This window comes from Phodopus roborovskii, unplaced genomic scaffold (genome assembly GCF_943737965.1).
Source record: "Phodopus roborovskii unplaced genomic scaffold, PHOROB, whole genome shotgun sequence".
Classification (NCBI taxonomy): domain Eukaryota; kingdom Metazoa; phylum Chordata; class Mammalia; order Rodentia; family Cricetidae; genus Phodopus; species Phodopus roborovskii.
In genome coordinates this window covers 19,032,454-19,104,542 of record NW_026126418.1, presented here as the reverse complement: position 1 = coordinate 19,104,542, position 72,089 = coordinate 19,032,454, and the positions used below count along the sequence as shown (strand labels likewise).

The 72,089-nt window shown below is 35.7% G+C and overlaps 4 protein-coding genes across 4 annotated transcripts; 2 read left to right on the top strand and 2 right to left on the bottom strand.

Moving 5' to 3' along the window:
- Window positions 1-7,711: 7,711 nt before the first annotated feature.
- LOC127222033 (olfactory receptor 5AS1) lies at window positions 7,712-8,650 on the bottom strand. Its single transcript, XM_051183946.1, has one exon. It carries the CDS (start codon window positions 8,648-8,650, stop codon window positions 7,712-7,714), a length of 939 nt encoding a protein of 312 aa, XP_051039903.1.
- A 21,943-nt stretch (window positions 8,651-30,593) lies between these two features.
- LOC127221848 (olfactory receptor 10AG1-like) lies at window positions 30,594-33,146 on the bottom strand. Its single transcript, XM_051183829.1, is given in 3 exon segments — window positions 30,594-31,227; window positions 31,229-31,423; window positions 33,109-33,146. Coding segments are annotated over 3 exon segments (867 nt in total).
- Window positions 33,147-33,250: 104 nt separating this feature from the next.
- Window positions 33,251-37,193, top strand: LOC127221847 (olfactory receptor 10AG1). The gene is made up of 3 exons (XM_051183828.1): window positions 33,251-33,328; window positions 34,294-34,348; window positions 36,238-37,193. The coding sequence occupies exons 1-3, from the start codon at window positions 33,251-33,253 to the stop codon at window positions 37,191-37,193; spliced, it is 1,089 nt and encodes a 362-aa protein (XP_051039785.1).
- Window positions 37,194-60,502: 23,309 nt separating this feature from the next.
- Window positions 60,503-61,459, top strand: LOC127222032 (olfactory receptor 10AG1). Its single transcript, XM_051183945.1, has one exon. The coding sequence runs from the start codon at window positions 60,551-60,553 to the stop codon at window positions 61,457-61,459; it is 909 nt and encodes a 302-aa protein (XP_051039902.1). The 5' UTR covers window positions 60,503-60,550.
- Window positions 61,460-72,089: the final 10,630 nt, after the last annotated feature.

The following is a 72,089-nucleotide window of genomic DNA, read 5'->3' as shown; positions in this document are numbered from 1 at the left end:
GCCTAGCCTCAGTAGTTTCCGCCATCAATCTAGGCTGAGAGAGTATCCCTCCATAGGTAATCAGCTCCCAAAGCACTAGGGATAAATACTGGTTCCCCTGCCAGAGGCCCCATAGACTTCCCAGGCCCCCCAACTGACACCCACATTCAGGGGCCTGCTTCAATTTTAGGCTGGTCTCCAGATGTTGGACTAGGATCCATGAGCTCCCACTTGCACAGGTCACTTTTTCTGTGGGTTTCCCCAGCATGGTCTTGACCCCTTTGCTCATCACTCATTCCTCTCTACACCTGGACTCCAGGAATAAGATTCAGTGCTTAGCTGTGGATGTCTTCTTCTGTTTCCAACAACTACTGCATGATGGCATTTAAGGTAGTCCTCAGTCTTATTTTAGGGGAAGGGCATTTAAGGTAGTCTCTCCATTATTGCTTAGATTTTTTTAGTTAAGGTCATCCTTGTGTGTCCCTGGACATTTTCCTAGTTCCAGGTTTCTCTTTAAACTGGTAATGGCTCCCTCTATTAAGGTATCTCATTTCTTGCTCTCTGTCAGTATTCCCCCAACTCAATCTTACTGGTCCCTCCTGTTCTTTTCACCCCTCCCCATCCATTAAAGGCTAGGCTCACAACCAAAAAATATACTCTATACTTGTAAGTGTATAAACATTTTGTGGTTAGCCATCTTTAAAAGCCGAACTTTTTCAGGTGGAGACTGTTTACAAAGAGCAATAGGGAAAGGGTGGGCTGGGCTGGAGGGCTACTAGCAGCTTGAGGTGCAGGACAGAAGATGCAGGAAGGAACTCCAGTGAGTTTACTTGGCACTTCAAGGAATAGTGACAGTAAACATGTTTTAACTTTTAAAAGCTATTTGTCTGTCCAGCATGTAACCCTTGACAAGAAAAAGGGAAATCTATAACTTTTTGTCAGGGCTTTCTCAGGTCTATGACGTTAACTTAAGTTTTGTATCCCTGGCCACTTACAGAAACCTTTTTTCCTTGATGAATCTGAACAAAGGCCAATAAAACTGAGGTTGAGAATTTCTGCAGAGAGTTAATCAAGGTCCTAAGTTATCAGTTAAACCTGGCACCTCAATTAAGTTTCTGTGAACTACTTAGCTTGGTTCAACCAATTACACAACTGGCTACATGTCTTTATAAATGAGATTGTATTTTTCTGGGAATAGTTTATCTTAAAACCCATTAACAGAGCATCTGATGTCATCTAAAGCAATTTTGAAGTTTTATATTAGTTGATAATATTCAGTAATCTTGGCAACCTGGAGAGGTGGCTGAGAGGTTAAAAGCACTGACTGGCTGCTCTTCCAGAGGTTCTGAGTTCAAATGCCAGCAACCACATGATGTCTCACAACCATCTAAATGAGATCTAGTGCCCTCTTCTGGAGTACAGGCAGAACACTGTATACATAGTAAGTAAATAAATATACACCTAAGTTTTGCCCCAAGGCAGTTCTTAATGGTGATTTATAACCCCAGACTGGGGTAGCTTCTCTTTGTATTCATTTTATTCCATAAAAGGCTGTATAGACTAACATTATTAATATCAATTAGACAATACAGCTAAGGAGGAGCCACCTACTTGACAATCCACAGACAAAAATGTCTAGTAGATCAGGATGTATTCATGAGATAGAAACACATTAGATCAAGGCAGTGAGGAATTCCCATATCGACTAGGGAAATAATGCAATTAATTCATGTAAAACTACAGAGAGAAGCAAAAGATATTCTGGAGGCATTTCTCATAGGCCTTGCAAAAACAAGACTTCTTCCCTAGAAAGTTTTTATGTCTGCTGGGTTGACACCTTGAATATTAATTGTTATGTGTTGTATTAAATGATAATGACCTGCCAGCAGTTTCTACATTGAATAAGCTTGGCTCTTCTGGAAGTAACTCTGTTGAGTGAGGTCACCTGGTGAGTTCACTCACCAGTCTGGCCTTGAACACAGATCCACCTGCATCTACCTCCCAAGTGCTGGTGTTAAAGGCATGTGCCACTACACTGGGTTCTAATCTTTCCAGTAATTCCTTTTCACATTTGGTAATTTATCTGGGTGGTGGTCTCACCTTGAGGTTAACACTCTCTCTATTCATGTTAACACCAGGCTTTGGTTTAGCATGTTTGTATTCTTGAGCACTAAACTTAGCTACATTACATTTCCTGTTGCTCCTTTTCACCTCACTTTTTTCCTTTTCTTTATTTAAATTTGAAACAAGGTTGTTTTACATGTCAATCCCAGTTCCCTCACCCTTCCATCCTCCCCCACCAAACAGCAGCCCATCCCCTTTCTGCTCCCCAGGGAGGGTCAGAGTCTACCATATCATTTGGGGCAGAACCTAGGCCCTTCCCCATATGTCTTGGCTGGGAGAGTATCCCTTTATGTGGGATGGGTTTTGTAGTTTTCCTTGCTTGAGATTCTCCTTTTCATTATAGATCTGCATAAGTGCCACCACTAACAACCACCTCAAAGGGTCAATATTAGGCTATTTTGAAATTTCCCCTCCCAATGGCATTAATCTGAAACTCTTTTATTAGCATCAGTCAGACATCTTGGACATGGGTAAAAAGTAGTCACATTCTTATACAAAATATACAAAGAATAAACTCTAGGTCACTACTAATATTATTCTCTTCTGTAACCTCTTAATCAGGATTGTCATAATCATTGATCTCAGCACCATTATCTTTTTTGTTTTTACTAATATAGCCCATTAAGCCCCACATAAGACATTGTTCAACTGCTTTCCTAATACAAAGTCAAAAATTGCATATCCCAGGAGCAAGGATGTCTTGGTCAATGATCTTTTTCAGTGAAAAGACACCTTAACGACATCAGATTTTGAAAAGGAAACAAGTAATTGAGACTGGCTTACAGGTTCAGAGGTTTAATCCATTATCATCCTGGCAGAAAGCAAGTGGCTTGCAGATAGATGTGGTGCTACAGAGGATGCTCAGAGTTTTACATCTGGATCCTTAGAGATCCTGGTAGGAGAGAGAGAGAGAGAGAGAGAGAGAGAGAGAGAGAGAGAGAGAGAGAGAGAGAGAGCCAGAGCCAGAACCAGAGCCAGTAGCACTGGTGTCTTAGTCTTCTGAAACTTCAAATCAAACCCCCAAGGACATTTTTTCCTCCTACAAGACCATACTTCCTACTCTCTGTCAAGTAGCATCACTTCCTAATGACCAACCATTCAAATATATGTGATATATGGCTATTCTAATCAAACCACCACAATACGCTGTGTAAGTTATCACCTGTGCTTCACTGAGACAATGAAGGATTGTTTTGGTGAAATATTTCCTCAGGGACAGCACACATTAGCTATTGTCAAGGGTTGCAGGAGCATCCAGGCTTTATGTCAAATTTCCAGTTACACTTAGTAGTACATAATAATCTCCTATATGGTCCTGATTTTGGAAAAATTAAAGCTATAGTATTTAAGCTGTATTTAAGTGGCTTTCAAGATTATCTAAGGCTTGTCATTATGTGTCAGGTTTGGAATAGCCAAAGAAAGCAAGGATAGTTGATTCATAAAGGTGAAATCTTGGATAAGTGGAAATCACAGGATACTAGAGATGCCAGGATTGAAAGACCCGCAGAGGGCGTGGACCCTCACGCCCCAACTCAGGAAAGGTGGCCCACCAAATCACTCACGAGAAGCGGTCTTGATGCAAAAGCATGAGGTCTTTTATATTCCAGTGCACTGGGGACCACAGCCATACTCCACGTGGAAGTAGGGGACTGGGCACCCTGAGTACAGGGTTTAGACAGCTTTTATAGGGTTACAACAAATCCCGAGCATCATAAACCAATCATCTCATAGCATCCAGTGCAGACCAATCAATTTGAACTATCCAAGCCCGCCCTTAGCCCAGGAAGTCTGTTTTCGCTTGGGCTTCTGGGTAGAGTGACAAGGCTCATTTCTTGTGTTCACTCACTCACAGGTGCTGTCATAAACAGCCCTGTTGTAACAGTCAAGAATGTGACATTTTGCCTACTCACTTCTAGGGGGCAAAGTCTAAGGAGAGTTAGGCTAAATTTTTCCATCCTTACAGGATAACAGGCTTTCTGCTAACAATTACAGTATTATGTTTAGATTATAATCAGGATTCTAATGCTGATGGTGAAGACATCAGAGCTAGAAAAATACATCTACTCAAGCATTTTGAAGCCCAGAACATGTTGATAAAGTCTAAGATTTCAGCTATTGAGCTGAAAGATTTGGAGTTACACTGCTGGACTTTGATTTGCTCATGTATAGTTGTTACATACTTGTTCTTTTTTAAAGAATAAGTTTTTTTTTCCTTTATTGAAATTAGATGGTTTGTACATATATCCTCAATGTAATTTCTTCTCCCTCTGCTCCTCCTAGTTCCTTTCCACCTCTCCTCCCCACTGTGCATTCGCTTTCTGTATCTCATTAGAAATGAGCAGGCTTCTAAGAGATAACAACAAAACATGGCAAAATAAAATGTAATACGATGAAGCAAGAGCTATCCTATTAAAGTCAGATATGGCTAACCCATGGGAGTAAAAGTATTCATGAATCAGAGATCAACTCCTTCTTACACTCAAGAGTCACATGAAAATACTAAGTTAAAAGATGCAGTAAATATGCAGAGGACCTGGTACAGACTCATGTACATCCTTTGTTTGCTGCTTCACTCTCTGTGAGACGATATACAATTTGCTTAGCTGATTCAATGTGTCTTGTTATCCTCCTGTCTTCCATCCCCTCTTGCTCTTACATTCTTTCTGCCTCCTCTTCTGAGGGTGTTCTGTGAGCTCTGAGGAGGATTTGATGAAGACCTCACATTTAGACTTTCTCTTTGCATACCAAGTGTATATGGGTCTCTGCATCTGTTTCCATCTAATTCAGGAGGCAGCTTCTCTTTAAGGCACTGACCTATGAGTATAGAACTATATCATTAGGATAAATTTTATTGATACTTTAAAAAATGGTAATATGTTTAGTTTTGCTAGAGACTGCTGGGCTATCTAGTCTCTGGTTCTTGGTTACCCAAGTGGTTTCAGATATGGGTTTCCTCTCATCGAATGAGCTTGGACTCAAATCAGAAATTGGTTTACTACTACCACAAAGTCTGTGCTACCATTGCCCTAACATTTTACAGGCACAACATAGTGTATATCACACGTTTTGTGACTTGATTAGCATTTAAGTATCTCCTTTATTAACCTACAAAGTATGTTTCTGCAAGGGGATATAAACATCCCCTTTGTTTCTCCATGTTCAATGGGTTGTGTGGATATTTTCTCTCTGCCAGCTGAGCTGTCTCCACAGCCCCTACACAATTGGCCCCACTCTAAATTTGCAGAGAGCAACCCTTTGTGTTTACCAACTGCCTTGGTAGCATGGGTATTTCCATAGAACCTACTTTGCAAACAAATCAATTAAATGCAACCCAGTCTCACTACTAGAAACCTCTTTTGGTGACAAGAGATGGCCAGTTGAGACTGCATATTCTTCATTATTAGTAGACCTCATTATAATAACTCTTACATATTTTAGGAAGTTTGTACTGCATTATGTTTCTGTATCATCTCTCAAATGGTCCTCCATTAAAAGTGTCCCTCACTTCATTCTCTCACTCTACCATATCCCCCCAACCTGACCTTCCATTCCTATTGCCATAATACCTCAGTTTGTATTTAAACTATATTCTATTTCCTTCTCCCAGAGAGACCCATGTGTTCTCCCTAGACACTTCCTCCTCAAAATCTCTCTTCATCTACATATTGTAATTAGGCTATACCCATGCATAAAAGAATATACACCATATTTCTCTTTCCAGGCCTTGGTTACCTATATTATTTAGAAGTGTGTCTCTTATTTGTCTAATATTCTCAGGACTTTTATAATAAAAGGGCTTTTTCTGTGATTCTTTTATTTGTCAGATTTTTAAATGAAGGATAACATTTATTGATTTTTGTGTATTGAAGTATTGAATTCTCTCTACATCTCTGGAGTGAAGTTTACTTTATGGCAATCTTGGTGAATCGTCTTTTTGATGTGTTCGTTGATTCAGTTTGCAAATATTTTATTGAGTATTTTTCCATCTAGGTTTAAAGAGGAAATTAATTTGCAATTCTCTTTGCATTTTGGATTTTTATGTGGTTTGGATTTCAGGATAACTGTGGCCTCATAAAATGAATTGGTAAATGTTTCCTATATTTCTATTCTGTGGAATAACTTGAGAAGTATTGGTGCTACCTTTTCTCAGAACATCTGGTGGTATTCTGCACAAATATATCTATCTCTGTGGTTTATTTTGAGGGAGGGTAGGAGACTGAGACTTTGAATGACTAATTCTATTTCACTAGGAAATATATGCCTGTTTAAGTTAGGGTTTTTAGCTTGATGCCAAGTATTGGTTTAATGATCAAAATGATGAATATACTGTCATATTCATCAAAGTTTATAATCTGTCTAAGATGTGCAATTGCTATTGTGAGTTATGAAGATGTATTAGGTATTTCATTGTTATCACTGTAATATGATATTTATAATATTGGAAGTTATAAATTAATGAGGGCTTTGAGGGATAAAGCAATGGATCAGAGCAAAGTATTTGCCATACAAACAGAGAAACTTAGTTTGCTCCCTAACCCCCAAGAAAATATTCAACATATATTCACATACTTGAGGTGGAGACAGGCAGAGCTTTGAGATTGCTGGTAACTCTGTGTTGTTGAATTAGGAAAGCACAGCATCCCAAGTAAAGAAAGGTAAGGTTAGATCCAACTGAAAGAACATGTAAGGTCAATCCCTGGCCTTCATATGCATATATACACATGTGAATTTGCATCTGCATAAACACAAACACACACACATACACACACACACACACACATACACACATACACACAAAGAGATACATGATAAATATAGATAGAAGAGAGAAAGAGAGAGAGAGAATGAATTGGACTTTCTGAGTTTCCTACATGTAGTTTATCATATTTAATTTATAACTCACCAATTTTCTTTATATTTTGTACACTTGATTGTGGAAACATGATTAAAATAATAACAATTTAATGAAAATGAGATGTCTATAAAGGTTAATTGAAGAACCCAATAAATGGAGAAGTATTTCATTTAATTACAAATAAATATTTATCAATCTCAAACTCTGTGTACCTGAAGTCATATAGAATGATAACTTTATAACATTATCAAAGTAATATATTTATGGAATTTTTTTCTTTTTCATTTAAAAATTCTTTTTTATTTTCCATACCAACCCCAGTTCCCCTTCCCTCCCCTTCTTGTGCCACCCACCTCCCACCTCTTCTAACCCCCATCTAGTCAGAGGGGGCAAGGATTTCCTTTGGAAGTCAATAAAGTCTGGCATACCAAGTTGAGGCAGGGTCAATCCCAGTCCCCCTCCTGTATCAAGGCTGAGCAAAGTATCCCACCATACAAAATAGGCTACAATAAAACAAAACAAAACAAAACAGTTCTTGTAACTTGGATAGGTCCTGGTGTCACTGCCAGGGGCCCCCACAGAAGATCAAGTCACATAACTGTCAACTATATTCAGAGGGTCTAGTTTGATCATATGCAGGTTCCCCAGCTGTCAGTCCATAGCCCTTGAACTTCTTCTAGCTTTGGTCATCTGAAAAGGTGTATTTTTAAAATCAACCAGGAATGGACATTTATAAGCACCTTGAATTCCCATTCATTTGAAGATCCCCTTTCTTTCAAGTAATCTTTTTATTGCGTTTTTCACATCCTTGTTTCTCAAACTGTAAATAACTGGATTCAACATTGGAAAGACAACAGTGTAAAACAGAGCAACTACCTTATCAGTGTTTGGGGAATAGCTGGTGGTGGGACGCAAGTACATAAACAGTAGTGTTCCATAGAACAAAGTGACAGCTATGAGATGGGAAGCACAAGTAGAGAATGTTTTGCCCTTCCCCCCTGAGGATTTGATGTTCAAAATAGTGATGAAAATGCAGAAATAAGAGATAAGAATGACTATGAAGGTGCTCATCTGGATTGTGCCACATAAGGCAAAAAGCAGAAGCTCATTAATATAGGTATCTGCACAAGATAAAGCAAGCAGTGGTGGGATGTCACAGAAAAAGTGGTTGACAATGTTGGAGCCACAGTATGGAAGCATAAATGTGAGGGACACATGCACCAGTGAGGTCATACTTCCACTGAAATAAGCCAGCATTATAAGATTGAAACAGACCCTTCGAGATACCAGTGTAGAATAAAGTAGTGGGTTACAAATGGCTGCATAGCGGTCATATGCCATTGCAGCCAGAATAAGACACTCTGCATCTGCAAAGCATGCAAAGAAAAACATCTGTACAGCACATCCATAGAAAGAGATGCTCTTCCTGGAAGCTAAGAAATTTACCAGCATTTTAGGAGCAATGGCTGTAGAATAGCTGATATCTAAGAAAGACAAATTGCTAAGAAAGTGATACATGGGGGTTTGAAGCCTTACATCAATATTAACTAGGATTATTAGGCCCATATTTCCAACCACAGTCAATATATACACTATGAGAAACACCAAGAACAGCATGTATCTAAATGGCAGATAATTTGTAAATCCAATAAATATGAACTCTGTTGGCTTGGTATAGTTTGTGCGATGCATTTTCATGGGCTTCTTGCTTTTCTCATTGGCTGTCAATGATATCCAGCAATATGAAATTATCTGGGTGATGAATGAACCAAAATTCTTGTTTCCTCTTCTAAGGAGAAGCAAGGAGAATTAAAAAAAAAAACCAGAAACATACTTATGTCTCTCTTTCTACTCTCATGGCTTCCTTGCTACCCACTCATAATTTTCTTATGCCCTTTGAGCCTAAAGAGAGAATAATTAAATACATGTAATTTGAAAACAAAGGGAAGACTACTTTAGCAGCAGGAAGAGATCAATGGAGAAGAATGATAATGATAGATATGAGCAAAGAATAGTGTTGTAGTAGCAAAATGTGATAATGAGACCCGTACATTTGTGTGTTAACTTAAACTGAACTAAATTAAATTAGATTTAATTTTATTACATTATTCTTCTCATTACTTGTTTTAATTGGGAACTGAGAAGTTATTCTTGATTTCTGAATATTACTTAGATGTGTTTCTAGAGGCAATAAACCTCCAGGAAAGGTTTGCATTTAGGTCATTTTATTATGAGATTATTTGGGATCATAATTGAGATTGGGACAAATAATGCAAATTTTAAAAAAATTTTAGAGATTCAGCTGTACCTTTGAGGTTCAAAATTTATATACTTTTTGATAGCCAAGTGAAGAAAATTATGGGAATGTTATTAGTATATTATGATTTAAATAATAATCATGGAACTTATGTAGGTGAAAAGTAGAAAACAATACAAAAGTGTAGAACATTAGTGGCCATATAAGAAAATGCATGAACATTTTACAATTAAAACCTATCATAATTTAAGAATAGAATAAAATGACATTTTTTTATTTCTAGCTTTCTTGTCTCAATATGTTGAACTATCAAAGACAATTCTTAAATTAGTTTTAGTCTGGCCTTATGGACCTATTTTGTTTTCTGATGATTTGTAATTCAACAGGGTTTAAATGATAGAGAGGTGGATATAGACCCAACAATATGCAAAATATCTACATTGAATATTTCTTAGAAAGTAAATATAACACATAGGAAGGACACATTTGCTTTCCCTTGGATATAAAAGTTGTTAAGTATTGTTTCCAGGATAAGACACTGCCGTTTGCAGCAGAGAAAAATATAAATAAAAAATTCTTAGGTTTGCTTACCAATAGTTTAATTATAGGTAAAAGTATATCAAAAATAATTAAGTAGTTGAGGTTTCATGGAAAACAATTGAGGGTATTGTCTGTCACCATTGGTTCACAAGTTTCTTCCTTCTCTTGTCAGTAAGGTAAATAACAGATGGTGCAGTGTTTATATGTGCTTATCATAGGTGAGCCTAGCTTAGTTAGATCATACTGTTTTCTTAATAACCCTAAAGGATTACTATTATATGGAATCAACAAGGGTGCCTATTATCTAAAGCACAAGCATTAGGTTTGTATCATTGATGTTAGCCATTTTCCTGCTATGTCAGTTATTAAAACACTCACCTCAGCACCATCTAAGACTTTCAACAATGGAACCTATTTTGATTTAGAGACAATATGTGTCCCCAGGTTTTGAAGATGAGTCTTTTAAGAGATCACTATTTATCTTGCAGTCCATGACAAGTGGGACATTATCCCAGGGTAATTGCTAGTCCCTGTGGACAACTCTTTGGGCAATTACTATTTGTAGAGATGTGGCCTAGCTGACTTCTGTTAAAGGAAATGAAGAGTGATAACCTGATTGACTCTTGGGTAGAGATTTAATTATAAATCTTAATAGCAAAAAGAATTACTTGTTTCTACATTTTGACTTACCCCATGTCTAGCTACTCCAAGTGCTTTACAAGTATGCAGGTATATGAGGAAAATATGAAGTACAGGTTCTGTGGTATTTGGAACGTTACTGTCTAGGTGGCTGGATTGTTTATCTGGCAGTTAAAGAAATATATATAGTTGAAAAGAAAAATCTTAGACACCATCGGAAAAATCAACAGTTCAAAATTACTTTTAGGTCAGTTCCATTTCTGGAGTCTTTGAATTCTGATTTTTAAGTGCAGGGTACTTTCATAAGTAGGGACTTACTTTCTCCCTCAGAGGGTTACCAAGGGCAAAAGCAATAGGCTCTATGTGTGGCAGTATCTTTGGCACCCCTTTCTAACAACTCAACAGAGAATTTATTATGTCTGTCACTGGGGCTTTTGTTAGGTAGTCTTAAGCGATTGGAGGAAGCAGTGTCAGCAAAGTTGAAAAGGTTCACATGAATGGCCCCCTTCTGAGACGTATCATAAAAGCTTCCAAATGATTGAAACAACCATCAGTTCTACCTACCTGTGACACCTATAACCCACATCAATGACCAGAATGGCAGGATAACCTTCACTCTACAATATTGGCATGCACATCTTGGTAGTAACCCACATGACTCTAATTGGTTTTAAGTCTACTCAACAAGGGGATGTAATGCCTGGTTCTAACTAACTACCATAGTGCTAGAGAAGTAATGGCTATTAGAGGAGAATCTGAAATCTCAAATTTACTAAATCAGCATAATCGCTAAAATTTTCTAAAGACATTTGTCCTCCTGCCAAAGGTAAGTATAGCCTTCATTCCTCATCAAAAAAAAAAAAAAAAAAGAGGATAGGAAAACAATGAGGATTGTAGGATGGGGAGGGGTTGTTTGAGATGGTGTCTCCTAGTAATACTGGGAGCTACACACATAAGGTTTTACAAACATCACCTCTCAAACATTACCTGATCAAAGATGACCTCAGCAAACATGCCAAACTGGTCATAGAAAGCTTCAGGCCTATAAAAAAGGCTGAGTAAAGGCAACTGAGTGTAAAGCTAGGAGCAGAAAAGGTAGATGGGAAGGTTTGTGGGAGGAAAGGAAAGAGTGAAAAGATGTAATTATATTATAATTAAAAAAATAAACAAAAAGTTTTGGTGAACTGGAATGGGTATCCCCTTTCTTCTTCCATTGATTTAAGGTCAGTTAGTTTAGAAAAAAGAAAAAGAAAAGGGGAAAGAAACAAAAGAAAAGAAATCAAAGTCACAAGCCCACAACAGGGGATAAGCATGTAGTAGTCTAGGTTTGAGTTTGCCTCACCATGATTTGTCTGGTCAGCCAGTGAACCAACCTTCTAGGGATAGGGTGGGGAAGATAGGTAAAAGATTGTCCAACCTCTCAGGACAGGAGGATAGGCAAGAATCTGAGACAGATTGTTATCTACCTGTACCTTTTCCACCACCTGTGCCCCTGTCAGGGATCTGTCTATCTCCTAGTGTTCAAGACTATTTCCTCTGGTTTTATTTTTTGGTTTTCTTCTCCATTATCTAGGTGACCTTGAAATTTACATACTGGTGGACTAACAGATGATAAAAGTATCCAAGACTCAAAATTTATTTTTATCTTGAAGAAGGCAGATTTTAGCTCTTTAATTTGTCTAATGTTGAGGAACCATTATTCTGAGCAATAATTGCCTCCTTCACCTGGTAAAGGCATTGAAAGTGTATACAAGTATCCAGAATCTTCTTCAGTGATTGGTCTTCATTTATAATTCTTTGCTTTCAATTATAGCAGTCTTTCCCAATAATATAAATGACAAGACTAATTTTAAAATCCTTTAATGCCAACAATGACATATAACTTACTTACGGAGAAAACTGTAAAATGAATAGGAAAGTGGCTCAGGGAAAATAGTGTATTTCATTTACATAGTAGAAAATTTGAGATTAGATATCTCTCTACAAGGTGGACTTCTCATTTAGTAGACAATGATCCATGCATATAAATGAAAGATTATCAATCTGCAGTTAAATAAAAATGAGTGTGAACTATGAAGAGCCATGAAAGAGCTAAAAAGTTTTCACATAAGAATTTTTTCAGGAGTGTTCTATCACATACAGAGTCTGAGAATCCTTATTTCACTTTAACATTTTACTACACAGTTCAAATATAAAATGTGACTCTAACATAAATATAAAATGTTTTATTAATGTATGGATAACTCTTCTCCAGTTTTACCAGTCGTGAAGATTGATACATGAAAAAACTGAGTATTACTTTATGAATTTTAGCAGCTCAGTATATTTGTTTATAATAACAACATCATCAGAAGTCACAGAACAGGACTGGGAAAGTGGATGAGCAGATAAAGTGCATTCTGTATAATGACAACTTGTGTGTCATTCCAGATGCTGTACACAAACCTGAATGTGTACTACACATCTATAATCCTAATATTCCTAGGGCATGAGGTAGTGGGGGAAAAATTCCATGAAGTTTGGGGGCAAGTTGTGCTGAAATATGCTGTCCATTTGGGGGAAATAAATTCTGTGTCACCAGGTACAGTGTAAGAAAGGATTTCTGAAAATTGTAGTCTGACATTTACATGTGCACCATGGTTTGTGTGCAATGTACATGCATGCACACACACACACAGACACAGACACACATACACACACACACATAGACACACACAGACACACCCCCCCCCACACACCACTAAAAATAAATAAATACATATAACAAAATTGTGCCTGGTGAACTTTAGGTAACTTGTAATCTGCATAGTTTGTTTTCATTGTTTTTCACTCACTTAATGACCCACAAAAGAACTTATAGAATATGCTTTCCCATTTGTGTAAGAAGAAGCAAAAGAAAAAATATTTAGTATTTTTTCCATATTTGTTCATGTAAGAAGTCTGGAAAAAAATAGCAACTATAACAAAATAGTGTCTCTCTTACTGTTTGTCTGTTGAAAGAATACAACTATCCACAAGATTAAAGACAACAAATTTAAGGAAAACTGGAATACATGAAGCATATATACATACTTTTTCTCTTGTCATCTTGGGATGGGTGAATCCTATTTTTAGTTAACAAACCTGTGCTTCATTCAAGAAAGAATGGAGTATCAAAGTTATACTGCAGAATGTTTTATACATCAGGCCTTTTTTTATTTAGAGGAGGATAGTAAATAAATATAGAACTACTCTTTCTCTATTTTGGTTTATATGTCTCTCTATATATATATACATATATACATACATACATATATATATATATACACACACACACACAAATGTATCATATATATGTGTGTGTTTGTGTGTATGTGTGTATGTGTGTGTGTGTGTGCGTGTGTGTATCTAATTGGGACATTATGGAGGATCAGAAGTTTAATATTCTTAAATTTAATTCTTAATTGAAATTGTGCATGAACTTCTGAATTTAATTTATCTAGCTGTCTCAGACCATTATTTATATAATGGATGACATATTTACAAATTAAAAAATCCTTATCATCATAAATATTTAGGGAAAAATATTTCAAGCACCCAAATGATGACCTCTGAGGATTAGAACATGCAAGTCATATTAAATATGTGAAAGCATTGTCATTTCAGCTTTTCTGTCTCAATTTTTTTGGGGTTAATGTCTATATTCTTTGATTATTTAAATAATTAACTAAACAAATACCCAAAATGTCTCATTTTAAGTTGAATTCAAAATTTACAGATTCAATCATTACATTTAGGGGAAATATTATAAGTGATGGTGATGAATATCCTGGGGGGGGCAGGGAAGTGAACATAGAGTGAAGTTATTTGGATGATTCTGAAAGTTCTTTACTTTAATTAATGAAGTCTATTGACAATTGTATACTTACTTCTCCCTGGGGGAAATACAGGTAGCATTAGAATGTTTCTTAACAATGTTATTTCCTATTGAATCTCAAGAGAAATCAGAAGCCATCACAGATACCTAATGAACCTGAGTGTTTTCATTCTTTTACAATTACAAAAATTCAAATAGATAATTTAGCCTCAGAAATGACTGCAAAAATACCCATTTTCCTTACATTCTTAATTCTATGCATTTACCTTATTGAAACAAAGAGATTAGCACAGTGAAATATAAAAATTAATTTATTTTTGAAAGAATTTTTAAAAGTGTAATCTGTTCATTTTGAAATTTTAAATATTTATTAAATATTTAGTATTTACTAGACCACTTCAATTAATTTAGTAAACAATCATAAATATATTTCATTTATACAAAATGAAAATTAAACTGAAGCCTTGTTCCTGAATGTACCTGGAGAGGTGACTATCTGAGTCCCTGGCTGGAGGACTCTATTATCTAGGCCTTAGCCCTGGAGGCATATCGCATACCAAACTCTGACCCAGTGAAGCCTCTGACTCCTGGGAGCAGCCTCCCTACACCTCCAACCATTTCCCATTTCATTGAGTCTACCTGAACCTTGTTCCTGTATACATCTGGAGAAGTCCTAGTGCTGTATCAGCTTCCACCAGAGGCAGAAACCTACCTGCACCTGAAAGAAGAACAACTACCTAAGCCACCAGCCCCACCTACACCAATTTAAGAAAGAGGAACCCCCTGAAGCAAGGCCCCAATTGCACCCACTTGAAGAAGAAATGGATAGATGACAGTGTAAGTATAGATTCAACAGAATAAGGGGCAATAAGATACCACCAGAAACTTGTGGTTCTACACCAACAAAACCTTAACATCCCAATGCTGATGAAGTATATTAAAATGACATTAAAATGATAGAGGCCCTTAAAGAGGAAATGAAAAAATCCCTTAAATAAGTGGAGGACAATACCAAAAAAAAAAAAAAAAAAAAAAAAAAAAAAAAAAAAAGAAATCAGCAAATCCCTTAAAGAAAGTCAAGAAAAGTGAGAAAAAAACAATTAAATGGTCCAAAAACTTGAAAACTGAAATACAGACAACAATGAAAACACAAACTGAGGATTCTGGAGTGGAAAATCTGGGAAAATGAATAGTAACTACAGATGCAAGCATAACCAACAGAATATAAGAGATGGAAGAGAGAATTTCAGCTGTTGAAGATAAAACATAGGAAATAGATTCATTTGTCAAATAAAATGTTAAATCCAAAAAATTCTTAACACAAAACATCCAGGGAATCTGGTACACCATGAAAAGACTAAACCTAAGAATAATAGTGATAGAAAAATAAGTCTAGCTAAAAAACACAAATGATATATTCCATAAAATAATAGAAAAAAAGGATATGCCTATGAAGGTACAAGTAGCTTACAGACACCAAATAGACTATCCATAAAAAGTCCCCCCACATATAATGATCGAAACACTAAGCATGTAGAATAAAATCAGAATACTAAGAGCTGTAAAGGAAAAAGGCCAAATAACATATAAAGGCCAACCTATCAAAATTTCTTCTCAGTGAAAACTATGAAAGGTCCAGGATAGATATTCTGCTGACACTAAGAGACTACGGACATCAGTCCAGACTACTATAACCAGCAAAGTTTCAATCACCATAGACAGAGAGAACAAGATATCCCACGACAAAACAAGATTTAAACAATACCGATACACAAATCTATTCATACAGTAAGCACGAGAACTAAAACTCCAATCCAAGGTAGTTAGCTACATCCACAAAAACACAGGCAATAGATACTCTCACAATAGCATAACCCAAAGAAGGGAAACACACACACACACAATACCCCCACCACCAACCAAGCCGAAAATAACAGGAACTAACAGTTACCAGTCATTAATATCTCTTAATATCAATGGTCTCAATTCACCTATCAAAAGACACAGGCTAACAGAATGGATACAAAAAAGGATCAATCCTTCTTCTGTATACAAGAAACACACCTCAACTTCAAAGACAGACATTATATCAGAGTAAGGGGTTGAGAAAAGATTTTCCAATCAAATGGTATAGCTACCTAATATCTAACAAAATAGACTTCAAACTAAAATTAATCAAAAGAGATGAGAAAGGACATTTCTCAATTACAGAAGTTATGAATCATTTGGTTTATAGAACATTCATCCAAATACAAATGAATATAACTTTTTCTCAACATCTCAAGGAACCTTCTCTAAAATCAGCCTCAGACTTGGTGAAAAAAACAAACTTCAGAAGATACAAAAATAAATAAATAAATAAATAAATAAATTAATTAATTAATTAATTAATAACTCCCTGTATCTTATAGGATCAGGATAACTTAATGTTAGAATTAAAAAAACAATACTAATGGCAAAAGCCCACAACCTCATGGAATTTGAATTATGTTCAACAGAATCGCCCTGGGCCAAGGAAGAAATAAAGACAGAAATTAAAGACTTACTAAATCTCAATGAAAATTAATACATTATACCCAAACATATGGCACACTTTGAAAGCGGGCTACGAGGAAAGTTCACAGCGCAAAGTGCCGACAGAAAGATCATGGAGAAATCTCACACTAGCAACTTAATAGCACACCTGAAACCTCTAGAATAAAAACAAGAAAACTCATCCAAGGGGAGTAGATACAAGGAAATAATTAAATTGAGAGCTGAAATCAATAAAATAGAAGCAAAGAAAGAATACAAATAATCATTGTGAAAAAGAGTGCATCCTTCCAGAAAATAAACAAGATATACAAACCTTTATCCAAACTAACCAAAAGGCAAAGAGAGAATATGCAAATTAACAAAATCAGAAATGAAAAGGGGGATATATCAACAGTCACTGAGAAATTTGAGATAATCATGAGATCATACTTGAAAAACCTGTATTCCATACTTCAAAAACCTGTTTTCCTCATAATCAGAAAATTTAACAGTAATTGAGAGTTGTTGAGGTAAGTACTACGACTCCCAAAATAAATTAAGAGCAGACAATCTGTTTAAATAGACCTATAACCCCTATGGAAATAGAAGCAGTCATCAGAGGTTTCCAAATTAAAAAAAAAAAAAAAAAAGTTCAGTACAAGATGGTTTCAGTTCAGAATTCTACCAGAGTTTCAAAGAAGAGTTAACACCAATAGTCTTGAAAATGTTTCACACAAAGAAAACTAAAAGAACATTGCCAAGTTCGTTTTATGAGCTATAGGTACCCTGATACCCAAGACACACAAAGACAAAGCTAAGCATGAGAATTATAGACCAATCTCCTCCGTGATCATTGATACTAATATACTGGCAAATTAATCCAAGAACAAGTTAGAAAAATCATCCACCATGACCAAGTACACATCATCCCAGAAATGCAGGGATAGTTCAACACATGCAAATTCATCAATGTAATCCACCATATAAACAACCTTAAAAAAAAAAGTGATCTTCTCATTACATGCATAAAAAGCATTTTACAAAATCCAACATCCTTTCATGATAAAGGTCTTCGAGATATCAAGGATACAAGGACCATACCTGAATATAATAAAAGCAATATAGAGAAAGCCAACATCCTTGAAATGGAAAGAAACTCAAAGTTATTCCAAAAAAATCAGGAACAAGACAATCCTGTCTACTTTCTCCTTATTAATTCAATATATTTCTTGAAGTTCTAACTAGATCAATAAGACAACAAGAGGAAGGAGATACAAATCAGAAAGGAAAAAGTCAAACATTCACTATTTTCAGTAGATATAATTTACATACGTTACCCAAAAAAATTCTACCAGGAAACTGCTTCAGCTGATGTATACCTTCGGTAATGTGGAAAGATGTAAGATTAACTCAAAAAGTCAGTAGCCCACTTATTGACAAAGGATAAATAGGCTGAGAAAGAAATCAGAGAAACATCATCCTTCATAATAGCCAGAAACAATATAAAATATCTTGGGGTTAACTCTAACCAAACAAAAGAAAGACCTGTATGACAGGACATTAAATTCTTTAAAGAAAGAAACAGAAGAAGATATCAAAAATGGGAAGCTCTCCCATGTTCTTGGACAGATAGGGCAATATAATAAAAATGACAATCTAACCAAAAACAATCCACAGATTCAGTGCAATACCCATCCATCAAAATCATGGAACAATTCTTCATAGACCTAATACTCAACTTCATTTGGAAAAACAAAAACAAAAACAAAAAAATAACAAGAACAACAACAGAAAAAAAAAAAAAAAAAAACAGAATAACCAAAGCAATTCTGTATAGTAAAGGAACTTCTGTACAGTAAAGAGATATTACCATCCCTGATTTCAAGCTCTGCTATAGAGCTATTGTAATAGAAACAGCTTAATATTGGCACAAAAACGGACAGATGGAACACTGAAATGAAATTGAAGACCCTGATACTCACGCGCGCGCGCGTGCGCACACACACACACACCACACACACACACACACACTCTCTCTCTCTCTCACACACACACACACACATACACACACACACACACATACCTGTGAACACTTGATTTTTGACAAAGAAGATAAAATTATACAATGGAAAAAGAAAGTCTCTTGAACAAATGCTTGTATCTTCCTGGACATTTCCTTTGTGTGAGATTTCTCTTTGAATCTATAAACCATCTATTACAGTTTATCCTTTCTTGTTCTCCACCATTACTAAGGCGATCATCCTGCTCCCCCATGTTCACCTCTCCCTCCTATTCTCTCCTTCTCTTTCTCCAAACTCCCTTACTCCCTGAACCAAATTTGCTCAGGAGATGATTCCCTTTCCAATTCTGTGAGGGAACACATATGTATCTTTTGGGATCCTTCTTGTTTTCTAGCTTATCTGGAGGTAGCCTTAGTGATCCTATGTCTAAAATCCATATATGAGTGAGTACATACCATGTTCATCTTTTTGTGACTAGTTTACCTCACTCGGGATGTTTTCTTCTAGTTCCATCCATTTGTCTAAGAGTTTCAAGATTCCATTTTTCCCCTGCTGAGTTGACCTCCATTGTGTAAATGTACCACTTTTTCTTTATCCATTCTTCAGTTGAGGGACATCTATGTTGCTTCCAAGTTCTGGCCATTAAAATAATGCTGCTATGAACAAAATTGAACAGATGTCTTTGTTGCATGAATGTGCATCTGTTGGGTATATGCCTAAAAGGGGAATTGTTGGATTCTGTGGTAGACTGATTCTTATTTTCCTGAGGAATTGCCATACTGATTGCCAAAGTGGCTGTAAAAGTTTGCACTTGCACCAGGAATCTAGGAGTGTTCTCCTTTCTCCACAATCCTCTCCAGCATACATTGTTATTGGTGTTTTTTATTTTAGCCATTCTGACAGGAGTAAGATGATATCTCAGCCATTTTAGATTCCTCTATTGAGAATTCCCTATTTAATTCTGTACTCCATTTTTTAACGGGATTATTAGGTGTTTTGGTAACTAGCTTCTAGATTTCTTTTTATAATTTGGAGATCAGCCCTCTGTCAGATGTGGGGTTGGTGAAGGTATTTTCCCATTCTGTGGGCTGCCATTTTTCTTGTTGTCTATGCCCTTTGCCTTACAGAAGCTTCTCACTTTCAGGACATCCCATTTATTGTTTGTCAATCTCAGTGTCTGTGCTCCTGGTGATCTGTTCAGGAAGTTGTCTCCTGCACCAATTCCTTTCAGGGTTCTTCCCACTTTCTCTTCTAAGAGATTCCCTGTGCCTTGATTTATGTTGAGGTCTTTGATCCATTTTGACTTAATTTTTTGCATGAAAGTAGATACAAATCTATCTGGAGTAATCTAAAGGTCAACATCCAGTTATGCAAGCACTATTTGTTGAATATGCTTTTTTTTCCATTGTATAATTTTAACTGCTATAGCAAAATTCAGGTGTCTGTAGGTATGTGGATTAATATCAGGGTTTTATTTTTTCAGTTTAAAATAATATTTTAGAAATAATTTATAAAAAATTTAACATATCCATTATTCTTCATTTTCTCATTAGATTTTATGCTTTCACTATTGAATATATTTTTAAGAACTAAATCAAAAATATTTAAATGGCAGAATTACAACCAGAAAAACAATTATTGTCATTCATAACTCATATCTATTACATGTAGTTAGTCATTGTTCATCACCTAGTATTTAGGTTTTCTTTTTCTCTTACCTTCATGTTACACTGCATCCATATATATATATATATATATATATATATATATATATATTCATTTTTTTATTTTACATATCAATCCCAGATCTCTCTCCCTCCCTCTTTCCCTCTCTCCCACCCTCACATGCACCCCGACCACCCTCCCCTCTCATCACCCCCCTCTCCACATGTAGGGTGATGCCTTCCAGGAGGGGTCATCTAAATCTGTCAGTTGGAGTAGGGACTAGAACTTCTCTCCTGTCTGTAGGTTAAGAGAGTATCACTCCATGGGGGATGTGCCTGCAAAGTCCTTTTGTGCACCAGGAATACATCCTGGTTCCACTATATGAGGTCCCTTGAACTGCTCAGGCCTTCTAGCTGAGACCCATGTTCAGGGGGTCTGAATCAGTCCCATGCTGGATTCCCAGCTATTAGTCTGGGGGCCCATTAGCTCCTCCTTGTTCAGGTAAGCTGTCTCTATGTGTTTCTGCAGCCTGGTCTTGTCCTCCATCTCTGCATCTGTATTCCAGTTAGGCTCAGTGTTTAGTTGTGGCCTCTGCTAAAGGAAATATCAGGGTTTTCAATACGATTCCTGTAGTCTACCTGTCTACTTTTGTGCCAATACAAAGATGTTTTCAGGACTATAGGCCTATAAGTAGAGCTTGAAGTCAGGGACATGATGCTTCCAGAAGTTCCTGTTGTTTTGGCTGTCCTGGGTCTTTTGTTTTCCACATAAAGTTGAGTATTGACTTTCAAGTTTAGTGAAGAATTATACTGAGAATTTATTGGAGTTTACATGAAATCTCTTGACTGTTTTTGGCAAGATTGTAATTTTTACTATGTTTATCCTACCTATCTATGAGCATGGAAGATATTTCCAGTTTTTTTTTTTTTTCATGTGTGTGTGTGTCCTCTTTAATTTTTTTCTTGAAATCATTAACGTTCTTGCTATAAGATCTTTCATTTGTTTGGTTAGTGTTACTCCTAGATATATTATGTTGTTTGTGCATAATTACCTTGGTACCCAAGCCACATAAAGTGACCACTAAGAAAGAGAACTGCAGATCAATATCTCTCATGACAATTAATGTAAAAATACTCAATAAAATACTGCCTAGATGATTCCAAGAATGCATGAAAGAAATTATCTGCCATGACAGAGTAAGCTTCATCCCAGGGATGCAGGGATGGTTCAACATACAAAAATCTATCAATGTAACCCAACATATAAACAAAAAGAAACAGGAAAACCATATGATCATCTCACTAGATGCTGAAAAAGACTTTGAAGAAATCCAACACCCTTCATGATTAAGGTCTTGGAGAGATCAGGGATAACAGGAACATACCTAATTATAAGAAAGGCAATATAGAGTAAACCAATAGTCAACATCAAACTTAATGGAGAGAAAGTCAATGAGACTCCTCTAAAATCAGGAACAAGACAACATTTTTCACTCTCTCCATATTTCTTCAAAATTTTACTTGGAGATCTAGCTAGAGCAATAAGGCAAGAAAACGAGATCAATGGGATACAAATTGGAAAGGAAGAAGTCAAGCTTTCTATATTTGTAGATGATATGATAGTCTACATAAGTGACCCTATAAACCTGACCAATAAACTTCTACAGCTGATAAACACTATCAGTAAAGTATCAGGATACAAGATTAACCAAAAAAAAAAAAAAAAAAAAAAAAGAAAAATCAGTAGCCCTGCCACATAGAGATGATAAAGGGACTGAGAAAGATCACCCTTTACAACACCAACAAACAACATAATAGCTACCAAACAAGTGAAAGACCTACATAATAAGAACTTTAAGTTTATAAAGAAAGAAATTAAAGAAGATAATAGAAACTGGAAAGATCTCCCAGGCTCAATCTTTGATAGGTAGTATAAACATAGAAAAAAATGGCAATCTTGCCAAAAATAATCTACAGATTCAATGAAATCCCAGCACAATTCTTCACTCACCTTGAAAAGATAATAATCAACTTTATATGGAAAAACAAAAGACCCAGGATAGCCAAAACAACCCTGTACAATAAGGAACTTCCGGGGGTATCACCCCCGGATTTAAAATTCTATTGTAGTGACATAGTCCTGAAAACAGCTTGGTATTCACACAATAATAGACAGGTAGACTAATGGAATCTAATTGAAAACCCTGATATTACCCCACACACCTGATTTTTGACAAGGAAGCTAAATTTATACAATGGAAAAAAACAAAGCATCTTCAATAAATGGCACTGGTATTACTGGATGCTGGTGTGTAGAAAACTGTAGATAGATCCATATCTATCACCATGCACATAACTGAAGCCAAATGGATCAAAGACCTTAACATAATCCCAGCCACACTGGACCTTTTAGAAGAGAAAGTAAAGTAACGTTGAAGTTATTGGTACAGGAGACTGCTTCCTGAAATAAACAACAATAGCACAGACACTGAGATTGACAATTAATAAATGGGACCTCCTGAAAGCAAGAAGCTTCTGCAAGGCAAAGGACACAGTTAACAAGACAAAACTACAGTCCACAGAATGGGAAAATATCTCCATCAACCCCACATCTGACAGAAGGCTGATTTCCAAAATATACAAAGAACTCAAGAAACTAGTTACCTATACATCAAATAACCCAATTAAAAAGTGGAGTACAGAACTAAATAGAGGATTCTCAATGGAGGAATCTAAAATGCCAAAAAAAAAGACACTTAAGAAAGTGTTCAACATTTTTAGCCTCATGGAAATGCAAATCAAACAACTCTGAGATACCATCTTACTCCTGTCAGAATGACTAAAATAAAAAACAACAATGATGATTTATATAAAGGAATTAGAGAAAGGGGAACACTCCTCCACTGATGGTGGGAGTACAAAAATCAGTATGGCGGTTCCTCAGGAAAATGGGAATTAGTCTACTTCAATATTTTGTAATTCTACTCTTAGGCATATACCCAAAGATGGACATTCATACAACAAGGACATCTGTTCAACTATATTCATACAGCATTATTTGTAATAGCCAGAATCTGGAAGCAATCTAGATGCCCTTGAATTGAAAAATGGATGGAGAAAATGTAGCATATTTACAGAATGTAGGACTATCCAGCATAAAAACACAATGGAATCCTGAAATTCTCAGGGAAATAGATAGGACTAGAAGAAAACACCCTGAATGAGGTAACCTAGTCACAAAAATGACAACAATAGTATGTACTAACTCATATATGCATTTTAGATGTAGAGCAATGGATTACCAGACTATAATCCATATTGCCAGAGAAGCTAGAAAACAAGGAGGACCATGAAAGGGGAAAGGAAAAGATCTCCTGAGCAAATCGGGTGCAAGGTACAGGTAGAGACTTGGGAAAAAGAGATGGGGAGAAGAGGAGGTAAAGGAGAACATTGGGGAGCAGGAAGATTACATCAGGGGAATAATGGAGGAGAACAAGAATGGAGATACCATAATAAATGGAGCCATGGAGCCATTACAGGTTTAAAAAGTTATCTCACACTAGGGAAATGTCTGGGTACCTCCAATAGTGGAGAGGCTGCCTTAAATGCATTTCCCAGATAATGAGATTGATGACTACTTTATATGCCATCCTAGAGCCCTGATCCAGTAGCTGATGGAAGCCAAAGCAGGTACTCTTAGCTAAACACTGAGCCAATCTCCTGGAATCCAGTTGCAGAGAGGGAGCAGTGATGAGTAAAGGGGTTAAGACCTGGCTGCAGAAACCTACAGAAACTGCTGACCTGAAAAACGTGGATCTCATGCTTCCCATACTGATAAATGTGAAACCAGCACAAGACCAACCTGACCAAGAACCCCTGAACATGAATCTCTGATAGAAGGCCTGAGAATTCTATGGTACCTCTGACAGTGAAATCAGAATGTATCCCTAGTGCAGGTATGGACTTCAGGAGCCTGTTTCCAATGGAGGGATACTCCCTTAGTCTGGAGACACGAGGTACATGACAGACTTTGATGATCATCCATGAAGGGCCTCACCCTCTCTGCGGAGTAGATGGGGGATTGGATGTTGGGGTATGTGGAGACAAGCAAGGATGGTAGAGTGAGGGAACTGAGATCGATATGTAAAATAAGAAATTAAAAAAATAAATTAGAAACATTCTTTTTTTTTTTTACCAACCTCAGTTCCTTCTCCCTCCCATCCTCTCATGCAACCCACTTACCCTTCATCACACCCCCTTAAACTCCCCAGGGATGGTGAGGCCTCCCATGGGGGAATTATCAAAGTCTGTGACATCATTTGGGCTAGGGCCTAGGCCCTCATCCATGTATCTTGATAGAGTATCCCTGTTTGGAATGTGCTTCCAAAGTCCATGTTCCAGGGGCAGAGGTGCCATAGACTGTTCTGGCCTCAAAACTGACATCCACATTCAGGGGATCTAGTTTGGTCTTATGTCGGTTCCCCAGCTGTAGGACTGGGGTCCATGCACTCCCACTGGTACTCAGGTCAACAGATTCTGTAGAGTTCCCCCAACATGGTCTTGATCCCAATTTCCAAGCTTTGAGATGGTAATTCACTTTCTTATATTCTGTATAAACACTCATGTACACCCGCACACAAAATTAATTTTGTTTACTTATTAGTATATAATGTTCTCACAGAAAGTAAAGATATTATAAATCTTATGAAATATAATTTTAAATTCATGACTTTCTACCCTTTTCAAGTGAAAAGACTATGTACTGAGACTGTCTATGTGTATGTATGCATCTATAAATATTCTGTTTCTATATATAATCTATCTATTATCTATCACATGTCAATAATCTTTCTAGTTTTTTATGTAGTTGTCTATTATATATCTGTTGTATGATTCTTATGACTTTTGGGGTATTAAACTCAATTAACAAGGGAATAGGCTACAATTAATTATACAGAAACAGTTTTAGATACATGTAACTTTATTGTTTTAATTTCAAAAATTGATATGTTATTATTAAATATAAAAATAGGAATGACTTACAGAATATACTGACAGAATGTGATATGAACTTCTCCTAGAAATATAGAAAATATCTTTGAGTTAGTTTTTTAAATCAACTGCTTTTCAGAGGTAAATGCTTGAGTACTCTTCAGATAAAAACTTTGAAAGTTCTTGGTAAACAATGATAGATGATGGCATTGGGTCACTCCCTCTATCAATTTTAGATGAAGAAGTAAAAGAAGAGGATAAGTAGAATTTTCTCAGAAGCCACAGGGCTAACATTACTTGACATAAAATATACAAATTCCTTTTTTTCTTCATTGATTGATTAGCTAAAGTAAAATAAGTACTGAATTCTCCACTTTGCAAGATAATTATTGTTAATACTAATGGACAGATGGAACAAAATATGCATGTATTTTAAAATGGTAATAAAATGGGGGGCACTAAGCATCTAATTAAATGAGTTGATGAGTTACTCTTACCAGTGGAAATAGTATTCCAACACTGATTTTCCCAATTCTAAAAGTAATTGCTTCTCAACTCAGAGAGCTTCATTGTTTTCTCATAATTGTAATATCTACTTTTGTATTTTGTCTAAAAGAAAAAAGCATAATTTCCAGAAAAATAAAACATCTAATAGTCAGTGTGGAAACAGCTTCAATTCAACATGATGCTGCTATTCTTAAAGGTCTGTTCATATTATCCCTCTTTGCTCCTATAGTATGTAGGTAGAATCACATCTTAACAATCTTGAAAAATTAGGAACAAAGTGTTATCCAAGAAGAAATATATTATGTGCAAAAATAAATCTGCAGAATTGCATGTAGAAAATAAAGAACAAAATTGGCATAATGATGAATGATGCATCATATGAACATATATAAAAAATATACCTGTTACCAGTAAAGATATCACTCAAAGAAGATATAACAGAAACAAATACTGCATCCCATCAAAATTAAACTATTCTGTAACTCAAAGGATGCTGTTAATAAAGCTATCCATATGTATTTATTGATATAGGCTCACTGAAGAGAGTTTCTTCATTTAATGGTAGAACTCAGAGATATTCAGCATTCAGTTGATGTGACATAATAACCAAGAAAACTAGTTGTACTTATAAGGAAGGAGGATTTAGTTTGGATCACCGTTTTAGATGGTTCAGTGCACAGTTACTTTGTGTTGTTGTCTTGGATGTGCTCTGATAACATACATTCTAGTGGGAACATACTCTTTAATTGCCCTATTTAAAATACAGCAAAGAAGTGGAAAAGGAGTTGCAACAGAATTTCAGTTATTGTGATTAAGTTGTTGAGAACAAGCAACTTAAAAGAGGATTGCTTTACTGTATTTTAAAGTTTGAAGGAGTGTAGTCCATTATGCACTAGATGGTATGACAGCAGGGAGCATGAAGTTGTTGGTAACATTGTACTTGCAGTTAGGAAACTGAGAACAGACAAGGAGTAGGGCCAGGCTATAAAGACTGAAATCTAATCCCTATGAGAAATGCTTCCTGTGATTGTCTGTCCTTTATAGATTCCACAAATATCAAAATGATACTCACTGCCAGCTAGAAAAAAAAATTATTCAAACACGTGAGCCTATAGGAGACACTTGACATTAAAATTACATTATATTCCTGGATCACACAGATACATAGCCAGCAAATAATTAAAAAAAAATGTCATTTTCTCTATTTTAAAGTTTCCCACAGTCATCACAGTCATTAATAGTGCCAATACTGTTCAAATTGCAAATTGTTTCTAAAATTAGAGACAGTTTCTTAAGTGAGAGCTGTGTAAAATGAAAAGAAATCTAGGTGCTCATTTTCAATATAGAAGATAATAAGCACGTGTTCCTGGGAATTTGATCACACTGTGGACCTTGAGATTGTGGTCTTTAAATAAAAGCAAAAATAGGACCAATGGCAGAGTAAGCAACCAATGACCTGACGTAACGATAGAGTGTGATGGCAAGTTGGGAGGTTGGAGAATGAGAGGCACAGTAAGTTGAAAGGAGGGACATCTGGTTGGAGTAGTTTTGTTTTCTGAGTGAGTGGGAGAGAAGCTCCTTTTGAGAGGACTGCTGAGGAGGATGGTCACCTGTCTGTCTTCTTGCTTTGCATCCCTGACTTAAGAGGTTTTTACCCCAGCATCTGACTCCCAAGTCTTTCTTGATAAAGCAAAAGGATAGAGACTTACTTGGAAAAACACTTGTCTCCTTACAGGAAGGCCCATGAAACACTCTCAGAATGCAGACTGAGGTGTCAGCAGCATTGGAGAAACAGTCAGCACCTTGGACATCGGGGTATAGCTGCTATACAGCAGCTATATAAACAACATGGCTCTCTAGAGACAATTAATTGATAGAATATATTATAAAATTACATTGTTTTAACTGATAGGGCTTGAAAGAAGTGGCCATCTGCATGCTGATGAAGTTGGAACTCACTAGCTATTCACTCCACAAAGTTGGATGACTCAGGATTCTCAATCACTGAAAAGTCAATGGTACTCACTCCACATTGTAAGCTAGGGTTTTATTTCTATGGATGATTGTAGTAGCAGAAGCAGTTCTCACAGCAGCACTAATAGTTTGAATAGACATAGCAAGGAGCAAAGGTAGGTAAACAAAATTGAGTTTTTCCTTAGACATCTTTATATCTGTTCTTTTTAAACTTCGTACATGGATATAATGTTTGTTGATGAAATCTACCCCACATACTCTCCTTTACAATTTTTTACCACAGTTTATATTACTAACTTCATAGGAACTTTTAAAAAGCACATTCAGAATATTTAGTGTTAGTGGTATGTACATGAACTATAGTATAAATTGCCTCTAAGGAACCAAATTCTTGAAGAAAATAACTCCTTTCCCATGATGCTAGCTATTTTCCAATAACTTCTCAGACAGTGGGGGATATTACAAGCCCTTCCAGCACCCATACGTGCTGGATTTGGGCTGGCTTTGTTTTGTGCAGGTCATATGCATACAGTCACAGATACTGTGTGTTTAGCCATATGTACAACTGTTCTGTCTTGTTTGGTAAACACTGACTATTTAGTAAAATTCCCATTACATTGGGCTTTTACATTCTTTATATTTCCTTTATAATGGTTATGCCCCAGCCTTGGGGCAAGGGAGTACAATACAGATCTTACACAGTGATGAGAGTCCCAACTTTTTTTTAATTCTCTATACATGACTAGTCATGAGTTTCTGCATGAACCACCATCTTCAGTGAAAAGGAAGTTTTTTGATGAGAGCTGTGAGATATACTAATTTTAGTAAACTGGGTCCATTTAGCAGAACAATAATATTGGATATTTCAAGCCAGCCTATTTATATTTTCACTGCTAATAGGAAGGAACCACATATTCTGAGGGAAAAGAATCTTACCTTGGTCATTTTATTTTCCAAAGTATGTCTGTCTTAGTAGATTATAAGAACAGACTGATAATAAAAAGGTACCATTATAGTAAATATTTTCATACCAAAAGAGATAGATGTTGCCACACAAAAGAAAGGCAAGACCAAAATAAAATCAAGCATGTAAGAAAGACAAGCAAGCAAACAAACAAACAAACAAAAAACATATGTGGCATTTGAGGCTGAGGATGACATCATTTGCATTGTCTTACACAGCTTCTCCCCTTCATCTTCCTTGCTGCAAGCTCTTAGTCATAGAGGCTCTTTTCCTTGATTGTAGATTTCCTGGATAGATGTCTTTTGTCTACGTGAGGTTTATATATAGCTACTAGATATTTTAAAATGTGTCAGAAAACTTAGGTAAACAGACTATTTAGATATTACATATATCTTCACTTGCAAAACTGACTCTACTGTTTCGGTACCTCTTTCACAACATCCCTCTGTTATTGTCTTGACATAGTGATGATGATTGCTCTCAACATAAAAGCAGTTGTCATGAACAGCATACCTTTTTGAGGTTGAAAAGGATGGTGTATCTTCACATCTCTGTTCCAGTTAAATGTGACAATGCTGTCACAAATTATCTCATATTTACAAATAGTATCAGTATCTAATTGTGTGTTTAATTAATCTGTGGGTAGGTGGATGAAAGACTATAATACTTAGACTTCAGCCAACAAAGTCACTTTTATCCAATCAAACTACTTGGGAAACTACATTAAATAATGATGTATCTCCTATTATAAAAAGTCACTAATTCTTAAGATCAGGAAAATGGGAATTAGCTTACCACAGGACCCGGCAATACCCCTCTTAGGCATATATCCAAAGGATTCACATCCATGCAACAAAGACATCTGTTCAACTATATTCATAGCAGCACTATTTGTAATAGCAAGGATCTGGAAGCAACCTAGATGCCCCTCAATTGAAGAATTGTTAATGCAGATGTGGCACATCTACACAATGGAATACTACTCTGCAGAAAAAAATAATGGTATCTTGAAATTCACAGGCAAGTGGATGGCACTTGAAGAAACCACCCTGAATGAGGTAACCCAGTCACAAAAAGAGGAACACAGTATGTACTCACTTATATATGGATTTTAGACCTAGATCAAAGGATCAGCAGCCTATAATTCACACCACCAGAGGGTGAGAGACAGAGAGGGAAAAAGAAAACAAATAATAATAATTTTTAAAATAGTCAATTTGGAATGAAACAATCTTGTCTATTTCACAAGTTGAAGAAAATTTAAATATTTCAAATACGAGAAACCAGAAAATACTTTTAGTTCAGATTCAAAATAATAGGTTTTATATGTTTTTGTCATTGTGGATCTAGTTTCTCTCATAAAATATACATTTTTTCTAGGTCTATCCATTTCTTCATGATTAAATTTCCCTTTAGAGCTGAATATAACTTCATAATGTACATATTCCATGATTATTTTATCCAGTTACCATTGAGGAATATTTAGTTTTGTTTTCCATCTCTGAGCTATTGTGAATAAAGTAACAATGAACACAGCTGAACATGTTTCTGTAGAGTAGGCTGTCAATTCTTTGTGTATATACCATAACTATTTCATATGATAAAATTTTATTTATTTATTTATTGAGATTATAATGTAAATAAACCATTTATTCCCTCCCTTTCTTCCAGGATCCCTACTTCAACCTACCCTTTGAAATAATTAACTTATTTTGATTGCTTAAAGTTACATATAAACTTTGGCATTAAGTAGGTAATAGATGCAGAACCAAAAAACAAAACCACCACAAGATGGGAAGAACATGTGGAGAAGGCTTTTGCTTGTCCTTTAGCAATTGGCAACCTCAGGATGGTGGCAATGATTTTGCTGTATGATGTTAGTATTAATATGAAAGGGATTGCAGCAAGCAAAATAGCCAATACATAGACATACAACTCATTAATAGAAGTATCTCCACAAGCCAGCTTAAGTATAGGGGGTATGTCACAAAGGAAGTGGTCTATCTGGTTAGAGTTACAGAAAAGTAGAGAGAATATCTGACAGGTTTGCCCTAGCTGAAATGGCATTCCACCAGTACAGGAGCCCACTGCAAGCTGTATGCACTTTGTTGAGTTCATGACAAGTTGATAATGCAGAGGATTACAGATGGCCACATAGCGGTCATAGGACATCACAGTCAGGAGAATACTTTCAGTAGCTGCCAACATTAGGAAAAAACACATTTGTGTAGCACAGGTCAGAAGAGAAATGCTTCTATCCTGGGTCCAAATGCTATACAGAATCCTAGGGACAGTAACTAATACATAACAGATTTCCAGAAAAGAAAAATTTGCTAGGAAAATACATGGGTTTCTGTAGTGCAAGATCAATCCTGATTATCATAATTATGAAGCTATTTCCAATTAGGATAATTAAGTACATTGTGAAGATCATCCCAAACAGAAAGTCCTGGAGGTTGGGAAGATCAGAAAATCCAAGGAAGAGAAACTGTGTCACTGTGGAAGCATTGACTTCTTCCATGATGTCTGTTGTATCTCTGAAGATGATTCATCCAGAAGTACAGTTTCTTATCCTTATTTTTATCATTTAAGAAGATAGGTTTTTATACATGCATGTTTTTTTGGTTCTGTTTATGAATACATATAAAATTATTCAATGTTTAAATGTGATTTTCTAAATTTCTTTTATTCTGATAGTTTTCTATATGTGCTGTTTCATCTCAAAATTAATAATTAATTGAGCACCAGATTTGATGAGATTCTATTATACAGTTAAAAGTTTTGGAAGTTCTCCAGCCTATAATTCACACCACCAGAGGAACTAGGATACAAGGTGTATTCTAAGAGATTCATATAAAGTCCCTCACAGAACCGGGAAGGGACAAGTACCCCAGAGCACAGGAGAAGTGGGGGGGCAGCGAATGGAGAGAGAAGTAGGAGAAAACAAGGGGGAGGAAAGGAAAACACGTGCAACTAGGAAGATAGAGCCCGGTTAGAAATAGAAGACAGGAGAGAGAGAGAGAGAGAGAGAGAGAGAGAGAGAGAGAGAGAGAGAGAGAGAGAGAGAGAGAGAGAGAGAGAGAGAGAGAGAGAGAGGAGAGAGAGAGAGAACATAAAAGAGGGAGCCAATATTGGTTTGAAGATAAAATTGAACACAAAGAAAGGTAAAGAGAACTACAAGACTGCTGCCAACTAACAATTTGAGCATCCGTGGAAAGGCTATCATAAATGCCCTTCCTGGAGAGTGAGATCAATAACTAACTTATCCATGGATCCCTCAACTAATGCCTGTTGGAAACAGGAGCAAATACCCATACATAAACACTGAGTTGAAGTAGAACCCAGATGCAGATGGAGAGGACAAGACCAGGCAGGAGAAACACATAGAGACAGCTTACCTGAACAAGGAGGAGCTAATGGGCCACCAGACTGATAGCTGGGAAGCCAGCATGGGACTGACTCAGGCCCTCCTGAATATGGGTCTCAACCAGAAGGACTGAGCAGTCTAAGGAACCTCAGACAGTGGAGCCAGGATGCATCCCTGGTACACAAAAGGACTTTGCAAACACATCCCCCATGGAGGGATAACTGCCTTAATCTAGAGACAGGAGAGATGCCCTAGTCCCTAATTCAAATGACCTGTCAGATCTACATGACAGCAACTGGATGGCATTTCCCTACATATGGAATTGGGGTAGGGGGGGTGGGAGGGGAGGGTGGTTAGAGTGCATGTGAGAGGGCAGAGAGTGTAAAAGGGTGGGAGGGAGGAAAGAAGGGAGGGAGGGAGGAAGAGGGACCTGGGATCGACATGTAAAATAATAAATTAAATTAAGAAAAAATGCTTTGACTCCAAAATTTAAGTTCAAGGACAAGTTACTGGGGAAAAGGATTTCTATTCTTGTTTGCACAGAAAATGAAAAGATGTGGATTCCTGATCAAGCCAGACTGCCTGAAACAGAGTACCAGGTGATCCTACATTCAAAACAGCTGGACAAAGCAGCCTTACAGACTACAGCCAGGATTTCTGAATCTTCTTCGAATCCTCCATGATAGCACCCCTTACCAGCAGGAAGTAGTTTGGAAAGAACGATGCCCAAATTCCCAAATATTGTCTATAAATGTTTGTTTTCATTTAAATGGACTTTGTTATATAAAATAAATTAAAAAAAAGAAAAAAATGCTATCTTTTCTGAAACTGGTTTTAACTAGCACATTTACTTACCTATGGACAAAATAAATTACTTGTATGACTTTAGTCATAACTTTTATGGCTTTAGTGAATAAAAAAACATTTTTATACATACACATGAATTACACATTGAATATTTAAGGGTAGTAAATGATATTTTACAGTAGTTATTAATATGGATAAGTTTCAGGTTTCAGAGAGATGTTTGAAATGGAAAACCAAATTTAAGAAAGCCAAGAATCTTTTGAATAAGGTATTTGTTGAACAACAGAGTGAATATAGTTAATACTACATTGTTATGTTCTTTAAAATTGCTGATTATAGATACTAAATAATTTGTCTAAAAACTGTCAAGTACCTGATGTAGTGAACAGATTAGATTGTAAAGTATAATGTTTTATAAAATATGTGTTCTAGTTCTCAAAATATGTTCTTTTCTAAATTGGTTAGACTATTAAAACTTTTATCTTCTCCAGTTATGTACATAATTTTAATGCATTTATACATATGAGCATTTTATACAACTTTTCCTAATTGGTATAGTCTCCAAAGAAGGAGAGAATGGGGACAACTGCGAGAGACTACTGCCCTTGGACATAGTCCTTAGAGACAAAAGTTAAAATAACCCAATGACACAACCAAACAGCTTTGGTCACTGACTAAGGTATGTTACAATGAACATATTTCTGAGGTTGAACACACTGTGCATCTCAGAGAGAAAATATATTTTAATGAATAAGAAGTAATTTCCTTCCTAAATTTCACTATAGGTGAGTTAAAGTATGTGCTTTAATACATAGAGAAATGGCTGGCTTTATAATTTGAAAACATAAATGGAAATATAAACTATATGATATAAGACAATTCTTCTGAAAATTAGGATAATATATTTATTTTCTCAGCACATATAAAAGGAAAGTAGTATTTGCATCTCATACTTAATTATTGTACATTTTCTGGCTTCATAATGAAATCCTATCAAACAAAATGAAAGCTTCTTTTTTTCAAATCAAGTGGTTTCATTAGACTGGTTTTCTTAATTTTGAATGTAACAGTCACACATATAAAGGAATTATGTCTAAATCTTATAGTTGGAGTGAGATTTTAAATGGAATTATTTTGTGATTGAAAAATAGTTTGGTATTCCTTAAAGTTAATTGCTATTATTAAGAATATAGAAACCAAAATAGCGTTTTATATTTTTTTTCTATAATGTAGGACTATGAACTCTGGCAGAATAAAGCTGAGATAGAATTCATCTGGGCTTTCCACAGTATGTAGGTTATTTAAGTACTCTGTTCTTCAGCTACTCATAAAAAAATAGCAAATGACACTAGTTTTGGTACATTAAATAGGACACACAAAGAACTTAAAGAATAGCATTTACTAAATAAGAAATGTTCAAAAACTGTCAGTAGAAGGGCAAAATATGATTAATAATATGTTTCTTACTTTTCTTTAAATTTATCCTTAATACCCATAAAAGAGTAAAGCAAATAATCAGTGAAGGTTGATGTGTTGTTGATGGAGAAAACATATTTTCCATAAGAATACTGTAGGAACCATAGTTCCCAGTTTGAAGCTGCCAAGAAATCACTATTTTTGCTTTTTTGACTTAAAAATTCTATAAAATTATTCTGAGGATATTGTATTTTATACTGTGACTTTGGTTACATATTTGATATTTTTTGTATTTTTGGAACCAAGTCTACTTCTCGTATGAGATGAAAATTTTCAAAAGAGTATTTTCTTAGTTGTGGTTAAATCTTCATGTAATTTATTGTATTGCTGCTTTCTCTTAGCTTAGTATTTCTGCTGATCTCTAACTCTTTTTACTCTCATAAAATGAGGATGAGAGGATTTATAAGAGTGGGCTAATAGCATGGGCTAAAATGATATTGAGAAATGTAGTAGCTGTAAGAACAGCAATAAAATCAACACCTACTGAGATTATAGCTGTATTTTCCAGATCAGATAGTTCATAGACTAGGCTGTTTCTGTACCAAAATAACCACTTGACATGAAAAAAAGGCAAGTACTAAATATTTCAATAAGAATGTTGATACATTAGGATGTCTAAATTACATTGTAAATCACTCAATGTTAATTTTTTTTTCAGACTGCCATTGAAGTCAGTGAAGCACCATTATTGCAGTATATATAGTTTCTCATTTTAGAGTAATTTGTATCAGTCTATATTAGACAAATATCATACACAGAGGCACACACAGACACACAGACTCAACCTCCCCTCGCACACTAGTCTAGTTATAAAGTTGAAAGGAAGAATGGAACAGTGAAATTCTAGATACTGGAACTGGATGATACTTGTGATACAGTTCTTTTTTTTTTTTTTTTTTTTTTTTTTTTCTCTGTATGTTTGGTTTCTTTTTACATTTTAGTTTTGCAAAATCCTCAACTTTGGTGAAGAGTCTTTCAAAGTGTCAAAACATTGATACAGATAGAATTGATAAGAATAGTGGGGACCGTGAAAGGATTCAGTAGATGTTACAAAAACTATTTTTTCACCCTCATAGTATTCAGGAAATGTGATATATTATGTTTCATTATCTCTGCTATGTTTTTACAGAAATGTAATGGAGTATATTGTATAACACAGGCTCACTTTTGTTATCATTGTCTATGTTCCTTCCCTCATGGTTCGTTTTACCAGAGCACTATTATTGTTACTGAGTGACCACTCAACTCTTACTTGAGATGTTACTCAGAGAAAAAGCTTTTTAGCTCAATGAGAAAGTTTGCCAAGAGCAAAAATGTGTTAAATGGTTTCCATGATTTTTAAAAAAAATGCAAATAATTAAAAGAAAACATAGAGCATACTCACCAGGGAAGAGATGCCTTTCTCAGCTGCTTAGAGTGAAAGGATAGACAGTCTGAATAACTGAGATCTGTTTTCCTATTTTGGCTTGTGACAAACTGTCAAATTGTATTACAAGAAGGAAGAACAGATTTTAAATATGTTTTTTTAATCCCATAAAAATTTAGGAAATGAGATTACATTGGTTTGTGAATAACTGAAGTAAATAAATAAAACTGGACATCTCATCTCTATCTGTGGATTTGACACTTTTGGTATGTCACATTTTTTTCCTGATCTCCATGGAGTAAGTTACTTCTAACCTGGATACTAATCATACATAGATGGATCCACACTACCAACCCATCAACTAAAGAACCACTCCACGTTAGTGGAATTCATCTTACTTGGCTTTTCTGATATTCCCAATTTGCAAGGATTTCTTTTTGGAATGTTCTTGATAATCTATCTAATTATTGTGATGAGCAACAGCCTCATCATCATAATTACTACGACTGATCCTTCCCTGCAGACCCCCATGTACTTTTTCCTTGGAAACTTTTCTTTTTTAGAAATATGTTATGTGTCAGTCACTCTCCCCAGATTATTAACAAATCTCTACAGACAAGACAAAAGCATTTCCTTTATGGCTTGTGCTACTCAAATGTATTTCTTTCTTGTTTTGGGGGTCACTGAGTGCTTTATTCTGACTGTTATGGCTTATGACAGATATGTTGCCATTTGCAACCCTTTGCTCTACCCTCTCATCATGAACAGTAGTTTCTGTATACAGTTGGCAGCTGGCTGCTGGGTAAGTGGAGTTCCTGTGCATATAGGTTTTACATATTGGATCTTCTCTCTACCGTTTTGTGGTTCAAATGTGTTGGATCACTTCTTCTGTGACATACCTCCAGTAGTGACCCTAGCTTGTGGTGACACTTTTAAGATAGAGATACTGATCTATGTGATTGCCCTTTTCGTGGTCACTATTCCTTTTTTGCTGATTCTTGGATCTTACGTGAAAATAATCTCAACAATTCTGAAGCTTCCATCTACAAATGGGAGAGCCAAGGCCTTCTCTACATGTTCTTCCCACCTTATAGTTGTAGCTTTATTCTTTGGATCAGGTATCATTACATATTTGAGGCCGAGGTCTAACCATTCAGCAAGAACAGACAAATTCCTTTCTCTTTTTTATACAGTTGTGACACCAATGTTTAATCCCTTGATATACTGTTTGAGAAATAAAGATGTTATGATTGCATTTAAAAAGTTCTTCCAAAGATGTAATATGTTATGATTCAAAAAGCATGCTTTATTTTATATACTTCTTATTTTTTGAAATATCAATTATTTATTGCCATCTTTCTTACCCTTGCCATATACCACTCCCCTCACTTTCATAGCCCCACTTTCTTAGTGTTAAATATAGATCTACATACATAAAAACAGAATAACACATGCTCTGTATTTTTTTTTTTCATGAATAATGTTTCAACAATCTGGATGTTTGAGTGAGTTTGAATGAGTGCCCATGTTTTTTCTATTACACAAAACCAACTCAGTGTTTATTGTTTTAGCAGATTAATTCCAAAATTAAGTTCTATTTATGTACACATCTAATTTCAAGAGTGGAGTTATCAAAGGATTTTTTTTCATGACTTGACTCCAAAATAATGGCTATATCTACTAGATGCTGCACTGCTTGGTTTGGTATCAACTTGACACAAGCTAGAGTTATTTCTTCAGCTGAGGAAATGCCTCCATTAACAGATCTAAAGCACTTTTGAGTTCCTGCCCTGACCTCCTTTGGTGATGAACAATATTGTGGAAGCATAGACTTAATGAACACTTTGCTCTACAAATTGCTTTTTTTTGGTTATACTGGTTTGTCCCAGCAAGAGAATCCCTAAATAAAGCATGTACTTACTCCATTACAATGTTGAAATGAACTAGATATGAATAGGTAAAACTCAACTATTAATGATTTTTATGCCTTGATTAATGATTACTTCATAATCATGTAATTCTATTACAGAAAGATCAAGCTCCAGTTGACATTAAGTATATTTATGTTAAAGACAATTACAATTCTTCTGTTGAGTAGCCTATTGCCATACACAGATGATGGCTATTGTTTTACAGATGGACATGATTTCACACACCTTTAATTTCAGCACTCTGGAGGCAGAGACAGGTAGATCTCTGAGTTTAAGGTCAGCCTAGAATATAAAACAAGTTCCAGGACATTCAGGGTTACTCAGAGAAATACTGTCTTGAAAAACCCAAAAGAAAAAAAATATTACTTTTCTTAAAACATTCCTCTGTTTTTCCTTTAAGGCCTGTGATGAACATATGTTGAAATGTTTTCTTAAGAAACTGCTCATATTTTCAAAAGTGAAAAAAAAGTATAACTAGCATTCCATGGAATGCTATCAAAACACACACACACACACACACACACACACACACACACACACACACACACAGGGTTTTCAAATGCAGCTCCGTGGTTTTACAATTTTTCTTCTGAGATGAAGAAGAATCACCCATTAAGGTAGTGAGTTTCTGAATATTATGTAGTCCCTTCACAGAATTACACATTTTTTTCAGGCATAGACATAGAATTATTGATAACAGTAAAATAAATAAATAGGTATAACCTTTAATAAGCAAATTATAGCAAAGAACATTTTCTTTCATTTTTAAAAGTTTTTTGTCTTTCAATTCTAAATTTTTTATCCTTTTTTAAAATATAAAGTATTCAATATTATAATTATGCAATTTAATCTCACAGAAAACAATGGTGCTAATCAGAGGCTAGGAAGAATCAGGAGGCAAGAAGTACAGGAGACATTGATAATTGGTAGTATGTTATAACTATTGAACAGCAGAATGACTACATAGAATTGTAATGTACTGCAAAGTTTGAAGACAATACATTGAATATATAAAAAATAGAGAAATGATCAATTTTTAAAAATGGTATATATTTTCCCTTGACTTAAATATATACTATGTGTATTAGTATTGAAAAATCATCAAATTCTAACAAATTATAAAATTTTTACATTTAACTATTAGTTTCTTATTTAATTAATAAAGGAGTGGTGAAAATGGAACAAAGCCCTTAAGTTTAATGAGAATGGAGGGCAACTGGGTACTTGCTTCTATTCTAAGTATTAAATTGTTCCTCTGAGGACATCCTGGAGCTATATATCAAGTTCCAGGTTGGTCAAAGTTATATACTGAAACCCTGTAAAATGATATAATATAGAGGATTGAGAGAGTTTTATTAGCTACTGTAGAGAACAGGAAATAGAGAACCACAGAATCATATTCCCATAGTTTTGAGAGCACTAAATAATAACAATAAAACTTGTTAGACATTTTGTATTTTAATCATTAGAAAATGTTTTAAGAACCATGAAATAGCAGAAATCATGATAGAGATATTTGGTATGCAGATACCAGTGATGTATGATGGAATAGGGGTAGGAAAAGACAAGCTGCCTAATATTTTGTTGTCAATTAATAAAGAAGAGTAAGCACTGCATCATCTTAGGAACCAGTAAATATTTCATGAGATGTTCAAGATATTTTGTAGTGAAGAACCACCTCATTATATCTAAACAAATATATCCTAATCTACCACATATAAGAGAATAACTTGGAAGAGATCAAAGAGATACCCTAGTTTAAAGAGACATTATTTTTTCAAAATTTATTATATTTAAAGAGTGTGGTATCTGTACCAATATGTGCGGAAACTATGATCATCAGAAGAAGGTATCAGTTTCTGTGAAACTGCAGTTACAGGTGTATTTGAGCAACCTTGTATGTTCTGGGAACTAAACTCAGGTCCACTACAAGAACAATTAACCTGTGAACAATGAGTCCTACTTTGTGGTCAATATCTGTTTTTGTTTCTGTATTCACTAATAAGAAAAAGATGAGATATGTGTTGATAATGTTACAGACCAGGCACTCTGGAAAAAGAAGATATACAACATAGATTTACCCAGCTTATTAATTTAATTTCTTTATTATGAAGTATTGTTGGCCCAATACTCAAGTTAATTTGAATCATCTATTTACTCTACTAGTGAATTATTCCAAAGCTGTTTAACCAACTTTGCATTCTTTGAAATATGATATAAACCATTTGTCAATACTTCAGCTTGTCTGGTATTTCTTCATCAAGTTCAAACCCACAAGTCATAATATAGCATCTGAAACCTACAACAGAGACTCTTCTTTACTCTTCTGTAGTCTTCCTACCTAATGTTCATAAAAACAAATTTGTTAAGTGCTGTAATTCTTAAGTTTGTTTTGCTATAGGGCATAAAGTGTTCATATAACCATTTCTATATTAAAATATATCATTGAGAGCTTCATTAATCTGTGATTTGAGTCCATAGTCATTCATATCTTGGTCTTAATGAATTAAGAGTGAGGGCTGTGTTTTGCATGAACACATATGAAGTTCTATTGCTGTGTACAATTTTCTCCAAATTGAAACATCCCCTAACACAGAGAGGAAGGATTTTTCAGGACACTCAGAAAATACACAGTTATGAAGTGTTTGTAAAAACTGGACTGTTCAAGATTTAAAAGACCCCTCTCAAAGTTAGAGGAAGCAGTAAAGAATAGCTAAAAGATGAGATTTCCTGTCCTAGAAACTGCTTGGGAAAATATCTAACCTGTGATGTTCTGTGCAAGTTCTATAGAAAGATTCAGGGGTGCTGCTTTCATAAACTTCACCAAAGCTACGGTGACACGTTTGATGCTAACTTGAGACATTCATGATCCCTGAGACTTACAGAAAGTGATAGAAATGTCCTGCTTCGAGTAAATACTTGAAACTGACATTTAAGTTCTCAGTGCCCTAGGCTAAGCATCCACTACCATTCAGAGTAAAGAGAAACATCCCTGATAAGTGAATATACCACCCTCTATGAAAGAGAAACATCCCTGATAAGTGAATATACCACCCTCTATGAAAACAGAGTTAATGATACAATTTAGTGCCATTCTATTTTAGGTAAACAGTAGTAGTTCTCTCTTCCCTACCCAGGATTTAAGACCACATCAGCCATGGATTTTTAAACATGTTTTCAGGTTAAGTCTCCTTTTCTATTTGGTTAATGGGGGTCCCTGGGACAAGGGTTCTTGAAGACTAGGTGGGGAAGGATTCGATGGTGAAAAACAGAAACAAACACAGAACAAGCTTGAATCTGCGTGTATTTTTTCAGCTTTCAAGCAAGGCTTTTTATCCAGGATATGGGATAGTTCCTCAGAAATTGTATTTATTAATGCAAATCCAGATAGAACAAATGGCATCATTGTTGTTGGGTATAGTAACCTACATCTCATTCAAAGCTAACAATAAATCAGAAAATCATTCAAGGCTAATCACAACTAACCGCCTATTTTCTAAGATTAGATTAGTAAATCTTTATGGTCTGTTATTGTTTAATATTTGTTGCCTAGATCTTAAAATCTTTAAAAAATTGAGCTCTTTTGGATTTTTCCTATCAAAAGGCTTTCTTTACTAAATGTTTAAACCTACTCTCATTACACATATACAGCCATATGAAGTTCTATTGTTGGGAAAGTTTTCATCAATACTATTTGTACTTATGTGATTGATGTGAATGATTTAAAAAGTGCTGGTTTATCTGGAGATGAGGTCATGGTCAGTGACCAGGTCTCAGGGGACAGTTTCTCATTTGTATCTTTAGTTTAAATTGTCAGCATCATAACTTTTCAGGAGCATTTTGATAATATGAGGAAAAGAATAGAGGAACAGAGATTGCCAAGTGAACTACAGCTCAATATATTCCTCCGGCCAAGATTTCCACAACTGTTACCAGGAGACCTCCTTTTGAAGTTATCACCTCAGTCTGTGGAACTTGTCACATAGAATCTACTGGATTTGGTGTGATAGGCCCCAACACCAATCTGATAATGTTAGGTCATTCAGTAACATTAGTTCATCTTATGTAGTATGTTAACAACTTTGTAGTTTGTAGTGCTTTTAGGCAAGATTGCTGACACACTTTCTTACACAAGATACTATACAGCAACTTCCAAGCACTGTGAAAGCTAGTGAGCAAGAAGGAAGGTTCTAACTGTGTCCTAGCTTGCGTTCTCTACTAAACAGGGTATTTAGTATGAGATTTTAAATACTTTTTATCAATGTAGTTTTCATTCATAATAATAATTTTGACTCTGTAATCCCACTTGATGGGAAGGGAATGAGGAAAACCCAAAGAACTTCATTGAGAGCATATGGGGTAGAGGAGCTCTCATGAGCTACATAATGGATAGCCTCATGGGTAAGATGACTGTAAGTCAAAAAGTATTAGAGTTGTACACAATTGACAATGGAGAGCTTCCTGGTCTTGACACTCCTGGACCCAAAACACTCCATGGTTCCAATATGCTTTTGCCTTCCTTCACCTTCCTAAAGACCACATGTTGACATCCAAACTCTCAGTCTTGGCAACAAAGTAGTAGAACTGGGAACCATCTCTGTTTGGTTCATCATTTTCTATGAACAGGATTCCAGAACAGGTATATTTCAGGATGAAATTCTCATTCTCAAATTTCTCACATAGATTAGGCTACAGCCAGTGCCCTTATTGGATATGATGTTGGCAACGTGGCACATGGATCCTGGAATAATTCTGTGGTAGTAAGAAACCTAATATCCAAATATTTTCTCTTCACTGCCTACAAGATGCAACTTTGGGAGAATGGATTCCCAAAGTCCATCTGTATACTAGGGATAAATACTGATCTACTACCAGAGGCCTAATAGATTGCTCAATCCTCCCAGCTAACCCCACTTTAGGGAATCTGGGTTGGTTCTATGCTTGTTTCTATGGTATCTGGCTGGAGTCCATGAGCTCCCCCTTGTTCAGGTTCCTAGATCCTATGAATTTCTTCATCCTAGTCTCAACTCCTTTTCTCACTACTCCTTCCTGTCTGTAATTTGATTCCAAGAGTTTGGCTCAGTGTTTAGCTGTGGGTATCTACTTCTGCTTCCATCAGTTATTGGATGAAGTCTCTAGGATGGCAAATAATGTAGACACCAATCTTGTAATCAGCAAAGGACATTTAAGGTAGCATCTCCACTATTGATTAGATTCTTAGGGTCTTCTTGTAGATCTCTGAACATTTCCCTAGTGTGAAATTTCTCTTCAAACCTCTAATGGTTCCCTATATTATGGTATCTTTTCTTGCTCTCCTCTGTTTTTTCCCTGACTCAATCTTCCTGCTCCCTCATGCCCACCCCTTCCCTCCTCTTCCTCCCAACGCCCTCTCCTCTCCCCCATGGTCCCAATTTTCTCAGTAGATCTTGTCCCTTTCCCCTTCTCCGGGGATCATGTGTGTCTCTCATGTCTCTCTTAGGGTCTACTTGTTTTCTAGCTTCTCTGGGTGTGTGGATTGTAGGCTGGTAATCCTTTGCTCTATCTCTAAAACCATATGTGAATGAGTACCTACTGTGTTTGCCTTTTTGTGACTGGGTTACCTCACTAAGGATGTTTTCTTATTTCTTATTCAACTAAAAAAAGTATTAATTTTCTGAGAATTTCCTAAAATGTAGTATATTATTTTCATTCTTCTATGCTTCCTTCACAGTCTTTCCTTGCCAACTCAATTCTTTGTTTTCTCCCCTACCCTCCAATATATGCTTATAAATACTCTTGGATGTGTGGATATTTTCTGATGTTTGGTCAACTTTTATGGGGTAATATTCTTGTAAAAAAAATGGTCTCATTCCTAAAGAATTTACCAATTCCAAACAAGTGTTTTGGAATATTTTCAAAGATTTGCTGCATTCATTTCTGCTGTGGCATATTTGCTTAATGAGGCAAAAATGTGTTGCATTCTTTTATGTTACATTTGATGAACTTCATAACTCTGTGTTACTTTACCTGCTTAAATCACCCACCAATACATAGTCCACGGATGAGTAGGTGGGGCCACCATGCAGTGAGAATAAATAGGAGGAAAAATGTAAGCCTGAAAGAAAAGTGTGGAATGACTAAAGGAGAAGGAGAGGAGGACAGCAAGGGCCATCCACCCTGTCACATAATGAGCTTTAGAGTCACAAGAAAAAAAAAAAAGAGAGAGAGAGAGATAGGTAAAGCATCCAGAGTAGTTATAGGGAATTGGGGTAATTTAAGTTAGAAAAGCTGGCTAGAAACAAGCCAAGTTAAAACAGGACATTCATAAATAAAACAAGTCTATGCATATTTATTTGGGTGCTGGGTCTTAGGATCCCTGAAGAGAAGAACAAAACAACAAAACAAAAAAACCCAACTAACATAATAGCTCTTTAATTAGGAGTGGACTTTGGTGCCTAACACCCAATTGTATGCTAGGATTTTATTTGAGTTGAGCTTATACACAATTTGCTGTACTGGCTTATTTTAAAAATGGAGTTTCTAAGTCTGATCATTAGAACCTCAAAAGTGTATGCTATACTTTATTTTATTAAGAGATTGAAATATTCTACTTTTATTTGAAAAATAAGATTTATTTTTATTGAAAAATAAGATTTTATTTTTATTATGTATTAATGTTTTACCTATATGCATGTTCATGTCTCTTAAGCACATATACTAGAGGAAGTTGTTGAAGACACTGAACTGGAGTTCAGGATAGTTATGAGCCTCTATTTGGTTACTGGTACTAAATCTGATTCTTCAGGAAAATGATCTAGAGCTCTTAACTGATAAACCATTTCAACAGCTCCTTTCTGCTTTTACCAAATGAATGTCTAAAAATATCTTCTGCAAAAAAGTAATTCAAGTAACACTATTTCAACACTTTATTAGTGTTTAGACAAATAAATATTATTCACAATGTGTTAAGAAATCAAAAACCTTGCATTAATCATACATCATACACACAGAAACACATGCATACAATTCAAATACCTGTGCACACATAATCTAATTGAACAATGCTTAAACCATACTTAAAGTAATTGTCCTAGATGAAAATTATCAAAGGCATTAATAAAATGACCTTCAATGTTACTAAATAACTGTATTATTCTTTCCTGTGTGAATATTATGCAAAAATATACAAATAAGAAATACATAACCACCTTTAAATGTAAAGAATGCTCATAGCTGACTGAGCTTAGCCTGAAACAAAATATAAAGGAAAGAATAAGCAGATAAGCAAAGAACTATTGACAGGCAGAGGCAGGTGGATCCCTGTGAGTTTGAAGACAGTCTGGTCCAAAAAGATACAGAGAGAAACCCTATCTCAAAAACAAAAAACAAACAAACAAAATGACTCAAAAGAAAGTAAAAAGATTTAACATACAACAATAAGATACAAGGATATTGCGGTTAAATAAGGATCAGGATAAACAAATGGGCCAAATAGATGTTTATTCAGGGAGAAATAACTTAAGACCTAGACAGATGAACACCGGCAAGTTCTACGGGATGCTCTCCTCTCTGCATCTTGCCAGTAAGAGAGCATTCCCCTGCCCTTCCTCAGACCTCCTTCCACAGGTCAATTCCCCCGGCTCCACCCCCAATGGGCGTGGTCAGTGCCACAGAAAGAGACAAAGTGAATATCCCACTAAACAAGGTATTCTGTTTTGTAATAAAAGTAAAACAAATGTATTCAGTCAAATATCTTAACATGAATAAGAAAGAAGGATAAACTTGTGAGAACTCACAAGGAGAACCCCAAATAAGACTCATAGCAATATTAGAGAGAATGAAATGATTTGATAACATTGACTTCCCAGAGTGAATTTGAAAGTGGCTGTGATTACACATTTCATATAATTGTTTAAGTAATAGCAGTATTAGCTGTTAAAGGTTCTTTTGAATCAGTAGTGAAGCTGATAAGTCCTTTACTTTTGGGTGTTGTTGAGAGTTTAGGTAAGTGCCTTGATTTTCTGGCTCATTAATGATGTCTAACTTTTTGTGTTTTTTAAATTTATTTATATATTTATTTTAAATTTCTTATTTTACTTATCAAAAGAGTTTCCTCTCCTTCTCTCCCTTCCTCCTTTCTTCCCTCCCTCCCAATCCCCAGAGCACCCTCCCTTCCCATCGCCCCCCCCCCCCACTCTACATGTAGCGTGATGCCTTTCAGGAGGGGTCGGTCATCTAAATCTGTCAAGTCATTAGGAGTAGGGACTAGGTCTTCCCTACTGCCTCTAGGTTAAGGGAATATTCCTCCATGGGGAATGTGCACCCAAAGTCCTTTCGTGCAGCACAGATACATCCTGGTTCCACTGTCAGAGGTACCTTAGACTGCCCAGGCCTTCTAACTCAGATCCATGTTCAGAGGGTCTGAGGTGGTCCAATGCTGGGTTCCCAGGTATCAATCTGGGGGCCCATTAGCTCCTCCTTGTTCAGGTCAGCTGTTGCTGTGGGTTTCTGTACCTGGTTTTCCTCCTTCTCTCTATGTGGATTCCAGTTTGGCTCAGTGATTAGTTGTGGGAGTCTGCTACTGTTTCCATCAGCTATTAAATGAGGGCTCTATGATGGTGGATAAGTTAGTCATCAATCTCATTATCAAGGAAGGGCATTTATGGTAATTTTCAAATGTTGCTCAAATTGTTAGTTGGGGTCATTCATGTAGTTCTATGGACATTTCTCTAGCATCAGTTTTCTCTTCAAACCTATAATGGCTTCCTCTTTTCTGGTTTCTCTCTATCTCTCTATTTTTTTCTCATCCGTTCCTCCTCTGACTCAATATTCCTAGGAGCACTTGGTTTCCTCTCCTCCCCTTCTCTTTATCCTAGCTCCCTATCCACTCACTGCCACCCTGCCTAATCCCAATATGCTCAGTGAAGGAGCTTGTATGAATCTCTTAGACTCCTTGTATCATAGATTCTCTAGCAACTTGAATCATAGGCTGATGATACTTTGATCTAAGTCTAAAATCCATATGTGAGTGAGTAAATACCAAGTTCCTCTTTTTGTGACTCAGTTACCTCATTCAAGATGGTTTCTTCAAGTTCCATCCATTTGCCTGGGAATTTCAAGATTCCATTTTTCCCCCCACAGAATAATATTTAATTGTGTAAATGTGCCACTTCTTCATCCATTCATCAGTTGAGGGACATCTATGTTGCTTCCAGGTTTTTGCTATTACAAATAATGCCGCAATGACCATAGTTGAAAACATCTTTGTTTAATGGCTGTGGAACATTTGGATATATACTTAAGAGGGGGATTGTTGGGTCTTGTGGTAGACTGATTCCCACTTTCCTGAGAAACTGTCAAAATGGCTGTATAAGATTGCACTCCCACCAGCAGAGGAAGAGTGGGAAGAGTGTTCCCTTTTCTCCACATCCTCTCCAGCATAAGTTGTCATTGGTGTTTCTAATTTTAGCCATTCTGTCAGGAGTACGATAGTATCTCAGAGTTTTTGTCTGTTTGTCTGTTTGTTTGTGTATTTGTTTGTTTGCATTTCCTTGGTAGCTAAGGATGTTGAACACTTTCTTAACTGTCTATCACCCTTTTTTATTTCCTGTATTGAGAATTCTCTATTCAGTTCTGTACCCCATTTTTAAATAGGGTTATTTGGTGTTTTGGTCACTAGTTTTTTGAGTTCTTTGTATATTTTGGAGATCAGCCCTCTCTCAGATGTAGGGTTGGTGAAGAAATTTTTCCCAGTCTGTGGGCTGCCATTTGGCTTTATCAAGTTTGTCTTTTGCCTTAAAGTAGCTTCTCAGTTTGAAGAGGTCCCATTTATTAATTGTCAATCTCAGTGTCTGTGCTACAGGGGTTATGATCCATAAGGGGTATCCTATACCAATTTGTTCATGGGTAACTCATACTTTGTCTTCTAAAAGGTTCAGTGTGACAAGATTTATGTTGAAGTCTTTGATCCATTTGGACTTGAGTTTTGTGCATGGCTATAGACATGGGTCTAACTGCAGTCTTCTACATCATCCAGTTGTGCCAGAACCATTTGTTGAAGATGCTTTGCCCCTCCCATTATATACTTTTAGCTGTTTTGTCAAAAATCAGATGCTCATAGGTGTATGGGTTAATATCAGGATTTTCTATTCAATGCCACTGGTCTACCTGTCTAATTTTCTGCCAATACCAGGATGTTTTCAGAACTACAGCTCTATAGTAGAGTTTGAAGTCAGGGATGGTGATTCCTCCTGAAGGTCTACTATTGTACAGGGTTGTTTTGGCTATCCTGGGTCTTTTGTTTTCTGTATAAAGTTGATTATTAACCTTTCATGGTCAGTGAAGAGTTGTGCTGGGATATTAATGGGAATTGCATTGAATCTGTAGGTTGCTTATGGCAAGATTGCCATTTTTACTATGTTTATTCTACCTATTCAAGAGCACGTGATATCTTTCCATTTTCTGGTATCTTCTTTACTTTCTTTAAAGACACAAAGTTCTTGCTCTATAGGTCTTTCACTAGTTTGGTAAGCATTACCCCAAAAATCCATTATGACATTTTTGGCTATTTTAAAGGGTGATGTTTCTCTGATTTCTTTCTCAGCGCCTTTGTCATCTGTACATAATAGGGCTACCGATTTTTTTTTTTTTAATTTATCTTGTACCCTGCTAGCTTGCTAAAGGTGTTTATCAATTATAGGAATTTCGTGGTAGAGTTTTTTGGGTCGTTTATGTAAACTATCATATCTTCTCCAAGTAGTTTGATTTCTTCCTTTCCAATTTTTATCCCCTTAATATCCTTTTGTTATTTCTTTAGCTAGAACTTCAAGTGCAATATTGAAAAGATATGGAGAGAGAGGGCAGCCTTGTCTTTTTATGTTTTTAGAGGAATCACCTTAAGCTTTGCTCCATTCAGTTTGATGTTGGCTGTTTGTTTACTGTATATTGCTTTTATTATGTTTCCGTATGCTCCTGTTAGCCCTGATCTCTCCAAGACCTTTATCATGAAAGGGTGTTGAATTTTGTCAAAGGTTTTTATTTAACATCTAGGGAGATTATCATGTGGGTTTTCTTTTTCAGTTTGTTTACGTGGTGGATCACATTGATAGAATTTCATATGTTGAACCATCCCTGCAATCTTGGGAGGAAGCCTACTTGGTCATGGTGGAAGATTTCTCTGATGTGTTCTTAGATTTGGTTTTCCAGTATTTTATTGAGTATTTTTGTATTAATGTTCATGAGGGGTATTGGTATGTAATTCTCTTTCTTATTTGTGTTTGTGTGGCTTGGTTCTTGAGGTAAATGTGGCCTCTAAAAAGAGTTTGGTAATGAACCTTCTGCTTCTATTGTGTGGAACAATTTGAGGAGTATTGGTATTAGCTCTTCCTTGAATTTCTGGTAGAATTCTGCACTGAAGTCACATGGCCCTGGACTCTTTTTGGTTGGGAGGCTTTTGATGATTTCTTCTATTTCATTAAGCCTATTTAAGTTGTTTATCTCTTCTTGATTTAAATTTGGTACGTGATAGTTATCCAGAAATTTGTCCATTTCCTTTGAATTTTTAAATTTTGTGGAGTACAGGTTTTCAAAGTATGACCTGAAATTTTCTGGATTTTTTCAGTGTCCATTGTTATGTCCCCCATTTCATTTCTTATTTTGTTAGTTTGCATGTTCTCTCTCTGCTTTTTGATAAGTTTGGGTAAAGGTTATTCTATCTTAATGATTTTCTCGAAAAAAAAATTGATTTTTTTGTATTGTTTTCCTGGTTTCTACTTTATTGATTTGAGCCCTCAAACAAATTATTTCCTGTTGTCAACTCCTCTGTGGTGTGTTTGCTTCCTTTTTGTTCTATGTCTTTCAATTGTTCTGTTAATTTTCTAATGGGATTATCCTCTGTTTTCTTCATATGTGCACTTACACTTATTGCTTCCCTCGTAACACTGCTTTCAAGGTCCTATAAGTTTCAGTATGTTCTGTCCTCATTCTTATTGAATTCTACAAAGTCCTTAATTTCTTTCTTTAATCTTCTTTGACCCATGTATGGTGCAAATGCACACTGTTCAGTTTCCATGTGTTTGTAAGTTTTCTGTGATTTGTGTTGTTGAATTTCAACTATAAAGCATGGAGGTCTGATAAGATACAGGGGACTATTCCAATATTTTGTATCTGTTGAGGTTTGTTATGTCACCTAGTATGTGGTCAATTTTAGAGAAGGTTCCATGTGGAGCAGAGAAGAAGTTATATTCGTTTGTGTTTGGATGGAATGCTCTATAGTTGTTTGTAAAAACCAATTGAAACATAACTTTTGTTTCCTTTTTTTAAGTTTCTGTCTGGTGGTCCTGTCTAGAGGTGAGAGTGGGGTGTTGAAGTTTCCCACTATGAGTGTGTGAGGTTTCATGTGTGCTTTGAGTTTTAGTAGGGTTCTTTTTTTTTTTTTTTTTACGAATTGGATGCCTTTGTATTTGGGGCATAGATGTTCAGAATTGAGGCTTTGTGCTGAGGTATTTCTCCTATGATGAGTACAAAATTACCTTCTTTATTTCTTTTGGGTGATTTTGGTTTGAAGTCTAACTTGTTTTATATTAGGATAGCTATACCTGCTTGATTCTTGGGTCCATTTGATTGGAAGATTTTTCCCCACCCCTTTATCTTGGGGTAATTTCTGTCTTTGAAGCTTAGAATGATTCTTATTTAACATCAGAAAGAAACAGTTAAATCTATAAAGGACACATTAGAGCAAAACCTAGTTTTTAGGTCAAGGAATTTCATGCATCTCTTCTATGAGATGCTCTCTCTGGACAACATTATAAATAAGAATGATAGGAGGGGTAATCTGAGATGCATTTTAAGTTGACTTCTCAGAAACCCTTCTGGTGGCTATACTAAAATTAAGACTATTCAAGAACGCAGAGTTTTGTTTAGGTCTATTCTTTATCAAAGAGGGACCTGACAAGAAGCTTGTGCTTGGGATTAAACAATAGATTTCTCTGCTAATTTCCATTATCTCAATTCTGTAGACTTAGAGAATTTCCTTCTTCACAAGTGTTATCATAGAAATGAGGCAGAAATCATTAAGGCCAGCACAGCACCCCTCACCTTGTGAGTGAACCAGTGAATAAGAGACAATTAAGACATCCCTCTCATTTCCTGGTCCCTTCCAGCATAGCACTGACATTAGGTACCTAAAAAAATTATGATTTTTAATCACTGCCTTATATCATTATTTACTCTTTTATAGAATTATGATTTTACAGTATAGTTTTAGCTAGTCTGAAAATCTCTGTATAGACTAGTATTAAACACATGTGCCACCATGCTCAGTATCCTTTTTTCCCATTTTCTTTCATTTCTGTTATTTTTCCTTTTTTTATTTTTATTTATTTATTATTTATTTATTTATTTATTTATTTATTTATTTATTTATTATTTGAGACAGGATCTTACTGTGTATCCTAGGCTGGCTTCAAATTTCTTGCCCTGGCCTTTAACTTTTGGTTTTCTTGCATCAACTTTCCTCATTGTTTGGGTTGCATGTTTCAGCCACCATGCTTGCCATTATGTTTAGTGACCTCCATTGATGCACTCTACACAGATACCCCCAAAGTACATGCAGATTATATTAAATGTAGAAATAGCAGAATGACTCTTTTTTTCATGAGCCCTACAGTGGATTGTGAAGATATGTATTATGCCATTTTGAAAATTTAAATCTGATGGAGAACATTTTTTTTTTCACATTTCCTAAGTGAGAACACTTGGAGTTATTTTTGGCATTGAGATTCTACATTGCATTTAAAAACATGGACCTCCTCAGTGGAAACATTAACTGAACCCTTGGTCCTTGAGAAAGAAAGTACTGATGCTACTTTCCCTTTTTCCCTCCAACTAATTTCCAGGTCTTTTAATCAAGTTGTCAACAAGCATAACTATAAAATTTGAGAAGCTCCCAAGGCAAATGAATTGTTAATTTTGTAGAAATTCAATAAAAATAGAACCTTACTATTAGTACTATTTAAATGTAGGTCCAATCAACAATATCCTTCCCTCAAATTACATTCAGCATTTGAAGCAAATTCTGGCTTGCTGTCAGTATTATTCTGTAGGCTTGTCAATGTTAAATGTTTTATTTTTGTTTTTTTTTTTAATGCCTTTTAAAGTCTAAGGCAGGTAAATTCATTTGTGTTTTGAAATATGCATTCTGTGTAATTTTCTGATTAGACAAATGCTTGTAAATTATCAATTATTTTTGAGTATACCTAATTTGTGTGATACCATTTTCATTGTCTTACTGTAAAGCCTTGATGATCAACATGGGGGAGACAGATACTGTAAAGGTTTTGTGAACTTTAAAAATGCAAAATAAAGCAACCAGTACTAAGTAAAAAAATAAAATAAATGTAGTGTGAACATTTTTTAAAAATTATCATTGAGCAGCAGAATGTGCTAGATGTCTTCTTCCACAGTTAAAATTCTCTTCAATTGTTCATAATAGTATTTTTGTATCTTCAGCAGTATCTGTTTGTGGAGTGTCTCGCACTGATAGAGTGCAACAGTGTGTGTGTGAAATGTGGTTCATCTTCTATCCTCTGGGTAGTATAAATTATCCCCATGATAATAATACCTACAATATCATACAGCTAATAAATCAAACAGATAAAGAGTGTGAAAGATACCATATGGATAGTATCAAAGTTTAAACATTTATTCTTTCTGGGGCTAAATGAGTAAGATGAGTGTTTTAGGGGAAAAATTCTGTGGATATGTTACAAAAACAATCTAGTCTGCGATACATGATTGTAATATGTTCATGTACTAAATTAATTGCAAACTTGGGCACATAGGTATTAATTTAAGTATGACAAATGAGAATAGGTTTCCCCACTGGAAAGAAATATTTTCTCTATAAATATCACTGGAATTTTAGAAAACAGTCCGATTCTGATTTTAATGTGATACAACCCCCTTTTATATATATATTATAAACATTAATATTTCAATAAGAAAACAACTATAACAAAACTGAAAAGGTAAACTGATAATTTATTGCTATTTTTTTCAGCACTACGAGTTTGTAGATCATGATTTAAAAATTCATATTGAATATTTGAGATAATATATTCTAATATATTAACTTAAAGTTTTGTTTGGATAGTCTCAGATTTTTATTACTGTATAATTTAAATAATAAAATAATCTAATCTGGTAACCTAATATTTTTAATTTAAAATTTTTTTCTATCATCATGATAAAACTATAAAGAAGCAAAATAAAGAGTATTGTTTTAATTATAATCAAAGCAAATTTTGTTGTGTTGGCAATAAAGGTAAATCTATTATTGTAACATCTCTCCTAGAAATACTTTCCCTGTACTAATGACTTTTCTGATACATGGGAAAACACACAGAAATAGTTTCTTCTACATTACAAGTATATATTGGACAATAGTTGCTGATTTGACTGTGATGAATCATGTCTTATATTGATTATTAGTCTCCAAATCAAAATTATAACACATTTTTGTGCAATATGTGACTATATATATGTTTAACATGGTAAAAAAATTTCCCTTGGGGAAAAATTAGATATGAAGAAAAGTAAACAGAATTATATTAGTCTTATAAATAAAGGAAAAAACAAAAATGTATATTTTATGCAAAAAACATCTATTTTAATCTAATCTGTGTTAATGAGGTCTTTTGATATTGAAAATTCAATTTTATGTTCTCACATTCTCATTGAATTTTTCCACTTGATTAACACGAAGCAGCCAATTCTATTGGCAAGTTTTATGATTCTTTTAATTTGAAATTACAATCAGATAACATAGTAGAGCCATGTCTGCATATGTAATACAAATGGATCAGGTTTACTTACTGTGAAGTGCAGAAATAACATGAACACATTAACAGGAACTCTGGTGATATTCAATGGGATACACTATTATGCTTTATGTAATAGTCTGGCAAAGGGTTATACAGTCTAGAAGGGGTTTTCCAGAAGCCGGACAATGATTGATAACTTAAATAGCATTTTGTTTTTTACTGAGTACTCTTAAATTTTTGACTTCACAGCAATAGGCAAATTCATACTTTGTGATACCTGTCTGTACTTATCTCTTCATCTTTTCCTACCATAAAAATTTATTTTAATATGTTTCTTTTCTTGGGTTAGTAAACAGCATATACCAATTAGCTCTATTTTTTTTTCATAAAATCTGGATAAGTCCTTCATTTAGTAGGTAGAAACTCAACAAAATAGATCAAAAGATTTAAGAAAAATTTTGAAGGAAAAAAAATGTGAAAATATGACAGAAAAAAGAAAATACTAAAATTTTTAAAAATGATGGCTCAAATAAACAACATTTTCATTAGTAGAATGTTATATTTTATAAGACATTTGACTTTTAGAACCAGAGTTGCCTTGAACTTACACCAATCCTCTTACCTTCAACTCCTACAAACTTTGATTATACAAGTATATTACAACAATGTGCTTTACACAAACTTTTGTTTCTGATTTTCTCCTTCTGCAATGAATAGTGGTGGCATAAACAACTTAAAAAACACTTACTTTTGTTACATAAATTGATGAACTTTAATTAATAAACATTTGACCCACTTCTATGAATGCAACTCAATGGCAATTCTCACAAACATCATGAAGGCCTCTCTGACAGCTGAACATGCATTGAGTTCCACAGATTTAGAAATAATCATGTGAAAAAGAAAAACAGAGGAGCTTTAAGCTTGGCTTTCATAGGATCCTGACCTAGAGCTCAGCATAGAAAACAATAGATTTAGGGAGTGAATACACAGAGTTAAGTGATTATGTAAAAAATATTCAGAGCTGAAGTCTGGATATCTATGTCAATGAAAAAAGGAATTTGTGGTTGAATGTGAGGAATTTAATTCAGTCCCTTGATTCCATATGATTTCAAGGTGAAAACCGAACAACAGATGTCCTATGGCCTTTGTGGACTGTTGAATCTGTACAACACCCTCCTTGACCTATTCACAAATACAGAGAGATAGAGAGAAACAGAGAGGGAAACAGAGAGAGAAAAAATGAGAAGAAAAGACAGGGAGAGAGCAGGAGAAGAGAGAGAGATCACATGCAAGGGATGGGGTGAGAGACAGAGAGGGAAAAAGAAAACAAATAATAATAATTTTTAAAAAAGTCAATTTGGAATGAAGCAATCTTGTCTATTTCACAAGTTGAAGAAAATTTAAATATTTCAAATATGAGAAACCAGAAAATACTTTTAGTTCAGATTCACAATAATAGGTTGTATATGCTTTTTGTCATTATGGATCTAGTTTCTCTCATAAAATATACATTTTTTTCTAAGTCTATCAATTTCTTGCTGATTAAATTTTCCTTTAAAGCTGAATATAACTTCATAATGTACATATTTCATGATTATTTTATCCAGTTACCATTGAGGAATATTTAGTTTTGTTTTCCATCTCTGAGCTATTGTGAATAAAGTAACAATGAACACAGCTGAACATGTTTCTGTAGAGTAGGCTGTCATGTCTTTGCGTATATACCATAACTATTTCATATGATAAAATTTTATTTATTTACTTATTGAGATTATAATGTAAATAAACCATTTATTCCCTCCCTTTCTTCCAGGCACCCTACTTTTAACCTACCCTTTGAAATAATTAACTTATTTCGATTGCTTAAAATTGCATATAATCTCATAAAAACATAAAGATGAATATTTTTGTTTAATACATTTTAATTGTTAATTAAAATAGGTACTGCCATTATAGATAGACAACAGTCAGACATTTACAACACTGAAATTGAATGATAAAGGTCTGTAAAAGAATGCCAGCTTCAATGGTTTACACATGTAAAGAAAAGCAGTAATTCCATACACAAAAGAGTAAATGGAACTATTGATTCAATCATTAGCAATGAAGAAAAACTTTGAGTGTTGTTTAGCTTAGACTGCATGATAGATTGAAAAGACATGTGTAAAAATTAATAATAATAAAGCCTCCAAGCTGTCAAGGTTATTTTAGAAATTCTAAGATAAATAATATTTTGAAAGATTCAATGCTGCTAAAGTCAGGAACTAGATTAAACAGATTCTGAGGCTATGAAAGAAATAGACTTAGGGAGGCTAGGGAAGTGGCATTACAGAGGAACATCAAGATGAAGTATGTCTGTATTATCCTTCTGATATACTAAGTGAGTAAAAATGTACAAATGTATGGATTTACAATTAGAAATATATTAAAAATACAATTAGAAAATATATCTAACATGGGTAATACAATTGAACATCTTTACTGATAGAAATTGATTCAATTTTTTATTTATGTGTATTCACTACTTTTAGTTTCAGAGAATATCACCCAGAAATTCAAACTCTAACCATCAGAAAGAAACTTAGAAGTTATAAAGACCAAAAACACACACCCACATCCTTTTGAAGAGGAAAATGCGATTCAAACATTGTAAAGAGTATGGTTTTTTCCGCCCGCCACCGCTGGTCTTGTCCTGCCGCCACGCCACCAGCCCCAAATAACACACAGAGACTCTGTATTTGATACAATACTGTTGGCCCGGTTACTTGTTACTTATCGGCTAGCTCTGCCTTTAATTATTAACCCATTTCTATGTATCTTCACATGGCCTTCTCTTACCGGGGAGGCGGCTGGCGTCCAGCTCTCTCCAGACTCTCCATCTTGACCCTCCTTCCTACTTCCTATTTCCTCCTTGTCTCCTAGTCCCTCCTATCTTCCTTTCCTATTGGCCAACAGTGCTTTATTATTAACCAGTATGAGAAACATATATACATAATGGCATCTCCCATCATCTCCTCTTTTCTGTTTAAATAAAAAGAAGGGGTTTAACCTTAACATAGCAAAATATATAACACAACAGTTATCCAATAAGAATCACAATTAACAATATTTAGTCCATTAACATTTAGCAAGATTAAAGGAAACTATTCTATCATCTATCCTATATTTGTGAATTTAAAGTCCTATATGTATCTTATCTTTAAATCTAACTAAGGAAAACTATAACCATAACTATTTGTCTTCAACTCCATCAAAGACCATAGAAGGATAGTATATAAACTCTAGAAATGACAGAGACAATTCACTGCCTGGTCACCCGAAGTTCTTTTGTAATCTTCCATCTTCAGCCCATAGGCCATAGTGTGTCTAGCTGACTCTTCAGCAACGCAGGAAACTTTAAACTGTCTTTTTGTATTGGCAGTTTGACAGTCACTTTTCTCTGTGTCCTGCATACTGTCTCGCAGACTCTTCCATGAAGCAGCAACTCTGTAGCAATGTCCATCTTGAATCAGCAGTCACTTTTCTGTGAGTCCTGCATGTCCAGTTTATACAGCACAAAGTCAAACATTCCAGACAAGAGCAGTATCTTTGTCCAAATGGCTAGTCTTGCCATATTGGACGTAAACTCCATCACGAGTTTCTTCAATGTCCATCTTCATCTTCCTTTTTGATGCAGGTGGTGTTACCAGGAGCATTTATGTCTCATTGTCGGAAAAACCCTAAACCATTTTAAATGCCATATTCTGTAGGTCTTTGAAAGGTTTGAAGAATGCTTATCTATCTCAAATACATCTCTGCATATCTAGAAAACCTAACTTACCAAGCTATAAGTTTTGACTATTATAGGTAACTATCTAAAATCTGTACTAAATTATACATTACATTTCTAAATGAGCTATATAAACACAATACATAAACAAGAAGAGAAATATACATATCACAACATTGACCTTAAATTGTATCAATAAATGAAAATCCATTCCAAAACAAAGTATTCATATCTATACCATAATTCCCTTTTTACCTTTAAAAAGAACTGGCTGTGATCATTAACCATTTATAACCAAGTCCATTTAAATGAAAACAAACATTTATAAACAATATTTGGGAATTTGGGCGTCGTTCTTTCCAAACTACTTCCTGCTGATAGGGGGCACTGTCATGGGGATCCTAAGAAGTTGCAGAAATCTTAGCTGTAGCCTGCGAGGCTGCTTTGTCCAAGCTGTTTTGAATGTTGGATTATCAGGAACTCTGTTTCAGGGGGCCTGGCTTGATCAAACCACATTAGTCTGCAAGGAATCCACAGCTTTTCATTTTCTGTGGAAACAAAAATAGAAATCCTTTTCCCCAGTAACTTGTCCTTGAACTTGGATGTTGGAGTCAAAGCATTTTTAAAATATATAAGTTGAATTAATCCAGCAACATTTCCTTTATCAATTGTTGTTATTTTCTCAGCAGTCAAACAATGTAGAGACAACACAATAGTATACAGTAACCAGATTCTCTCTGAGCTTTTCATCTTTACGTGGCTTTATTATTACTCTGTTTATTTTACTTTTATTTTTTATTTCTTGACATAGGGTTTCACTGTGTAACTCTTATCTGTCCTGGAATTTACTCTGCATACCAGGTTTACTTTGCAAATCACAGAGATCTGCTTGTCTCTGTCTTCTGAGTGCTGGGATTAAAGGCGTGTGCTACAACACCCAGTTCCTCTTTGTCTCTTTAAAACCATTTTTTTTTCATGTCTACGTATATTTTAAAACACACTGTAAACCTTTAGAGGTTTTTCTTAATATGAATCTGTCTTTACTGTAAATCTTTATCTTCATCTGGCCACAAGTCCTTTATCTGGTAAACAACAACATTGCTAAAATGAAAGTCATAGCTGCATCAGCCACGGTTTACCAAAGATGGTGGCGGGTACTTTTACCCGCCAGCACAGAAAGCTGTGCTCACCGCCTTGGTCTGCACTGCCACCCAGAAAGCATGCTGCCGGCTTGGAGATGTGGTCACTGCCATTGCCATCTCTCATACACACCAATAAATTGTTAGCAGAGTTATTTAAAAGCTGTGCGGTTTTTGAGAAAAATGCTGTTACCAAGAAAACTTGCTTTTCTCTGTTGTTTTGTTTTTAAAACCCTTTTTTAAGCTTTTGTTAAATTTTAAGTGGAAGTTCTTATTAACCACGTGGGCGCCATTTGTAAAGAGTATGGTTTTTTCCGCCCGCCACCGCTGGTCTTGTCCTGCCGCCACGCCACCAGCCCCAAATAACACACAGAGACTCTGTATTTGATACAATACTGTTGGCCCGGTTACTTGTTACTTATCGGCTAGCTCTGCCTTTAATTATTAACCCATTTCTATGTTTATCTTTTAGACAGGAATAGGGAATGGTGGGTAAAGGTATGGTTTAGATGGGATAAAAGTAGATTAGCCTATTTCCTTGAGAATTTGAGTATGAATGAGATAGTATTTTACAGCTTACATTGTTATGTATTCCTATGTGGTAAGCTATGTAAAATTAAGTTTATATTTTGTTATATTGTGTTAAATGTTTCCACTTATAATATTTATGCACATTATTTTTTACCATATTCTATGTATGTATACTTTTCTTGTGTTCAAGACATTTTGTATATTGATACAATTTGGGATATTTATCTTGCTGCCCTTTATAGTTCTACCTCTTGTCTTGACACTTATACTCTACCTCTATTTTAGGGATTTACATGTAGGTATATGTAAATAGTTATATTGTTTAAGTATTTGTTCCTGCTTTACTCAGGAAAGTTTTAATCAGTCTTTTTAGCTAAGTTCCCGAGTATTATAGATTATCTTCACTCACATTTCCTGTACCTATGAGATTAGTCAGATATAGATGCTTAATCTTCAATCCTTCATAGACATGCAGAACATGGCATTTAAATGTTTTAATATTAGTACTCCTTTGACATGAGACACTGTTGCTCCTGACAGCACCGTGCATTTTCCCGAAAATATGTTGGACACTGTTGTTGCTCCTGCTGGAGTTCAATCTCGCCTCAGCTAATGGCCTGTTGGGCATAGAATTGCCCCCACCTTGACCACTGATTTGGACATGCAGTCCTATGTGCTTGCAGGAGACAAATATAGAAGACTGCTTGACCTTGCCAAGTCAGGGTAAGACAGCCATTCTATTTCCCTGCTGTTGTTGTGGTCTGTCAAGTTCTCTTGGCCTTAGCCAAATCTGGGTGTACCAACGTCGCTGTGAGACCTAGGGTGACTGTTCAGGTGGCTTGCTGTTTCTGTCCTTGCTGCACCGTTTTGGAAGTTGTCCATCCGCATTTCCTGTCTACTCTAGTATTGTTATTTTCCTTCTCAGGTCTTGATGAGGTTGAAGATTAAACTATCACAACTATTATTCTCTCTTCCTAGTTAGATATATTAGGTACTAGACTTACGTTTTCCAGCTTAGGACAACTCTATTGTAAACTCCATTATGCCCTCACCCTAGGACTAGATATGTAGGTCATTTTGTTCTCGATTTTCCTTTTCTTAGAGCACACTTGTTATTCACTGTTTTGTATATAGTTTTGTATTAAGCCTAAATCTTTTCTTTAGACTAAAAGGGGAATTGTAGTGAGGTAGTCCTTCTGTAGCACTGACCACGCCCATTGGGGGGTGGAGCGATGGGCGGAGGTGACCTGAGGAAGGAGGTCGGAGGGGGCCAGGAAGGCGCTCTCTTTCTGGCGTGACTCGGACAGGAGAGGATCGGGTTGAATTTCCTGGTGTTCATCTGTCTAGGTTGTAAGTTATTTCTCCCTGAATAAACATCTATTCGGCCTATTTGTTTATCCTGACCCTTATTTACCGCAATAAAACATGTGAATCTGCAGAGAGCAAATATCATAGAAACAAATCTTAGTCTATCTATGGAATTTGTTCTCTTGGGATTTTCTGATATTCCCAAATTGCACTGGTTTCTCTTTGGAATCTTCCTATTCCTATACATAATTATCCTGTTGGGGAATGGCATCATCATTCTAATCACAAGGGTGGAGCCCACTCTGCAAACTCCCATGTATTTTTTCATCAGCAATTTTTCTTTCCTAGAAATCTGTTATGTTTCTGTCACTCTTCCTAAAATGCTTATGGATCTTTCCACCCTGAAAGGAAGTATTTCTTTTTTTGCCTGTGCTACACAAATGTGCCTTTTCCTTATACTAGGGGCTACAGAGTGCTTCCTCCTGGCTGTGATGGCATATGACCGTTATGTGGCCATCTGCAACCCTCTGCACTATCCTGTTATAATGAGTCACAAGGTTTGTACTCAGCTAGTGATTGGCTCCTGGGTTGTTGGAATTCCCATTCAGGTGGGACAGACATATCAGATTCTGTCTCTTCCCTTCTGTGAATCTAACCAAATCAACCACTTCTTCTGTGACATACCTCCACTGCTCAAATTGGCATGTGGAAACATCTTTGTGAATGAGATTGTGGTCTTCATATTTGCTGTATTGATCGTCACTGTTCCCTTCATGTTGATTCTTGCATCTTATAGCAGGATCATCTCAACCATCCTGAAATTGCCATCAAACACAGGAAGGACCAAGGCCTTTTCCACCTGCTCTTCCCATCTTATAGTTGTATTTTTATTCTACGGATCAGCTACCGTCACCTATTTAAAACCTAAGTCCAATAAGTATGAGGGGACAGATAAACTCCTTTCTCTGTTTTATACCATTTTGACTCCAGTGTTTAATCCCCTAATATATAGCCTGAGAAACAAAGATGTCACAGGAGCACTGAGAAAATTATTTACAAGATTGGTAACAATGTGACACAATTAAAGCCAGATAAATTATTTTTATGTTTTGTATGTTTTATTTGAACATAATTTATTCTTCTAAATAAATTGATAATATAATTTCCTCTTAATGGAAATTATGTTGCATACTTATGTGCAACCCCATTAATAATATTCTGCTTTTAGACATCAGTTTTTCTTCTTGTTTTATATGGGTAAGTAGGAATTTGTAAATCAGCAAGAAATGATTGTGCTTTGCCTACTGCAAAATGTCCCCAGTAAAACATCTGTCCTTGTGTTCTTCTGATCCTTTTCCTGCTTTTGGGCCTCTTTTTTTTCTACTGGGTTGCCACATCCAGCCTTGACACAAGGGTATGGTATGCCTAGTTTTATTGTAACTTGTGATGCTGTGTTCAGTTGATATCCCTAGAAGACTTGCTCTTTTCTGATATTACATGTATGTGATCTCTTATCTAATATGTAATTTATGTTTTTAAGATCTTTTGTTTTTAGTAAATTTTTATTTAAAATAAAACAATATTATATTACATACTAATCCTAGTCCTATCTCCCTTCCATCCTCGAATTCTTCCCCCATCTCCCCCATCCCACCCACTTGAAGACTCTTAATATGGGTATATTACTAATCCTTCACATATTTGAAAATTTATTTTACCAAAAAAACATTCCAAAAAAAAAACATTGACTATTGTCAATACTGGTGATTTAACTTGAGAAAATAAACATTTATAATAGTATAATGCCCCTCAAAAATACTATAGGAACTGATTAGGAAAAATACTCAATTATAAAGAGTATATTTTATTAACAATATTTTTATGAAAATTAGTTTATTATACATTATTTGGTTATAGTTGAGTAAATTTCAATTTTGTTTTTATTGTTTAGGATTTAAAGGGAAGAACCATGAGGGAATTTTGGTAAAATGGTCATTTTAAATCTACTGTAGGAAAATGGTTAATACTAGAGTATACACATATTGGTATTTAGAGGTAGGTTACACAAACCAGCACCAATGACAACCCATTAGTAGCCTAATTCATATGCATAGGCTTATATTTCAAATATTATAAAATATTACCAACAGCAGGAATCTAACCATGCAGTGGATGAGCCATTTGAAAAGACTTCATCTTCAAACATATCATTTTCCCCAAGCCTCATAGACATGCAACAACAAAACACACTTAATTATTGTCAAAACCCTAAACAGTTCAAAATTGTTCAAAAGTTCAATATCAAAATGCCTTCTGAGATTCAGATTAATTCTTAAGTTTGAGTTTTATGACAAGTCTTTCCTTGAGGATATACACTTCTACTCACTCGAGATTGGGGTCCTACACCAGGCAAAAATATAGACGTTATCAAACTCCAACTTGGTGAAGTAATGAATTTTTATTGGGGTTACTTATAGGAACAGAAATGACTCAAACACAGCTGCATCTCCAACATCACACCAGCATGGGTGAAAGCTCAGAAAAGCTGGGAACCTGGAGCACACTGCACAGCATACAGGCAGTTGAACAGGCCCTTCCAAGTGTGAAGTTGTTCTAAGCAGCTGACCAGTTTTGGATTTTTTTCAGACCTTGGCATGGTGAATCTTTGTAGCTTGTTTTGTCTAAGATTGGTTTTTAGCAGCTTGGCTTATTTACACTTGGAAATAGAGGGTTTAGTGAATTTGAGTAGTTTCAGGGACTTCTTTAAGCTATTTTGAGCTGTTTATCTATCTTCTTAAGAAGCTTCCATGCAGGATAGAATGTTTTAATATTGAAGGAAATTATTACAGAAAACTCAAGTTTACTAGCAATTAAATTTCTATTATGTAATACAGTACGTAATGAGAATGGGAAGTATATATTACTTCAAAGAGACTGTTGGAAATTGAGAAATGAAGAAGAGAACCAACACCAAGCCAGAACTCAATGAGGCATTTTTAAATCCTGGAGTTCCATGTGGCACTAGTGGCAGGTGGAATGAAAGCTGAACTCTAGTGCCCTTGAAAAGTCTTTGTATTTTGTAGTATGACTTCATTGTTCCTTCTGTATATTCTTATTCCCTGAGGACGGTCTTACCAAAGATCCAAAACTTGGTATTACCGTCATCCTACAGTTTCCCATTCCCTAAGTATCTTAGATTTCATCTTATACAGTCATACATCACCATCCCAGTACTTGCTCTTAGAAACCCTGACTTTTTCAAACATCATTGCCTTGCCAGGACTTTCTCTGAAATCCTAGTGAAAGCTTTTTGATTCTTTGTTGCTTACTACATGCCAGCAAAGTTAGCAAAGGAGAATGACAAGGTTTGTCATTAATGGGAACCAAATGTGTAACTATTGAATCATGTCTATGTGGCTGAATTTAGGGAACTATTACTCTAAATTGTAGGGTAACGTGCCCGTGGTAACATCCCTTGTCTGTTCTGCCTATGAGACTTTGAAATCTGCATTAATATGACTCATATTTAACAGCCAGGGGAATATTATTGCCACAGTATTCTTTTCCTCTAGCTCACTGCACATACTCCACTAGTGCAATGTGCACGCTCAAAAGAAAAAAAATCTGTAAAAGCCTACCTCTCCATTCACCTCATGTTTGTCTCTGTTCCCATTCAGAGGTGACTGGCATTCTGTGTTTCTTCCCAATAAATTCCGTGTATATGGTTTGTTACATGGTGTGAGTTTGTGGTATTCCTTGTTTACCAATCACCAAGATACCCGTGCACTGGAAAATTCCTTACATAAATGACACTGTGTAAGTAAAGTTAACTTTTTTTGATCTTCATAGAAATACTTTAAATGTTATATAATGTAATAGTTTGAAGTTGCCAGTGAAGTCTAGACAGTTCTTTAGGTACTACCAAATCTTCTTCATTTTATTGTCCTGATTTAAGGGTTTAACTTTTTTTTTTTTTTAGTGGCAATAATCTCATTATCTCCAAAATCCTTGTTCTCACTTTTAAATTCATATTTCTTGGCACATTGTATATTTAAAAATGTTTCTACTATATTTTTGCCAATTCTGATTAAATACCTGACCAAAAACAAAAACTGTGTCACATAATGTCTGTTTTCTCATCAACTATTCTCCAATGTTAATAGAGGCAGGAGGAGGGCCTAGTCTGTACTCCAAATGACTTGACAGATTTTTGTTGATTCCTTCTGGAAGGCATCAGCCTCCCTGTGGAGTGGGTGGGGGGATGAATGATATGGGAAGGTGGTCAGGGGAGCATGGAAGGGAGGGAGGAAGAGAGAACTGGGATCATTGTGTAAAATAAATAAATAAATAATAAAAAATAAATTTCATTGAATAATGTGTCTATACAATTTATTATTTATTCCTCTTCATAACTTGTCCTCTAACATATATACCATCTCCTATCTCAATATTATGGAATTCTACTACTGTAAAAACTTACTCACATGGACATATATGCATTCAGAAAGATGTTAAAATTAATTACCATAGAATGGGTCAACAATGTCTCTAGTACACACTAGTAGATAAAACACAAAATTTCTAGCAACAGGAATTGATTACTTCTTTTGGACCTATTGGCTAGGTATATTCCTTAGATCAACAATCAATACAAGATATAGTAATCACTTTTGTTTACCCTCTAGTATTTAATGGAAAGACCCAATTGCTAAAGACATTAGATACTACAGCCAAAGAACATGTGAAAATCAAGTTGTTACTGATATGGAAGCTTCATGAACTTTCATAGTATTGGAGTGTGTTATGAATGCTCCTGGAGGAGAAAAGTAATCATCATTCAAGCTCAACCATGAATCCTGAGAGATACAATAAATGCTGCCCTATGAAGATATATCTACTCCTATGATAATGACATAAATTTCACAGGAACAATCTTCTACTCTACGATTGGATTTAAGCCTCACTCCACAAGGTGAAACCTGTAATTGCTGCTATTGACAAGCTAAGAATATTTGTGGTTAGACAAGTGATAGACAAATGGAAGAACATTCTGACATTTTCAATTTGCTGGAGATAGGTCTAAGGACCTTTCCACCTACTCATCACATCTGATAGTTGCAGCTCCAATATATGAAACAGCTGCTGTCAATTACCATCTGTAGGCTCAGAGAAGGTAGGTGCAGGGAAAGCAAGAAGCAGAAAACACATACATCTCCATGAAAGGAGGGACTAGAATAGATTTTAGAGGTAGATCAGGACAAAAATGGGCAAGAGGAAAGAGACGTTAGAAGGAACATGTGGGGAGAGACTTCTGGAATTTAGGTATATTTGGAGGATGGTTTGAAATCCTAGTATAGTGGAAACTTACTAAAATATATGAAGGTAATTCTACTTCGGACTTCTAGTAATGATGAATACTGAATGACACCTGGCTGACTCTGGCTATCAAACAAGGGTACATTAGTTGGACTGGGTTGCATTCAATTGTGTTTTAGGCCAAGTGGAAATCCATAAAAAGGTCAGACTGTTTCTAACAGAAAGAGTTGCTTTCTGTAGGCTTACAGAATCACCCTATTGCTGAAAAGACTCACATACTTCATAGAACATGAAGAAGTCAAGATTGCACTTACATGGAACCTTAATGTCTAAGTTCTACTCTCTTTAGTGAAGGAAGATACTCTAGGAGCTACCAAAGAAATGTAAACACCAACCTAGTAGCAAAATCTTTGACCTACATACTGTCCTGCCTACAAAATATGCTAGGAAAACGGTGACACAGAATTTATAGGACTAGCCAACAAATTTCTGATTTAATGTAAGGCCCAAGTTATGAGAAGGAACTCATTCCCAACACTATGAAATCAAAAATCATAGATCAGATAGTGCAGAGACCTGAGGAAAAGTAAAAACTACTGGCCTCAGAAGAGTAAATAAAATGACTCCAATTATATTCTTCTAGACTCATGGATCAGTGTCTTATTCAGTCATCATTAGAGAAACTTCTTCCCGCAGGAGTAGATAACATATGCACAGGTCCACATTCGAACACTATGTAGAGAAAGAATAAATGGAAAATCTACATCCACTCCCTCTCTTAAGAGCTCAGAGAACCCCATAAAAATGACTCAGATCTATGTGACCCCAACTGGATGGCATTCCCCTACATATGGAATTGGGGTGGGGGGATGGGAGGGGAGGGTGGTTAGAGTGCATATGAGAGGGCAGAGAGGGTAAAAGGGAGGGAAGGAGGGAGGGAGGGAGGTAGGTTGGGAGGAAAGGAAGGAGGGAGAGGGAACTGGGATCGACATGTAAAATAATAAATTTTAAAAAAATGCTTTGACTCCAAAATTTAAGTTCAAGGACAAATTACTGGGGAAAAGGATTTCTATTCTTGTTTCCACAGAAAAGGAAAAGATGTGGATTCCTGATCAAGCCAGACTGCCTGAAACAGAGTACCAGGTGATCCTACATTCAAAACAGCTGGACAAAGCAGCCTTACAGACTACAGCCAGGATTTCTGAATCTTCTTCGAATCCCCCATGACAGCGCCCCTTACCAGCAGGAAGTAGTTTGGAAAGAACGACACCCAAATTCCCAAATATTGTCTATAAATGTTTGTTTTCATTTAAATGGACTTTGTTATATAAAATAAATTAAAATAAACTGTAGAAAAAAAGAATCCTTCATTTTTATAGTCATATTTTTACCATAAAAAATGACGCAGAAAGAGTGTATGAGACAAAGTTTATGAGTATAAGACTCTCTAAATCAACTAAGCAAAACTCATATGAGTACAGAGACTGAATCAGAGAGCACAGGACCTAGAGGAGTCTTAACCAAGACCTCTGAGTATATATCATAGGTTTAAGCTTAATATTTTTATGGGACTCTTGACTGTGGGAACAAGTGGGGATCTGACTCTTATGGCTACTCCTGGGTTTCTCTTTCTCTTTTTGGCATGTGTCAAACTTCAATATGACAGAATTGCTTTATATTATATTTCAAATTGTCAAATTGGGTTGTTATCTCTTAGAAGCTTGTTCTTTTCTAGCAAGAGACTGAAAGGAGTACATCTGGAAGAGAATGGGGAAGGAACTAGGAGGAGTTGAATAAAAGGATATTACGTTTGGTCTTTTGACAAAAGAATCAGTCTTTGTGACAAAAGAATCAATTTGAAAATTGTTGAAACAAAGGAAAACAAATACAAAAACAAAAAACAAAGACAAATTAAGGCTTGTGCCTATATGTCCTTCTTTGATTTTGTTTTTTCAATAATGTAAAACAAATTGGACATGAAGACAATGAATTTTAAGGTAGAATTCAAATTTGATTATATTGGCGCACATGCCTATAGCAAAAGTTACCCACATAATACAATGATTTACAGCAGTTCCAAAATGGAAATTCTCACTATACCAACATGAAAAAATATATATATTTTAATCATATCAATACAGATTTGAAAGTATATTTCTCAAAATTTGCCATATTATGTATTTTCTATCATTGCTTTTCTATCAAATATATATTAAACACAATGGAAAATAAGTCTTGCAATAACCTTCCAGGAAATTCACACTATGTAGTGTACAGATGACTGTACATATATCTATATATGTATATAGACATACATATATTCATACGTTACATATATACTATATATAGTAGTTCAGAGAGCTAAAGAACAAATATAGAAACAATCAGTAAAATTCAGGATTCTTTTTGGTTTTCACTGAAGAGTATATGCTTTTGTGAAATTCAAGTAATATTTTTTTTTAACCCAGAAGCTTAGGTTTTATTTTATTCTATATATAGTCAACTTGACAAGCCAGAGTAGCCATCACAATTCCACCCCTTGTCAGCTTGACACACAATCATATCTCCTTACATTATGCTTAATTTGTTTTTTCAAATTTAGAAACAATCTTATTTTACATATCAACCTCCATTCTCTCTTCCTCCCTTCCTCCATTGCCCCCCACTGACAACCCAAACCCATCCCCCACCCACTCCCCAAGGATAGTGAAGCCTTCCATGGGGGATCATCAAAGTCTGTAACATCATTTGGGGGATGTCTTATTCCTTCCTCCTTGTATCTGGGCTCAAATAGTATCCCTCCAAAGGGAATGGAATCTCAAACTCGATTTGTGTATTAGAGATAAGTACTGGTTCTACTGTTAGAGTTCACATAGACTTCCTAGGACACCTAACCAGCACCCACCATCAAATGGCTTGGTTCTGTCCAGTGCCGATTGCCCAGCCTTATGACTGAGGTCCATGTACTTTCACTCGGTCAGGTCAGCTGTTTCTGCAGATTTCTCCAGCAAGGACTTGACTCCTTTGCTTATCTCTCCTCCCTCTCTACAGTGAATTCCAGGAGTATGGTTCAGTTCTTAGCTGTGGGTGCTTGCTTCTGTTTCTATCAGGTAATATCTTGAAACAATCTGTACATGTGGAATTTTCTATGAAAATAGCAACAGAAAATGGATCTAATTTCTCATTACTATGTACTGTGGACTAACTACCAATAAATATCATAACAGAGAAGTATTTTTAGTTCTTATAAATAATTACAAACTCTACATGAGTTTTATATATACATATATATGTGTGTGTGGATAATTAGTTTTTCTTATTTTACATATCGATCCAAGTTCCCTCTCCCTCTCTCCCTGCCATGTCCCCCTACCCTCCCTCATCTCCCATTCCCCCCAATCCACAGGGAGGGTGATGCCTTCCAGGAGGGATCATCAAAATCTGTCGAGTCATTTGGAGTAGGGTCAGGCCCTCCCTCCTCCCTCTAGGATAAGGGAGTATCCCTCCATGAAAAATGTGTTCACAAAGTCCTTTCTTGCACCAGGGATACATCCTGGTTCCACAGTCAGAAGTCCCTTACACTGCCCAGGCCTTCTAACTGAGACCCATGCTCAGGGGGTCTGAATGGGTATAATTTTGGTTTCTCAGCTATCAGTCTAAGGTCAATGAGCTCCCCCTTGTTCAGGTCAACTGTCTCTTTGGGTTTCTGTAGCCTGGTCTTGACCCTTTTTCTGATCACTCCTCCCTCTCTGCAACTGGATTCCTCAGTAGTTCAGATCACTGTTTATCTGTGGGTGTCTGCTTCTGTTTCCATCAGCTACTAGATGAGGGCTCTATGATGGCATATAACTTAGTTATCAATTTAATTATCATGGAAGGGCATATAAGGTAGCCTTTCCACTGTTGCTCAGATTGTTAGTTGGGGTCAGTCTTGTAGGTCTCCGGACATTTCTCTAGAGTCAGTTTTCTCTTCAAACCTATAATGGCTCCCTCCCTATCTGTCTATTAATCCCCTGACTCAATCTTCCTGGTCTGACACATTCTCCTCTCCACCTTATCTCTCTCTCCTTACTTTGTCTCCACTCACTGCCCCCCCCACTCCCAATATGCTCAGGAAATCTTGTACCTTACCCCTTCAGTGATGGACCTTGTATGAATCTCTTAGGTTCCTTCTTGTATCCTAGTTTCTCAGGCAGTGTGACTTATAGCCTGGTGATCCTTTGCTCTATGTCTAAGATCCACATATGAGTGAGTACATACCATGTTCCTCTTGTTGTGACTGGGTTACCTCATTCAGGATGGTAAGTTCCAACCATTTGCCTTCAACCATTGTTTTTCTTTTCTTTTTTTTTTCCTGCTGAGTAGTATTTCATTGTGTAAATGTACCACATCTTCTTTATCCATCTTCAGTTGAGGGACATCTAGGTTGCTTCTAGGTTCTTGCTATTACAAATAATGCTATTACAAATAATGTTGAACAGATGTCTTTTTCCTGACATCTTATATCCAAAATAGCTGTACAATTTTGCACTCTCACTAGCAGTGAAGGTGTGTTCCCCTTTCTCCATATCCTCTCCATCATAAGCTGTCATTGGTGTTTCTTATTTTAGCCATTCTGATAGGAGTAAGACGGTATCTCAGAGTTGCTTTGATTTGCATTTCCCTGATGGCCAAGGATGTTGAGCACTTTCTTAAGTGTCTTTCAGCCATTTTGGATTCCTCTATGGAGAATTCTCTATTCAGTTCTGTGCCCCACTTTTTAATAGGGTTATTTCGGTATTTTGGTGACTGATTTCTTGAGTTGTTTATATATTATGGAGATCAGCCTTCTGTCAGATGTGGAGTTGGTGAAGATCTTTTCCCAGTTTATGGACTTCCTTTTGGTCTTGCCGACTGTGTCCTTTGCCTTATAGAAGCTTTTCCATTTCAGGAGGTCCCATTTTTTAAATCGTCAATCTCAGTGTCTGTGCGGTGTAATGCTGAAGAAGCAGTCTTATGTACCAATTCATTCCATGGTACTTTCCATTTTCTGTTCTAAGATGCTCAGTGTGGCTGGATTTATGTTGAGGTATTTGAACTTTAGTTTGTGCATGGCAATAGACATGGTTCTATCTACAATCTTCTACATACCATCATCCACTTGTGCCAGCACCATTTGTTGAAGACGCTTTCCTCCTTCCATTGTATATTATTAGCTGTTTTGTCAAAAATCAGGTGTTCGTAGGGGTGTGGGTTAATATCTGGATTTTTGATTGGATTTCTTTGATCTACCTGTCTATTTTTGTGCCAGGACCAAACTGTTTACGGAACTATAGCTCTGTAGTAGAATTTGAAATCTGGCAAGTTCCTTTGTTTTATAGTGTTGTTTTGGCTATTCTGGGTCTTTTTTTTCCATATAAAGTTCAGTATTATCCTTTCAAGGTCAGTGAAGAATTGTGCTGAGTATTTCGTGGGGATGGCATTGAATCTGTAGATTGCTTTTGACAAGATTACCATATTTACTATGTTTATCCTCCCTATCCAATAGCATGGGAGAGTCTCCGAAGGTTCCCCACTGGTCTGTCCCAAGGACCAGGAGAAAGAGCAGGATGAGAGGTACACTTTATTCTTGAGCTTCAAAGTAGCAGCCCGAAGTTTCTCATCCTAGTGAGCCATTTGGGAACTTTGGGAGGGTTCATGGAAACATGAATACTGGTTGATGCGAACAGAATGTAGGTGACCCCTAGTGGGCAATAGCCTTGTCTTATCATACATGGGTAAAAGAAATGTAGTGGGGTTGATGTAAGCTGTCCTGAGATCCTGCAAGTGAGACATTTTAAAAAAATGGACTCACTGCCTTTTTCTCACTTCCAAAGGCTTCCCTCATCCTGAACATATGTGAGACAGGTATATCTCGTGGGAGGTGATGCACACCAGGGTGAAGGTCTTGGAATTCAATTCTGTATGACTTTGAGTTGGCTGTGAGTCTTCATTTCCTGTCAGTCAGCAGTGAATGAGTCATTTAGCATGTTCAAGCCTCCATTTTACTAGTTAGAAATTTCAGAAAAATAATACTAGTTAGTTCTCATGGTGTGTGTGGGGATGAAGCTTAGTAATCCTTGTGAGACAGAGTTGAATATTAGGAGCTACTGTTTTATAATTATAAATGCCCCCCTTTAAAAATTACCATGAAAATGTATTATAAAGCTTTAGTAAAAAAATAACTAAAATATTTCATATTATTTATAATAGTGACTAATGATATGATATAAATGATACATTATGATAGAATCTCATTAAGAAAAAAATTGTTATATTTTTATTTCTTTTTTAATTTTATAATAGTCTAATTTCATTCATAACATAATCTAAGTTTTAAATCCATTTTCTTCTTTCTGACATAGCTAAAAG

Coding starts and splice junctions, on each gene's coding strand:
- LOC127222032 (XM_051183945.1), top strand. CDS start 60,551: ATGGAATTTGTTCTCTTGGGATTTTCTGATATTCCCAAATTGCACTGG.
- LOC127221847 (XM_051183828.1), top strand. CDS start 33,251: ATGGATAAGTTTCAGGTTTCAGAGAGATGTTTGAAATGGAAAACCAAA. Junction 33,329..34,293: donor CCAAGAATCTTTTGAATAAG/GTATTTGTTGAA, acceptor TCTATAATGTAG/GACTATGAACTCTGGCAGAA. Junction 34,349..36,237: donor ATTCATCTGGGCTTTCCACA/GTATGTAGGTTA, acceptor AATCATACATAG/ATGGATCCACACTACCAACC.
- LOC127222033 (XM_051183946.1), bottom strand. CDS start 8,650: ATGCATCGCACAAACTATACCAAGCCAACAGAGTTCATATTTATTGGA.